Source organism: Thermobia domestica, chromosome 3, assembly GCF_964235325.1.
Source record: "Thermobia domestica chromosome 3, izTheDome1.hap1.1, whole genome shotgun sequence".
Lineage (NCBI taxonomy): Eukaryota > Metazoa > Arthropoda > Insecta > Zygentoma > Lepismatidae > Thermobia > Thermobia domestica.
The window spans coordinates 144,056,121-144,128,209 of NC_137456.1; the positions used below are offsets into that span (position 1 = coordinate 144,056,121).

At 35.4% G+C, this 72,089-nt stretch overlaps 1 protein-coding gene across 1 annotated transcript; it reads left to right on the plus strand.

Annotated features, from left to right (window-relative positions):
- The first annotated feature begins 5,116 nt into the window (after positions 1-5,116).
- On the plus strand, positions 5,117-51,540 carry LOC145681523 (hemolymph lipopolysaccharide-binding protein-like). The gene is made up of 4 exons (XM_081753168.1): positions 5,117-5,308; positions 15,661-15,812; positions 25,988-26,251; positions 48,384-51,540. Exons 2-4 carry the CDS (start codon positions 15,689-15,691, stop codon positions 48,551-48,553), a joined length of 558 nt encoding a protein of 185 aa, XP_081609294.1. The 5' UTR covers positions 5,117-5,308; positions 15,661-15,688; the 3' UTR covers positions 48,554-51,540.
- Positions 51,541-72,089: the final 20,549 nt, after the last annotated feature.

Sequence of the window (72,089 nt, forward strand, 5' to 3'; positions counted from 1 at the left end):
GTTTCGGTATATTAGGGGGAGCCCCAGGTTTTTAATAAAAAAGAAACAAATTATATAAATGGAGCCCCAAGTTTTCGTCGTCTTCACTTTCAAACATGGCAAGAATAAAAATTCCTTCCCACTACTCTCGCAGTTTATTACATTTGTGTATAAAATTATTGGCATTACTGTAAACTCATCGAGGTTATAGCACTGTATGATTAAGAAATTAATCCTCCTGGTAGTTAATTATTACCGTATTAATACGATACCAGTCCTATATTACATGTACTGAGCTTACTAACTATAAATAAAATTCCCCTGCGCAACAAGCTTTCAGCAATAACGACAAATTCTCCAAGCACCAAAGGTTGGGCAAACCGGGCAACTGCCCAGGACGCTAACGTCAGGGGCGCCCAAACGAGCACCCGAAAATAAATTTTCTAACATCACTGTAATAAAATGTAAAATATAGGCTACGACTAGGTGTGGGGGGGGGGGGGGAAGACTCATTGACAGGGTGAAAATTTTGCCTTCGTCCGCTCCTGATGTTGACTGAGATGATGTAGTGTTAAATGGATGAGGACGTTACTGACTTATTTAGGCTCTAATCTCAACGACGTGATAACTTTTTTTTTGCAGTTAGCGAATTTTTAGCCGTTTTAGCGGAAAGAAAAATTTCATATTGGCAACACTGCCCAAAGCTAGTCAAATGTGGGATGTGGCGCATACGCGTAAGTTACAGATGGTCATACATTGGTCTATTAAATTGGTGAGGGGGCGCCACTAGGTATTTTGCTTAGGGGCGCCAAAGGCCATTGTTATATCACTGGGTCCTGCTATTTGGATGTTTTTAAAAAATAATTTTTAAAAAGAACACTTTCTTGATTTGGACTTGGCAGAGGGTGTGTGTGTTTTAGAACTTTACCTCTTTTAGTTTCGTGTTATAGAACCATGTATTACACTGATACAAAATAATGAATTCAGTCCTTTTTGTCTCAATTTGGTACTATTTTTCAGCCCACTCCAGACCGAGGATTGTGGCAACACTGATTCCAATTAGACAGAACAAGCAGTACCATTCGAAATATTCGCTGAGAGAGTTTTAAGAAGTTGTCATGCATTAATACTAATAACAATAATAATAATATACATATACTTTGTACATCCAACTATGTTAAATAATAATAATATATAATTTCTACCTTGTGTCCTTCTAACAGTACCACTATCAAAATAATAATAATAATAATAATAATAATAATAATAATAATAATAATAATAATAATAATAATAATAATAATAATAATAATAATAATAATAATTGTTGTCTTCATCTTACGGTCTTACAGTTGAATTAAGCTTATTCGAATTAGCTTATTAGCTACTTTGTCTTATTGAAAGGTCGTTGAATAACGTACTCTAAATTGAGAATATTGGAGAAAATCTAAGTATTATAACAATCGCTTTACTCTTAACCCATTATTTTTAAGGCTAACGCGTTAATATTGCGGAATTCTTGCGAGAATATTGGCGAGAATACACTCACCATCTATGATGCTTCCTAATTAGTACGTTTCCTGTGATGTTCCATAATTAGTTTTCTAATTAATTTTAATACGAGTAAAATATCGATGAATAGTTTATGTTTACTATAAATTCATTTTGTTTTTGAAATTGTTCTATTAGCAATTCTTTTTGGTATTCTTAAATTTGAGTTGGGAACTTTATTAATATTTTCTTAGAATTAAAAGTACAATATTGTAAGTTGATCGCCACAAAAGAAAACAGTGTTTTTAGTTTTCCGGGAGGAAACCAACATTTTCTGGTTTTTCAGGCCTCAAAAGCACTAGCTACAAGACTTTTTTGGGGGAGGGAGTTGTCCATTGTAGCTGGCCTCCCTTCGAAAACGATGGGCCCCTTCTATATAAACCTGCTGGCTACATCCCTGCATATGCCCCACAAAAATGCGAACTCAGGAACAGAAAAAATCTACTTGAACTGATTTGCCTTGGTTCCTCTTTATCTATGTCCAAGAATATCATCCCAAACGTAATCAGTAGAATATTTATGAGGTTTGGGGCTTTGAGGGTGAAGCCCACCCAAATTGCATGATTTTTTCTTTTCTTTTCTTTTTTTTTTAATCTAATGTTCGTCATTCGTTTGCGAATAAGCTTCAAGTTTCCCCAAAAGTCTAGTAATTTCTAAAAAGAACTAAGCTTTTCTGAGTAAAGCTCATCTCGAACTAATTTTCTGGATAAGCCACTGTTCTTAATTTATTTTCAAACAAGAAATCCATTACGGCATCTACCTAAATAGGAAATTCTCCTAAAATTAGAAGGCAGGAGGTAGGCCTACCAGCAGTAGTAATTTTCTATCGAACACGGGAGGATCCCACAAGTTGTCGCTAAAATCTGATTGCCACATACCAAATCTGATAGTGCATAATGAGAAATGAACCATGAGCAAAATTTAACACGTTAGCCGCCAAGCCATATTTCGGAGTATTTTGCACCCCACTATTTGTGCATCAGAATTATGCACATGGCGGCCAACGTGTGGTGCTATGGACCAGAAGGATTGGAGCTAGGGGTCTTCAAAATTTGAATAGCCAAAAAATTATATCATGGAATTATGTAGTTTAAAGTAAATATCTTGAAAACCGCTAAAGCAATCAAAACAAAAGTTGCACAATATAATGAAAACGAAATGCCCTCTCGAAAACCATAAACAGGGTTTTCATAGGTGAAGCAGTGTTCCAACTCAGTATAAAAATATTTTAGTATAAATAGCACCATATACAAGTGTGCACAAATTTTAAATGCACTATTAGTACTAAACATGACAGTGAAGTGTAGTGGTACAGTGTTGCACACTGTTGGAGCTACATGTGTCAAAAATGTACAATGGAGAAGTGTGATATGTGGAAACAAAGGATAATAAAGGAATGCATTTAAAAAATGTGAGAATTTTGCAATATACTTCTGTAGCTCCGATGAAAAAGCAGACAACTTGCGAAAACAAAATGATACACTTGAGGAAAGAAACGTGTTTTTTCTAATTCTGTAAACTGGTTCTCCAGGTTATTTTATCAATATTTGGAAGAGTACTTTCTTGGTTGGTGTCTTTAGTGTTAAGTAACATATTCTTTTACTTCTTCTCCTACATACCATATGATTATGTTTATACACTGTAATATTACCATATTCACAATGGAAATATGGTTATTTTACTACTAACTTATTTCGTTCGGACCGGATAGCGGTGTGGTCTAGAAGGCTAGATAACCGACATATTAGGCATCGCGGGTTCCAATCCCGCCTCGGACATGTTTTTGTTGTACTTTTCAACTTACATTTCATTGTTATCTTTCTCTTTCATAGTGATTCGGACCCCACTTTGCACTCCTATATAGCTTCGGAAGTGACGCAGAACGTAATAATGGAATCACTCGATTTCGTTTTTCAAATGCATCAATATTTTATGACACTGCTGACATTTTTCAATGTTATACTATCTGTGTTATGCATTTGAACTAAATTCATAGTAGAGACCCAGATTCCTTTATAACCATCTGTTGCAACATATCAGACTTCTCCATTGCACATTTTCAGCATACCTAGCTCCAATAGTGTGCAACACTGTACCAATACACTTCACTGTCATATTTAGTGATAATAGTGCATTTTAAATTTGTACACACTTGTATATGGTGGTATTTATTTTAAAATATTTTATTCTGAGTTGGCAACACTGCTTCACCTATGAAAACACTGTTTATGGCTTTCGATAGGGTATTTTGTTCTCATTATATTGTGCAGCTATTGTTTTGATTGCTTTAACGGTTTTTAAGATATTTACTTTAAACTACATAATTACATGATATAATTTTTTGGCTATTCAAATTTTGAAGCCACCTCGGTCAAATGGTGAATAAACTTGGTTTTAGCTTGAACGGCCGAATTTGGCGGTTTAAACTTTGTTGATCTAAGTCAGTCTGTTTACATTCAATAATGTCTTTGCATTTTTCCACTAATGAAATTACAATATATTTCTTGAATTTTTATTTTTTATTTTATTTTTTTTTCTGCTCGTGGTTTCATTATGTTTTCCATCACTATTACGATAATTGAAACTCGATTTTACAAATTGACCGAAATTTACTTAAACGAGATGTACTGAACTTCAACTTTCAATGGTGCAACAAAAGTCCTGAAACCACGTTTAAACTTGAAAGTTTAATGTTGAACTCGTTTGAGTGAACGCTCGTTTACACTTCGTTGATGCACACGGTTAATAGATGTTGTATCTTACGGTGGCAGTCGAAACTTTCTCTTTACAGTTCATGGTTTTACCGACAGAGGACTGTGCAACTCTTTTCATGTTTTGTGGAAAGTAACCCCTGATGTGCAAACCCCGTCTTACGGTTTATAAAAAAATACTAAGTGAATTCGAAGAGCCAACTTCCTTTGAATTACCTGTAGCTTACAACAACTGTAACCTACAATAACTCCATGAGCAACAACGTTGTAACCGGAAATTGCTGCTTTCTACCACTTCTGGTTTAAATGGAGGGTTAATGGGAGAGATGGAATTTATTCTTGTGAAACTGAATCCATTTTTTAAATAAATTCCCTATCTCTACAATTTTTGCACTGATTCCTACCAACAGATAGACGGACGGACAGACAGCGTGCTATAAGGCTTCGCGTACTGATGCATTTCTAAAGCGAATAGTTTGTAAGATAACGTGAATATCAATACTGCATTTTAATTGAAGCGTATATTAAGTCGAATCTTTCTTGTCAGCTTTCAGCAAGTACAAAACCAGCGATGCCAAAACACAAATGATGGCGATTTTTCTATTCAATGTTATTAAAATTAACAAAAGTATCAACATACTACTGATAAAAGCGACCTGCTTCCCGCCGAATAAAGATAAATTTACTTATTATTATTATTATTATTATTGTGGATGGATTACCAAACGGAATTATTCACATTATTTTCCTCCTCGAAATGAAGGCAATGAAATGCGTATACGTTGACCTCGCCAAACCCATCAAAACGCCGGAGGCATAGCATCCAACGGCGAGGAAGTTGCTATCCTCGTGCCTACGTTGAAATGCAAATTGATGAATACATTCTTGTTATTGAGTGTTCATAGGTTAGTTGCTGGCTTTATACTTCCAAGTTTAGGCTTTATAAAGTACAAAAAAATTCCTCACGGTTTTCGTTTTCTGCAGTTTGTTACGTTGTATAGGAGAAGGTGAGAAGCTACGACTCACGGTTTCCATCGTGAAGTGTGCAAATTCCACAAGATAGCAAGGTAAGGGTAGTTAAGATAATTTACTATTAGAATTTAAGCCCAAAGCTACTATGAATCACAAGGAAAAGTTCTTCCGTGGCGTTATTCAATTACAACCAAAAGCAGTAACTACCAAAGTGGTTCTCAACCTTTTTTGACTGACGACACACTTTAGTGAACTTCCAGACATCGCCCCACACTTGTTTGATATTATTATTATTATAAATAATAATAATAATAATAATAATAATAATAATAATAATAATAATAATAATAATAATAATAATAATAATGTCTTATTATAATACTGAAACCTATTAGTATTTATAATGACTCTATATAGCACCGAGCATCATTGCTGCCGCTGAAGACGCTGACTGGTACAGTCTTTCTCGATTTTCATTAATTATTATTAAATTCTTCATGATTTTTAAATTCTAAAATTTCGCCACACACTTTAGGTGTCTTCGTAACACACCAATGTGTCGCGACACATCGGTTGAGAACCACTGGACTACCCTATAATTGGTTGAAATTAAAAAGTGTTTTATCGTAATATTAGCTTAAGTGCCAATTATTTTAATATTAACTATTTCTTGCAAAAGAAAATGAAATGAAATCTTTGAGTTTTACGTCCCACGGTTATGCAGGCTAGGCTAAAGGAGACGGTGATGATAAGAAATGAATGAAATGCTGGAATGAAAAAAGTGGGAGGAAACGGGAGAACTCGGAGGAAACCCACACACATGGTGTTTTTCCACCGCAAAGTCCACTTGGCGCAACTTGGGTTTGAATCAGGGATCCCATGCACCAGAGGTGAACATTCTACCACTGAGCCACCGCGGCCCCTTAACTATTTCTTGCGTTACACTAGGTTAAACAGTAATGGAATGGCAGCAGAATCCTGTAAATTTACAGAAAAAAAGTCTTGCAAGGCAGAGAAGAAAATTGCTTACTTTTATGAATTATCCTTACGATTCTTTTATGCTATTACTATGTAGGGCCTACGTACAGGACCGAGTGAGCGTAGATTTAGATTTAAGAGAAGTGAATGATTGTGAAATTAAATTTTTGTACTTTCTTACCGGAAATGGAACTCGGAACAATGTTCACCAAAGCACACGGGCTAGACCAGTGTTTCTCAAAGTGTGGGTCGCGGATCGTTTCTTAGTGGGTCACGAGAAGTTTTTCCTTTTAATTGTGAACATTTTATTTTGATGCAGAATCATATGTTATGAAGTATTATTCAGAAAACGAAAATTGGAAGCGTTTGTTATTGAGATGAAAACTAAGTGGTTATTCAGAGTTCAGAGCCCTGTCCTACTATACAGTCAGTAGAGATGCTGGGTTAGAATGAAAAGATAGTGAATGAGCTGAGTAGGGTATTGGTCGGGAGTAGTGTTAGATCTGTGTTCCTTTTTATGGCAACACTTTAACCTTTTCCGCCTGTGTACAATTTCATATGATACAATTACTGAGAAAGAATTTACATTACACTTCCTCGATCGTCACCGACTGATATTCTTGTATCGACAGGGACAATATACTCATAAATTTACATTGCAATTTAATTTGAAAGTGAGATATTTGCGATAGACATAAAAGAAATCAACTAAATTTTTATTTATTAATATTTAATCATCGAACTCTACTTTGTAACAATCATGGTCGCTCGGGGTATTCACAACATCCCCAAATAAATTTCATGTTAATCAGTCGTACGGCCTGTTATTGATTGAGCTGGAATTAGAGATATGATTTACAAAATTTAATTGCTTCGAAATAAACCACCATCATTACGTAGAATGTCAGTATGTATTTGAATAAAAGTAGGAGGGCCACAAAATACTTTTTAACTATTTAATGTGGGTCGCAGTAACAACAAGTTTGAGAACCACTATTCTAGACGCTAGACCAACAGGGAGGGTGCTCATGACCTTGGTTTCATATTTTAATGACATACCGAAGATGAAACATTATGTAAGAAACGAACGCTACACGCATTAACAAGAATTCTCGAGAACGAGATGAAAAAGATAATTTACGTGCTTTACTGCTTTGTCATTTGAAGCGAGCATGATATTTTTCATAATGTAAAAAAATATACAAATTTTTGAAAAAGTTTCTCTGAATAGAAACCTTTGTCTTTAGAAAAACAGTAACATCTTCGTAACAAGAAACGTTACACATATGGTAACAAATATTACCGACTCATTTACAAATATTTTTCAATCTTTCTCAGAGATTGAGTTATTCTCTATTGAAGATATCTGCATTGAAATGGGACAATTTAAGTTTTCCAATATACTGTACGTTTTCCAGCAACAAATATCTGAATAAACTAAAACCCTGCAATCATGCCATTACAGAAATCGAGCAGCTTTTCTCCTTTATTTGCACAACACTAATCTATGTCTTTAATAACAACCAAAGACTTAATTAATAATGAATTGGAATACATTAAAAAGTTATCTAATGTTTACGTGGTGTCTTCCATTCAAGCTCAAGGAGTCAGTTAATACACATTACAAGCTTTGTGTTAAAACAAATTCTTCTGTGGTGTTCTTGGGTTTCAGTAATTTGATACGATTAAATCTAACAATATCTCATCTACACTATTAAGCGTCGAGAGCTCTCCTCGTCAATAGCGCACACGCCTTTGGCGTGAAAGGCCCGAGTTCGATTTCCGGCGGGGCTCATGTGGTTCGAATCCCACGATAAGATAAGCTGTAGGTCCACGTCTCATAAAGGCTCGTTACTGAACGGGACGTTAAACTCAAAATCCAATCCAATCATCAATCGTCTACTACACAAAGTACGCGTTTTTATTCCTTCTTCTTTTGAGTGAATTCGTTTTTAAACAAAATTCCCTTTTTGTGGAAATCTAACAGGAACATTGTCACAAATTGGTATTTCTTGAGAATCACTTATACCAGGTCTGTCAGAAATCGAACACGCAGAAGCATTCTTCTTTATGTCACACTGGAGACTGCATTGTTTCAGTGGTTTCACATCACGAGTATTTGCTTATGATTGCACTACACACGATGTATCAATTTTCGCATGTAGTTTCTTCTTATTCTTCTTCTTTTTATTATTATTATTATTATTATTATTATTATTATTATTATTATTATTATTATTATTATTATTATTATTATTATTATTATTATTATTAATAATAATAATAATAATAATAATAATAATAATAATAATAATAATAATAATAATAATAATAATAAACGATTTTACATCCTATTTCTCTTCGTACTTAACAGCAACCACTTAAATATCTTTAAGAGCAACATAGAATCAATGGACATTGTGCGTATCATTTTTTCCTACATCATACAACTTCTCCGCATTTTGTATACTAGCACGAAACTGTAAAACTTGATTCTATGAAACAAGTTTAAGAGCTGTATCGGTCATGGGGGCCTTCCCGGTGATACGATTTATGATAATTCCGTTCACGACAAACTAGTGTGTTTGGATGATGTAACTCTTAGTAATCTTTATTGCGTTCCCGCAGGGTTCATACGTGCTGTACACTCGTGCATTCTCTGGCAACTTAATTTGGTTGCTACTTCATATTGAATCGCAAGCTGCGTTAGTTAATGAAATAACTGTCCTCTCAATCAGACCTAAAGCCAAGTTGTAACACAGAGCGCTCCAAGTAGGGACAGTGCGCCAAGCCAAGTTTCAGTATATTACAAACATTTTTCGAACATCCATAATTTCCCTTGTCAGTAAGATGTGCAACGAAAATTAACCTGAATCAGGCCATGTCCTTTATAAATATTAAATGTTTTATTCCCAACCATTTAAAAGAAAGAGGGTCATGAAATCCCCCAAAACTCTAAAAATTTTGACACTCACTCATTTATCAAAACCTACGTGGCACTTTCTGCAGACATGGAAACTTAAAATTTGGCACAAAAGTAAAATTAGTGATACAAGCAAAGAAAAAATACCGAAACTTACAAACTTCCCCCTCTAAAGGGAAAATAGGGGTCAGCCAAACTTAATTCACTTGATTCAAAAGCTATTGGATACTTCTTGTAGGCATAGAAACATGAAATGTGACACATATGTACGATTGGTGATACAGATAAAAGGAAAACAAGAGAGAGAGAGAAAGCTGAAAATTTCTCCCTCCAAGTTAGAAAAATACGGGCGGGGCAAAAATTACGTAAAAAATCTATAGGGTACTTCTTGTAAACACGTACACTTAGAATTTGGCACAAGTGTAGGATTTATGATAAAATAAAGGAAAAGAATCTGAAAACTAGAAAATTTACCCTCCAAGGAGAAAAATTAAGGGGAAGGCCAAAGTTACGTGACTTGATTAAAAACCTATAGGTACTTACTGTAGACAGGGAAACTTTAAATGTGGTACAAATAAAGGACTTGCTATACAAGTAAAAGACAGAATCTGGAAACTGAAAATTTTTCCTTTCAAGGGGGATAATTAGAAGCATTGTAAAAATTACACATGGTTACGTTACTTGATTTAAAATGTATAGGGTACTTCCAGTAGATATAAAAACTTACAAGGGACATCACCCAATTGTCCGGCTCCGATTTCAATGAAATTTTTGTAGCCGATAGAGGACATATATGCATTATTTGTGATGACAGAAATTTTTGCCATGGTGCATGTTTTCTACTTTTTATAATTTTTAAGAGTTGTGATGTGGTTATTAGAGACTACTGCAGAACTTTCTTACTAACCTTTGTAAAGAGAGCGTCTACATAAACAACAACTATGCAGATACATATAAGACCTAGGGGGAATTTGTATGGTAAACATGATCTTGACGGCAGCCATCTTGAAATCCGCCATTTTGAATTAAGGTCAAGTTTTTAAAATGGGAATAGGGTAATATGATACATAATTTCGGACTAGAATTTAATCAGAAAGACAATGGTGAAACTAGTTTTGAGATACACTCATTTGGAGAAAAGTTACTGGCATTTAATTGTTCACTTACTACGTACGGAAGTCCCTTACCTCCGCTTCTAACCCGCATATTAATGATAATAAGGGGCGAAAAGCTTCAGTAATACATATTATGCCTAGAGGGAAATGATACGGTAAGGGTATCCTTGACGGCAGCCATCTTGAAATCCGCCATTTTGAATTAAAGTGAAGTTTGAAAAATGAAAATCATAGCATGTGACACCTCATTTTAATACCACATTTCATCAATAAAAATATACTTTTCGGGAGTAAATTTTGTTAAAGTGCCAAGAAATATAAAAAAAAGGAATATTTTTTCACATTACAATTCCAGATAGAGATATCAATATCAGAGCCGTTCCTCCTTCAAATTCCCAATTTCACAAGATACAATAAGATTTAAAATTGGGTTCACTCGAGCAGACGGTTCTATCAAAAACAAAATTTATAGTTAAAATATGATGTGAAACATTTTTCGTGAAGGAATGAGTGTTAATATAAGTAATTTCTGTTATTGCACAACATATTGAAATGGATTTTGAATGGTAATGAAGGTATTTTATGTGTAACTATTTACTGAAGCGGAAGGCGGAAGAATACAAGAATGCAAATAGGGTAGAAATGAACGTCGGGAATTTCCGGTTCATACGTTATTCATGGACCTGTGCGATGGATGTAATGCAAACATACAGTTTTATTGCAAAGAATTTTGTGATAAAGAGCGTCATATCATAAAGTTTCTGCAGCATCATGGAATGATGAAGCGTAAAATCAACTCTGCGAAGTCTGGAAAAGAAGTAAAAATTCAGAACAGAGGCAATACATACAAATTTTTCTGTTGTAAAGGTAAGAAAGGAAGACAGTGTAACACTCGTGTATCAGCTGTAAAAAATACCTTTTTTGAAGGATCGAAATTAACTGAGGAGAAAATATTGACATTTGCAATACATTGGTTCATTTTGCCATATCCAAGATAGGGTTCACTCGAGCAGACGGTTATTACGGATATTTTAAAGTATTTTTTCACTATCCTCGTTTATGCATATAACCCCGTCGCTAACGCGCCTACTCCCTACGGGCGCACCCCGTCGCTAACGCTCTGGCTCCCCTGCTACGCTCCTGCCCTCCGTTAGGTAGCGTTCGTGCTTTTTAATGATCAGCTAGCACAAGTTGGTTCGTGGTTTAACAGTAGCTTCTCATTTAGTGTGTTCTGCAAAAAGAAACCGGAAAATACAATAAATGTGTGAAAATTTGGTAGAACCGTCTGCTCGAGTAATACCTTAAAATTATTTCAAATGTACTGTACCTCCATCTCTTTTTCTTAAGGCTCTTTAATGATTTTTGTTCTTTTTGTGTACTTTCTAAAAATGATTCATGCTGTTCTTTTCTTTACTCTATACTAATAAGTTCTGTTATATTTGCTTATCTCTCATAATGATTTATGTTTTCTTTTGTTTACTCTATATTAGTGATTTCTGTTCTATTTCTTTATCTTCTAATAGTGATATCTGTTCTTTCTTTACTCTCAATTGAAATGAAATCTTTCAGTTTTACGTCCCTCGGTTATGTCTGTTAGGCTAAAGGAAACGGTGATGAGTAATGAATGAAGAAAGTGGGAGGAAACGGGAGAATCCCGAGAAAACCCACGCACACGGTGTTTGTCCACCACAAAGTTCACTTGGCGGGGGCTGTGATCGAACCCGGGACCCCAAGCACCAGAGGTAAACGCTCTACCATTGAGCCACTGCTGCCCCCTTACTCTCAATTGATTATTTCTGTTCTGTTTCTTTATTCTTTAATAGTTATTTCTGTTCTTCTTTCTTTATTCTCTATTAGTGACATCTGTCCTATTTCTTAACTTTCTAGTGATAATTTCTGTTCTTTTTTATTATTCTCTAATTATGATTTGTGTTCTTTGTTCTTATTCTCTAATAATGAATTTGTGTTTCTTCTCTTATTTTCTATTAACTGTTTCCGTTTTTTTATTACTATTTAATAATGATTTCTGTTTCTGTTTCTTTACACTATATTAGTAATTTCTGTTCTATTCTTTACTCTCTAACAATTATTTCTTTTTCTCTAATTATCATTTGTATTCGTTATCTTTACCTGCTATTAATGATTTCTGTTTTATTTCTAAAGTCTCTAATAATGACTTCTATTCTTATTTCTTACTCTCTATTCGTGATTTGTCTTCCTTTCCATTTACTCTCTAATAATGACTTCTGTGCTATATCTTTACTCTCAAAGAATATTAACTTCTATTTCATGCTCTGTTAGTGATTTATGTTCTGTTCCTTTACTTTCTGATAATAATTTCTTCCTATTTTTTACTTTATAATAATGATTTCTGTTCATTTCTTCTTAGCTTCTAACAATGATTTGTGTACTTTTTCTTAACTCTAATAATAATTCCTGTTTCTGTTAGTGTTTAGTAACGTTAGCTCCCTCGTGGTGATATGGATAGCTTACGTGTCTTTGACGTAGGGGACCCGGGTTCAATTCCTGGGAGTTCATTTGGTTCGGATTTCACATTAAGCTGTAGGTCGTTTCATATATCCTTACTGCTACACAGGCCGTTTACTCAAATATAAGAGGTAGAGCGTTCACCTTTGGTGCATATCGTCCTTGGTTTGATCTCTGCTCGCGCCATGTGAACTTTGTGGTGGACAAACACCGCATGCGTGTTTTCTCAGGGTTCCCGTTTCCTCCCAATTTTTCATTCTATCATTTCCTTCATTTCTCATCATCACCGTCTCCTTTAGCCAAGCCGGCATTCGTGGGAATAAAACAAAGATTTTTTAAAAATGCTTCTGCGTGCACTACTGTAACATTAACAATTTAAAAAAAATGATGAATCGAAGGAGAGTAGTCAACTTACACGTTTATGAAAGTATGAACGTATACGTTTAGTCACGTCATATGAACATGTCAACTGACTTCAAACATAACTAATAAATCGTAACTGAAATTAGAGATTCGTAATAATTCTGCAGGAAATATTCCAGGAGGAGGAATGAAAATAGGGAAATAAGCTTCAATACCTCTTTAAAGAAAGTGATGTAAAATATGCCCCATTGTTAATGATTTAAAGTTTTGTTCGTGTAGTATCATGTTTGATTCTCAATAGGACAGAATTTTCCGTGTTGAAGCAATTAAAGAATTAGCTGAATTAACAGATAGGGAACTTTGGTAGAAAGTCAAGAACAATGGTCGAAGTGAGATGGTATGCGGTGCTACGCCATACTGGCTCTGGTTTTTCAGTGGTGAAGGCATACCCCCTCTGGTTTTCCAGTGATTAGAACATACCGTCACTTTAAAGTAGATGCTAAATACCATTTACAAGCCCATTTTTGTACACAATAATTGACGAATAGATTTGCACGTTAAAAAGATGTTATTTCTTATGTAGAAATAATTTCAAAGTTGACAACACGGACATTTTCGTTGTCTTGTTCCTACCATTTGTTTTAAAATGAGGTATCTTTAAAGAAGTTCACCTAGTTTATATTTTGATGTGTCATATTGAATTGTTTCTTTGTTATGTATGTGTCTTCCTGTCTTGATTCATTTAAATGTTGTGTTTTGAGCATGGGCCGATTTAGGGATGTCTACTGTAGGGGGCGAATCTTATGCGTTTTAAAATACAACTCATTCGATATAGGGGTCCGGAAGTTTTCCCGAAGAAAATTGATAATATAAAAACTCGGTTTTTGAGCATTTTCGTGTATAATTCTCTATAACACAACATAATAAGGGGATTTTTAAATTTGATTTCTTTTAGAAAGTTGTTGGTGATGGATCAAAGTCTCTCCATGCTCCCCCCCTCCCGCTAAGTAAAGAGAAGCTCTCCAGTGACTTTCACTCATTATGTAAATAGAAATGCAATGTTTCAGCCAACAAACCCTCACTGTATTTCAACATTTAGATAGCCGATATGTCGAGTCAAAATCGTAATAAAACATACAGACTCTGCTTTTTTTCCAGTTCGAACACTGGTCAAGAATAACTGTAATATGAGCTATGAGCTACAGACGCCCCACGATTATATTAATGTTGCTTACACATGTTAATATTCTTAGTCTATAGCCTGTTATAGTCATTCGTGGGCCGTATTGCTAGAAATTTAATTCTTTAAAATATGAAGTGAATTCACTATATTTTGAGCACAGCATTTTTTCATATTTGAACTACATTTTTTCTCATTTTGAATAATTCTTTTCATCTTCGAACGACGGCAGAAGAAAAGGAAATATTATGATCGTGAAAAAGTGGAAGTCGAGTTTTCAAGAAGTTTTATTTATTTCATGGCTCCTACGTACCTAAGAAATATTTTTTTTTTTTGGATGATTGTGTACCCATGAGCCTGTTCGCCAATCATTCATTGTACGTACACAGACCTAAAGGTTAGACCGTTCAATGTGTCTGGAGAAAACTTAGAAACTTTAAGTTTCTTTAAGAATCTCCAGAGAAGTTTGAATTTTCTTCAAACTCCAAAATAAGGGCAATTTGATAAAGAGTGAAATTCGAAAACTGGATTGTTTTCGAAAACGGTTCTAGTAATTTCGTGTTTTTTTTTCATAGGTCAGTATTTCATTAGCTTCTTTATAGAATGAGTGGTATCTCTGGAAAATATCGAAAAAGGGTAGCTTACTCTTGGAGGCGAATGTTTCAGAGGGTTTAGCTAAAGAAAGCTTAGGCAATTTTCTTCATAATTTGTGTTTGCTCTCGGAAACCTTTTTGGCTCTAGAAGAGAAAAGTCCACACTTGAACATCCTAACCCTATAGTGATTTGGACTAGATATATTTTTCATTCTGGTCGGTAGTTCAGTTTGATTTTATATACAATCTGGACTTTGTATTGAGCGAATCGTAACCATCAATGAAAATTTTTGTGAATTTTAAATTACTTTGCACCAATCTCTCGTACTGTTTTTATCTGACTTTAAAATAACCACTTCAATAAATGCTTTTGTATAATCTCGGAGTATATGTAACCTTTCGTTTCGATACTCCGTGGTTGCTACCACCATGTTTCCTCACCATACCATTAATCGTCAAAACTGATCACATCATTTATTGAATGTTTTAAATTATGCAGGATCCTTATTGGCCGCACGGCGAAAGTTTCTCTGCACCCGAATAATATATCTCATTTTTCTATCAAAAGAACTGTGCTCGCTCACTTGGAATTGCTGCTTTAGATAATGTTGATAGCGCAACATCACTTCCAGTTAGAAGCACACTACTCTACACCAAAGTTATTGACTGGACATCCATTTTGTTCAGAATTATACCACAAGTGTAAAATAAAAATAAGGGGAGTTCTATATGTTTTAGGAGTTTGAAAATGTACATTCTCTATTGTTTAAGAAACTAATAAACATTTCGTGTTCACATTTTTTTTCAGTTAAGGACCTGAAGGAAAAGTGAAAACAATGAGAAAGGAATTGAGTGCCATTTTTGCATTTGTCATGTATTCCATCTGTTTAGGTGAAGAGTTGCTACAAACTTTTGTTGATAAGGATGGATACACCGTTCCTGTAATAAAACGAAACAAGGGTAAGCAATATTATCTAGTATCAAAGTAAAAACAATTTTAGCATATCATATTAATAGTGTTGTATATAGCAGAAGCAAACGACGTATTTCAAGGAAAGGGGTGTAGTTAAATTTAACTCCTTATCTTTGATCGATTTCATTCCCAAGGAATAGGAATGATTGCTAAGTTTTAAAGACAATACATGCGTAATATCTTTTAAAAAGGTAATTTGTTTGAAATTTATGTAGACCTATACTCAGTAGCATCCCCAGTAAATACCACCTTTACGATGAGACTTAAGTGCCAGGTGTAAAGGATTGCATGCTATAAGAAAAAAAGCTATGTCGGCGACGTTTATTACCAGAAGAGCCACCCATACCGAATTGGTCTAAATGGAGTACCCAATCGAAAAATGAGCTCTCCAGTAGCTGCTGAACAAAATCATAGTAATTGGTGAGGCAACTTGAACATTATTCCCAGGCGTGGTCAGAGTGACCTTAACGGCTGAGATACTGCGGGCTGGAAGCCATCACTCTATTTTCTGCTACTTTGGTGTTGGCAGAAAAAGAACATATATATGGACAACTCTAAATTGGATTACTATCTGCAATTCTCCCTTTCCAGCAATACTAGGCAATACAAAAAACACGATCGTTATGGTAGTTGAGAATTAGGAAGGCTTTGGAGCAAACCTCAATTTTGTTACAAATGTAGCAGTGTGGCAAAGTGCAATAAGAGAATATAATAAATGGTTAAGAATTATTAAATTATTAAATGATTATTTTATTTTTGTAATGGCAATGGGTGGCATAAAAAGTTACAAAATGATCTTATTTAAGCAGTTCAAACAAGACGAATGGTAAGAAATAGATATAAGAGGAAAGCAATTTCTCTATTTTTTCAAAAAAAAAAAAAAAAAAAAAAAAAATTCGTAAAAAGGAAAAAGTTACATAATGTAAAGGCTTAATATAAATCCTAACAGCACAAACATAAACATTCACACTAAAGGGAAAGAGAGAAAAACACAAAATAAGGGACATTAGTGGCGTAGCAGACTTGCGGCCCGCCCAAGCAAGATAAAGAGATGAGATCCTAGTTGTAAACCCAATTGTAATAAAATAATAATAATAATAATAATAATAACTATTATTATTATTATTATTATTATTATTATTATTATTATTATTAATTAATAATAATAATAATAATAATAATAATTATTATTATTATTATTATTATTATTATTATTATTATTATTATTATTAATTATTAAAAACTCGTTTCCTTTCCAAAATTTGTGACTTTATCTAATAGGAGCAAGGTCAAAAGCAAAACAATGAACTAGATAAATCATATACAGTGTTCTTTGGTCACATATATACTTCTATATCATAATGTCAATATTTGTATTGTACATACGAGTATATTTCTTTGTTTATTCGAGTTAACCAACTTTTTCCCACCTAGAGCAATCTCTATGAATCGCTTAATATAATGATTGTATTGGATATGTGTTACTGAGCTTATGAACGAGTATCGCAAGTGTAAATTTTGCAAAAGTTTGAAATTTCTCCAAATATTAATTTTCCCATTTTTTAAAATAATTTCCAGACTCTTTTACTCCCCTTGTGTTTGAGCTATCTCTCTGATTTTTTAATATAGTACACCTAATAAAGGCTATAAGTTACCGAGCTTACGTTTGCATAACGTGACAGTCAGTTTTGCAAATTTTTCTAAATTTCTTCAGAAAACCCGTTTTCCCAGTTTTTTTCAATATTTTTGCCTTCTTCTTCTTCTACAAATTGAGCTCGATGGGTCCTACATGTTTACCGTTGGAATTTGTGCTCCACACGATTTCCAACGAGGTATCATTTATTATTCTGAGGTAGTTAGGAAAGGAGCACAAACGCTTCAAACCTGCAGTTCTGCGATTTCCTTAAAATTTTAATCAAAATCTACTTTAACTGACATTATTTCAAAATCTGAGGGTGCAGGACCAAAACTAAGTTCAGATTCGTTTTCAACAGCTCAAAAGCTATAAGGAACACCTGCTTTCATGCAAAAAAAAATAAAAATTAAAAAATAATAAATAAATAAATAAATAAATAAATAAAAAATAAATAAAAAATAAAAAAAATGAAGCTTAATTTTGTCGAACAGTGTTATTATTATTATTATTATTATTATTATTATTCCAATAAAATCCAATGTCAATATGATTTCTGGAATCTAGCCCTGTGCGATATGTCGATATATCGATATCGTCGATACCGATATTGACATATATCAACATTCGATATCGCGAATACATCGACATCGATATGTCAACATTCTAAATTTTCGATATCGATATTCGGGTACGAGGTATAGGGGTCCCCTAAGACTTGCCATGGATGAAGAAATGAAACTTAATTTTTACAATAACGTCTTCTAATGTCAATTTCTTTATGACTACAAATTGCAATGTAAATAAACCTACTTGGAAATTTGCAATATTATATACTGTAACTTCTTAGCCGCCAGAACTTTTCTGTTTCTGAAAAAAGAGAAAGAAAAAAAAACACCTGTCAAAATGAAGTGTTTCGAACTTTGACCTAGAATTTATGTTAAGAAATTTTTTGTTCCTCTCTCTCTCCCTCTCGGAGATTTCCATCCCTTTTGCCCTTTGGGACCGCTCATTTACAAAAGTGCACACATGACTGCTATATGTACACATGCTCTTAGGAAAAGTCAGAAATTTTGAAAAGGAAACGATTTATTATTATTATTATTATTATTATTATTATTATTATTATTATTATTATTATTATTATTATAACAATTGGGTTTACAACTAGGGTCCCATCTCTATCTTGCATGGTAGGGCCGCAAATCTGCTACGGTACTAGTGTCCCTTATTCTGTGCTTGTCTCTCTTTCCGTTTACTAGGGATGATTATTTTTGTGCTGTTACACAGAGAAAAATCCGTTCTCCGGACAGCGGTATATTATACAAATATACGGATTCTTTTGCTTACTGTAGTAATTAGTACGGAGCATACGTTATCCGTATGCTACATAGGCACTGCCCTTAGGTGTTACATCATGCCGTTGCAGGATGTCTGACATCTAACAGTTTTCCGTATATTACATGCATATACTTATGTCACCTTCGTCAGCTATATGTTATATACGTCCATTCGTATGTGAGATCCTGACCGCCTACATTGTTTCATACGGAAAGTACGTATAGATGGAACACTTATACAGAAAGTATTATAAAACATGCGTTTTCAGTTATACGTCTGCCGTACGTTAAGTCCAAAAACTACAGGAATTACGCATGTAAGTTATCTTTTTAAGTATGCTACCTACATTTTTTTTCAGTGTAGGCTTTTATATTAAGCCTTCATATTATGGAACCTTTTTTACGAGTTTTTTTTTGGAAAAGGAGAGAAACTGCTTTCCTCTGATATCTATTTCTTACCATTCGTCTTGTTTGAACTGCCTAAGTAAGATCATTTTGTAACTTTTTATGTCACCCATTGCCTTCACGATAATAAAATCGTCATAACAATTAATTGTGATCTCTTATTTGCAGTTTGCCACACTGCAATATTTGTAACAAAATTGAGGTTTGGTCCAATGCCTTTCTAATTTTCAACCACTATAATGACCATGTTTTTGGGATTGCCTACTATTGCAGGTGGTAATCCACTTTTGGAGGCTTGTATACAATGTTCTTTCGCAGATCAAAATATAGTTCGGGATGTCAAATATTCTACCCATTCGGATCTCCGGGAGGAGGATGTCTTGGGAAGGACTATTGCCGAGAGAGGACAATGCGGCAAAGATAGCTAGAAAAGGGAAGACCAACAAGAGCAAAAGATATGGACATCGAACATTTGTACTATGTTATACGCAGGGAAATTAGAAAATCTTAAAGAAGAAATTATACAAAATAATCTAGACTTAGTAGGAGTTCGTGAAGGTAGATGAAAACGTAATTGGGAGTTAAGAAGCAAATGATATAATATGTTTTGCACAAGTAATAAAAAAGGCGGTTGTAACGGTGTGATAATAATTCTTGGTAAGCGCTTTAGAAGGGAAGGTAATGAAAGAAGAATTCGTTCATGATAGAGTTATGACTTTAAGATGTTAAGGAAAATGATGAATCTAGTGATGATATACATATACGCACCGATCACTTTACATACATCCGAAGAAGTAGAGGAAAATCATAAAAATGGAAAAAAATATAGGCAGGGGTACGTTATTGTAATGGGAGATTCCCATGCGGTCTGGTCAAGAGAAAGGGAAGAGAGTCTGGTCAATTTCTGTAGACAGAATTCACTAGTAATTGGGAACACTTGGTTCAATCAGTACAATAGAAGAAGATATATATGGATGTCCTTAATAGATGGCAGAAAATATCAAATAGAATGTGTTACAATTTGAGACGGATATAGAAAAAACTTGAATTCTTGGGGTCGACATTTTCTCCTCCCACAATCTTGTGCTGGTCGAAGTGGATATTAAACAGAAAAATGTAGGCAGAAGAAAAGTAGACAAAATCAGCCTGCAGAAGAAGTAGTAGGTTACCACGAACACAAAACGGCTAAGGAACCATGGTATACAAAACAGATGTTGCTGCAAATGAGGGAAGGCGTGGAAACCGGTTAATACAAAAGAGGGCAGAAATATGTATAGGAAGTTAAACAAGTTACGAAGGGAAACAGGCAAGATAAGGGAAGAGTTTTGAGAAAAGAAAATACAGGGACATCAGAAAGAGTTGGGAAATATGAGGAAACGTACAAGAAGATGGAACAAGGGGGTCTATGGAAGAGTCTATGGAACAAGGGAGTATTACGATTGCAGTAGAAAATAAGAAATGGAATCTTTCAGTTTAAGTACAAAATAAGAATGATTAGCTAGTCAGCGATAAAAGTGAAGCCTTAGAACATTGGAAGAATATGTTGAAGACTTGAGTATGAGAGTAAGAATAGATCGTGTGGCCTAGATGTTGAATTAGAAAATGAAGTACACGAGGTTGATAAAGGGTTTAGTGTTTTTTTCAGATGAGTTTGAAAGGCTATATAGAAGATTAGGAATGAATTGGCAACAGGGATACGAATTCACTAAAAGAATATGAGAGACACGGGCAAAAATATGTTTTTTATTCTGCAATAATTATATGAAACAGAAGTGTGGGCAAAAGATTTCATGAAGGCTGTCATGATATCAATGGCTAAGATATCGAACCCAGAAAGATGTAAGGATTATAAAACTATTTGTCTCATATCACATGCAGCAAAAATTATGTTTTAATACTGAACAGAAGATTGTACGGAAGAACGAATGAAAGAAATTTAGAAGGAACAGCTTGGAACCAGGAGAGATAAAGGCACAAGAAATGCGATCGGATTATTAAGGGTTTATAGAAAAAGGGAAAAAATTGTATGTTCTATTTATTGATCTACAAAAGCCTTTTGAGAGAGCGAATTGGAGAGTTTTTGTAGTTTTAAAGAAGGTTGAATTGAAATGGAAAGATCGACGACTCATAAGAAATTTATATACGAACCAATAAAGGTGAGAAAATGACAGAGGAGAATGTATTTGAAAGAAAGCTCGACAATGCTGTCTCTCATTAATCCAATGTTCTCGGGATTGCTGCCAGAGTGAGTGTTGCTGTGCTGAGCTTTCGTTACCATACAGCGGCAACATCTTCAGAGCTATGTGTTGGAGTGTGCTGGTCGTACAACTTATATTGTGGTCTTTAGGAATTGCTGTGTTTCTATTGGTTGGTTTTGTTGGCCAATGGCGTGCTCTGATTTTGCTGGTGGAAACTGCTCTCTGATTGGCTGATGGTTCTTTTCGTACTGAGAAGCTGGATCCAGATGTCAGGTAGATGATAACCTTCGTCTCTGTTGAGGGATGGCTTGTATGAACGGATGAATAGAGATTCATGTATTTTCCTGTCCCAGAACTGTTTGCTTTTCTTTAGTACTTCAATTTGGTCCCACATGGCTGTATGATTGTATTGTATGCAGTGTTCGGCTATTGCAGATTTTTCAGGTTGTTTAAGTCTGGTGTGTCGCTGGTGTTCTTTCATTCTGTCTTCAATGTTTCTTCCCGTTTCACCTATGTAAGTGGCGTTACATTCATAGGTGATCCTATAGATGCCTGGTGTCTTTAATCCCAATGGGTCTTTTGCAGTTGGTAGTAAACTCCTGATCTTCGGTGGAGGGCAGTGTACAGTCTTGATGTTGAATTTCTTCAATAGTCTTGCTAGTTGGTTGGAGGTTTTTCCCATATATGGAATAACTGCAATATTTTCCTTGTCTGCCGTGTTGTCCTCTTTAGTGGTGCAATTTCTGCTACTGTATTTTCTCATGGCTGTCTTGATCTGTTTCGACGAATATCCGTTGAATTTGAATACCGTTTCCACGTGAGACAGTTCTGTGCTTATATTATCTGGATATGGAAATGCTGTGTTCAATTCCTAAAGACCACAATATAAGTTGTACGACCAGCACACTCCAACACATAGCTCTGAAGATGTTGCCGCTGTATGGTAACGAAAGCTCAGCACAGCAACACTCACTCTGGCAGCAATCCCGAGAACTTTGGATTAATAGTAGACGCCAGCAAAGCTTCAAGATCATATTGACAAACCTTTACGGGGAGGATATTTACAGGAAGATAAACAGACTCCAGACACTCCGCAGAACAAAAGGGAAGTTGTTATCTCGATTGGCCTTTCTACTACGATGCAGAGACCAAAGTATCATTCCAGATTTCGCCAAGGTAACCAGTCACATCAAGTCACAGAAGGCACAACGGGTCCTTATCAGGGCCAGTCACGCTCTAGTCAGGGAACAAATACAGGAACTTCACAGAAGACTAGACCAGCACGACAGGGAATTGAAGCATCTACTTCTGTATCTACCAACAGTGCTCCACTCCTGGGACTGGGAATGGGTAGATTCCATCACGTATGCTTATGGTAGCAGGCAGCATGAATTACACACAGTTCATCTTAAGAAGAAATTCGAAAAGCTTAACCGAAGACAAAACCCTGAACCATCTCATCCGAGAAGAGGAAAAGCAGTGGTGAATCTCTCCAGCAAAAGACTAAGTGAAGCAGCTACAAGTCTTCTATGCAAAGGCCTGAAATTCGCTCCAACGCCAAAACACATTCCCATCATGGAAACTGTAAGCGCTATTGAACAAGCAATAAAACACTTAGACCAAGAAGCAGCAGACCACATACGCACACAAGCCGTTACGGTCCTTATGAGGGCCAAGCAGCAGAAGCCAAAATACAACCTATCTAGTGAAGAAAGGAAAGCCCTCATTGACCTAGGAGCAGATGACTGCATCATAATATTACCAGCAGACAAGGGGAATGCGACCGTCATTCTCAACAGGGAAGACTATCACTCCAAATTGACACGCCTACTGGAAGATCCAGCATATAGGAAAATTGACAGAGATCTAACCAAGGCCATCGAAAAGAAAACGTACAGATTAATACAAAGTTCCAGTCTGAATGAAGAAGAAAAGAAGAGGCTTAAACCTTCCGGTTCAATACCACCAAAGATTTATGGCCTTCCGAAGATACACAAGAAAGAAGTTCCATTACGACCCATAGTCAACACCATAAGAGGCCCCACGTGCAACCTGGCCAAGAAACTAACTGGACTGCTAAAGCCAATAACAGGAGAGTGTACACACCACATCAGAAACTCCAGCCATTTCGTACAACTACTACACACCATCAAGACAAACGCCGATGACATACTCGTCAGCTTTGATGTGGTTTCTCTCTTTACGAGGGTACCACTAGAAGATTCTATTAAACTCCTGGAATCGCACTTCAGCAAGGATATAGTACATCTCTTCAGACACACCCTAACGTCTACCTACTTCAGTTACCAAGATAATTTCTTTGAACAAAGCGATGGTGTGGCAATGGGCTCTCCTCTCTCTCCAGTAATGGCGAACTTCTATATGGAGTATTTTGAACACAAGGCGCTAGAAACAGCAACATATAAACCTAAAGTATTCTATAGATATGTAGACGACACATTCGTCATATGGCCCCATGGCAGACAGAAACTCGACGAATTCCTGAAGCATCAGAATTCTATACACCGCAACATCCAGTTCACTATGGAAACAGAAACAGAAGGAAGACTCCCGTTCCTGGACGTACTCGTATACAAGAAACCAAATGGAAGTCTAGGCCATTCAATCTACAGGAAACCCACGCACACTGATCTCTACCTCGATGCGACCAGTTTTCATCATCCTGCACAGAAGATGGGAGTGTTAAATACTCTAATACACAGAGCATACCAAATAGCAGATCCAGATAATATAAGCACAGAACTGTCTCACCTGGAAACGGTATTCAAATTCAACGGATATTCGTCGAAACAGATCAAGACAGCCATGAGAAAATACAGTAGCAGAAATTGCACCACTAAAGAGGACAACATGGCAGACAAGGAAAATATTGCAGCTATTCCATATATGGGAAAAACCTCCAACCAACTAGCAAGACTATTGAAGAAATTCAACATCAAGACTGTACACTGCCCTCCACCGAAGATCAGGAGTTTACTACCAACTGCAAAAGACCCATTGGGATTAAAGACACCAGGCATCTATAGGATCACCTGTGAATGTAACGCCACTTACATAGGTGAAACGGGAAGAAACATTGAAGACAGAATGAAAGAACACCAGCGACACACCAGACTTAAACAACCTGAAAAATCTGCAATAGCCGAACACTGTATACAATACAATCATACAGCCATGTGGGACCAAATTGAAGTACTAAAGAAAAGCAAACAGTTCTGGGACAGGAAAATACATGAATCTTTATTCATCCGTTCATACTAGCCATCCCTCAACAGAGACGAAGGTTATCATCTACCTGACATCTGGATCCAGCTTCTCAGTACGAAAAGAACCATCAGCCAATCAGAGAGCAGTTTCCACCAGCAAAATCAGAGCACGCCATTGGCCAACAAAACCAACCAATAGAAACACAGCAATTCCTAAAGACCACAATATAAGTTGTACGACCAGCCCACTCCAACACATAGCTCTGAAGATGTTGCCGCTGTATTGTAACGAAAGCTCAGCACAGCAACACTCACTCTGGCAGCAATCCCGAGAACATTGGATTAATAGTAGACGCCAGCAAAGCTTCAAGATCATAATGCTGTCTCTCGCTAACATTATTTAATATCTATATAGAAAAGATAATGAAAAAGGGCCTACATAATAAATGCGGCACACAGTGGAGTATTTGGAGCAAAAACTTGGCCAAAAGTCCAAAATTTAAAATGTGCTTCACAATTATAAAAGATGTATTTTATAATAGTTGACTAATTGGGGCGGCGATCGATGTCTATTCTAGGAGTATGAATCATATCCTGACCTCTAGCCTCGGTTGAAAAACAGGTTTCTTTGTGAGTGAACATTCTTTTATTAACTCATGTTGCCGTTTTCTTATTACTTATAATGAATATATATCTTTTTTGTGGCTTCACGAATTGATGGATTCCAACTGGGCATTTTTACGAGTTAAAGAAAGAGAAGATCTTGGTTTTAAATTACGTATTAATTTAAAATTTTTAATCATAACTTAATAAAAAACAACAAGAGCGTAAACATGATTATTTTGAAAACATTTTAATTCTAATTTTGACATTGTGTTAGGGTTTGTCTGACCATTTTTATAATATTATGATCGTAATGGTTACAGTGTTGACGGCCAATTTCTAAGAAAAATTATTCATCATATAAGTGGTAGGTGCCATTTTTAAATATAGTATTTTATAAATAAAATACTAATTTTTATGTTCTTGATAATTTTACATTTTACATTGTTTTGATTTGAAAGGAAGTTTACCTGTATTACTGAAGATCTTATCTGTATAAATCATGTTCACATACATAAAAATTTCGTCGTTTCCTTTTTGGATTACAACGTATATAATACCAACTTTTTCATTTAATAAATTTATCAATATTTCCTTAAGAATAAAAAAAATTATTCTCTTAAAACGTTTTTTCTAACACTGTTCCGAACTGACGCACCTACCGCTTGTAACTGCAATAACGAAAGGCTATATAGATTAATGTCACATATAATAATGATAATGATAATAATAATAATAAGTTCATTATAATTACAGTGCATATTCGTTCTCCTGGAGTGTATGCTCTACCAAGAGGCATTGGAAGATACAAACTATTCACGGAAAGACAAAGTTTTGACGATGCACTAATAACATGTGCAAATGAGGGCGCGTGGCTTGTAATTATTGAAACGTATGCTGAAGCATCTATTCTCAATTACATGTTTTTCGAACATCTAAATGCGACTGGTACCAAGTCCCATGGATATTATATTGGCTGCGATGATCGTCAAGAGGAGGGATTTTATGTTAGTATAAAAAGTAAGTTTTCTTCATATTAATATTATTCAGTATATACGTGTAACTCCAAAGTATTCGAACATCAGTCATCCGGATCGCCAAATGTGCAGATCTATATTAAAAAAATAAAATGAAGTACATTTTCAAAAGAAAGAAAAAAAAAACGATAGTCGGAATTTCCTCCTGCTTTCATTCTTAACGGTGTGGGTAATTGTCCCAATTATTATCTTTATTTCTACATATTTAGATTGTGTCCAGAAGTAATTTAGTCAGAGTAATAGAAATTATACTCAAATAATAATGATAGAACATAGAGAACATGCTAATATTGTTATTTATATAAAGTTTATGAAAGTTCAATACTATTCTTTGACTCCGATATGTTAAGTAAGAGACAGAATAAAGAGTGCTTGAAAGTAGAAAGTTGAAAATGAAGAGTAATGGTCAAAACACTTAAGACTAATTCACGGTAGTTGCTGGAAAATACAGTATTCATCTGAATGAAAAATACCTCAGTATAGCGTCACTAACGCCCATTTCACTTGTAGCCATGGAGAAAATTCTTGTTCAAGTGCGTTAATATGGCCATACATGGTTATCCGTAAATATACGTAAGATAGTTGCGTCATTCGCGACCAGGAGAATATAAAGTTTTGTTTTCACACTTAAAAGCACACTATGAGCACTGTACAAGAGTACAATTTATTAGAATGTAAAATTAATTCTGTAGTGAGCAGTTTAGTTGAGATTTTCCTTGGATTGTTTACATTTGAGCAGTAAACCACTGTGTATTGTATATTATGTACAGCCGAAAAAGAGCATTTTTTTAAAGTTCGGTATTTTAACATTCCTCTTAAAGTTATCTTTTACTTTCTTATTAGAGAAAAAGTGCATTCAACTCAAGTGGATTCATAATGAAACGAACAGGCGTAAAAGAGGATCTGAAAAGGTAGGACGACACATGACGTATCGCCATCCCTCGTGCCTATCTTTGTCCATTGTAATTTTTTAAGAAGTGGAGGGACGCCATAGATATTTTTTTTAAGTGGATGGATGGCGTCCTCTTGCGTTACCCCTCACTTTTACCCCTGGAAACGAATAGAGTTGAATTGAACCTAACAGTTCCAAGCGGCAGCAAATAATTCGTCTTTTTATGTATTTTTGCACATAACCTTCTATGGCCACATCTGACGCATTCAGCAGGAATTTTCTTCATGGATGCAAATGACGTGGCTTCAAATGACTCTAAACATTTCAACTTGAGAGGTTATGCTCAATGTATGGGTTGAGATTTCTGTTTCAGCATCATTCGCTGTAACGACAATAAAAAATAATCTTGCTTAAACGCAAGAGAATTAAAAAAAGAAAAAAAAAGAGTTCAAATAAAAATTGAGCAACTTCCTTGAAGCCTAGCATCAGGATAAGGCTTAGTTTTACTTGAGATGGAGTTAAATACGACTCCATAGAGCAAGGATGTCATAAATAGAGGATCTGTCCATATGTATCGTCATCCTATTAAATCGATGAAGCCAAAAAACAACCGAGCATCGGCATATCTGATTGGCTAATCTCGTTTCCGCCATCGTCTGATTGGCAACTTTCGTTTCAGCCATGATTGTTGGCTCAAAACATTGCGATCCTATTGGGCGGAGTGGGCAGAGTAGGGGTGGCGAAACTGTTACGTATGGCTTCAGGAGTTTGTTGTAAGGGCAGATCCTCTATTTTATAAGATCCTTGCCATAGAGGGAGAAGGGGATGTTTAAATACACTTTACATCGTTCATCAGACCTCCGAAACGTCGAGGCGTACAGATAGGAACTTGACATTTGTATAAATGTCCTTGAACCCTAGGCTGAGGATGAAACGGAGTTTCACGAAATGTAACTCTAATATGAAGCGGGAGAGGATTTCCACCTCTTTCGTGTTTGACCATATTTCTGAAATCGTTTGCATAAAAACTTGAAATTCTCAATTATAAATGTACTCCTACAATTCTTGATTACATATTAGATGGAACTTTGCAAAATTAAACATCTAAGAGGGTGAAAACCTTTTCTCGCTCTACGGAAGGGAAATTTCGAAGAAGTGTTCATTTTATTCTATAAGCAAGGCCAAGTTTTAGTAATTCTAAGTCAAAGGATAGGTGTAAGGATTAACTAATTTTCAGCTATTTTTTTACCAATTCCTATTAAAACCCCGAACACACACCATGAATATTGAATATTTATTGTATAAATTTATCCAATCAGAAAGGCTCGCTACTGTAATAACTCTGTATGTATTTACCCTAGCACTTTACTGCCAAACTCAGTCTTCAAATTAAGGGAAATGAACTGTTTTCTCTACTTCTGACGTCATTTTCTGCGATTGGTAAATGGATTTAAAATTTTCAATGTGAATTCTTAATCAGAAATTATAAACATCTACTTTATATATTCCTCCTTGAATTTCAGTGGAATAAGAACTCCCTTTTCTACTTCTGAACTTATTTTTATATAATTTGCTACACTTTTACTCATGACTCCTAGTTCATTAGAATTTTACCGAACAGTAGTGTTCTAGTTGAACTTACCCTCATGCTGTTGAGCTCCTTTGCGCTTAAACTAAAATCCTTCCAGGGCTAAACATTCTACCACTTAGCCACCATGCCCACTTTCCCCACAGCCTTGGTTCAACGGTACTTGAAGAAACTACAGGGTTCCAATGGGCCTTGCTCGAACTCGTACCTTGTGCTTCTACTAACATCAAATGAAGAATGCGTCTTACGTAAGCAGAACACTTTACCACTTAACTCTCATGGTCCCATTTTCTAAAAGACAACAGTGTTCTATGAAGACTCCTCTGGTCGAGCTCCATCGTGCTTAAAACTAATACCAAATCAAGTATCTATTGTACCAAACTCGAACGCTCCAAAACTTCGGCACTTTCCCAGCACTTATTGTGAATTTTTTTTCGCAAAATAAATCCAATAACATTGCAAAAGACAATAATGTTTCAGTTGGCCTTGATAGAAACTCAATGAACTCCTTCTAGTATAGGCAAATTAGGGTTAGAGACGGAAAAAGTATTAGAAAGCAAATTTTCATTTTAACATATTCCATGGACTCCCCTGAAACTCCACAGAAAAATAAAAAAAGTCCCACTTGGGCAACCGCCTGAAATGACGTCATCAATATGGCGGAAAACGCAACTACGACTACTTATGCTTATGCGGTAATATCTAACTACAAAACTGAGGTACAAACTTCGTTCTAGTGCCAAATTGAAGATAAAGCATTGTATAAGTGATTTCAGCTAATATTGTTCTTAAGTGTTCCCGCCATTTGTAAATATGACGATTATTATCTTAAAAATTAATTTTCTCCGTTTCATTTTATTTGTTTTAAAGTACATTACTATGAAACTATCAGATATATGGAAAAATACAGTTCGCGTAGATTTTAAAATTTGTCAACACGATTAAATTACTTTGAATCAGACACGTCACTTATATCGCTTTTACCTTTTATTATTATTCTTTTCACAACTCCATTAATAATAATAATTTTTTCTTCGGTCGTCATAACAACCTTTAAACAACTATTTGCTGTTACGGTAACTAATAGTACAGTTTATACATTTAAAACCAACATAGATTTTCAGCTACTACGATTAAATCTTATTTCTATATATTTAGAATCAACAACATATTATGTCTTTTCTTCCTTTTCTTCTACTCAACAGATTGTGTACTTTTACGCACCGTTGCCCAAAATAAAATTACGAAACTGGAAGTAATTTATCGCATAGATATACAATATCGTTGTATATATGGCTCCCGAGGATGACTTCTTGACTCCGTTATGATTTAAGAAAGAATCCTGGACCGTTACATAATTTTACCTATATGGTTACATTACTTTTCGAATAGGCCTCGTATATATATATATATATATATATATATATATATATATATATATATATATATATATATATATATATATATATATATATATAAAAATTACAATATACATATATTAATTTCATTTTATCTCATTCTTATATTCATTTAACAATTAATTTTATTTAATTGTATAAAGTTATTGACGAAGAGGACTAATTAAAAAGAAACGATCAAATTGTTGATTTAGTCGAGTCAAAATACGGTTTGACCTGGGCAAAATTGCAACCTTTAGTTTTGCACCTGTATTTTGTTTAGGTACCTCACCTGATGAAAATATCCAAAATCCGACAAAATCGGACTACGAGAACATCCCCAAAAACGGTTTCAAAATGGCGGACCATAGTTTTTCGAAAAAATCGTAGACCTTTACATTGGAGGCTCTGGTAGCCCTCTTAATTGACACAGAGACATGGATGATACGTCGTTGGAACGATCATAGACCACAAATTGCAACGAAGTGACTTTTGTTTCCATCATGCCAAACTCGTAGAAGAAGAAGAAGAAGAAGAAAGTCGATTTTTGTTTTTTAATTAATATTTCTTGGAACCTGGCAATACTGTACGTCCTCATACTCCGGCAGAAAAATTCCTACGCGTAGACCAGACATTGGTAACAATAATATTAACAATTGAAGGACGTAGTTTCAACAGTAAGGGAGATAAAAATTCGGAACCGCGGACAAAGGAGGGTCACTGTATATTTTTTTACTGTGGTCTAACTTCTGTTTCTTAGATCTAGTATCCTCCCTAATTGTCACAGAGACATGAAGCATACCGCGTTGGAAAGCTTATGGAACCCCCTTGCCAACGACGTATCGTTTGTGCCCCCTGTTCCCAACCTGTAGAAAAAGAAGAAAAAGAAACTTTGAAAAATTGGGAAAAATCTACACTTTTACCTTTCTTGGGCTCTGGCAACCCTGATAATCGTTCTATCCATGAAAAAATCTTGTTTCTTTCTTTAAATCAAAGGTCGCTTTAATATAAGGACTATACATAAAACAAAAATATTCTTAAGCAAAAGAATGGGAAGACGAAATATTTTGGGAGGCAAATTACACATCTACATCGTCATTGCCTACGCTAACACTGTCCTCATCATATTCATTTAAACAGTTAAAACATTCAGTTTCTTGGCATACGCCACAAGCAATAGCAAATAGAAGGTCATACCATAATACAGTGTACAAGGCAATTCGTTTTATAGAAACATAACACCTATATATAAAGCAAAAATATTCTAAAGCAAAAGAATGGGAAGACGAAATATTTTGGGAGGCAAATTACACATCTACATCGTCATCGCCTACGCTAACACTGTCCTCACCATATTCATTTAAAGAGTTAAAACATTCAGTTTCTTGGCACACACCACAAGCAATAGTACATGGAAGGGCATGCTTTCTGCAAGTATAATACGTTCTTGCACACCCGATAGCACAGTTGCAATGAACAATGGTGAGCAAATTCCATACCCATCAAACACGATGGTTGATGTACCATATTTACGAACCTATACTCAGCAGATGATGCATCGATGTTGTCGTACGAACTGCCTTTACACCATGGAAGTCTATGTAACAGAGATCTTTCGTCTAAGACATACAGAATATTGTCTGGCTCCGTTTCCTCAAACTGTGCGATCTGCTGCTTGCTGAACTCTAGTATCGCATGGGCCAGTGGGGCTTTGTCTGCCTTATGCATCATGCTGGGTGACTCAAATAAAGCTGATGGGTAGGCACATAATTCATGCGCTAAGTTCTCCTCTAAAGATGTGCTACCAGCATTAGCGACAACTAACTGTCTTTGAAACAAAAGATTCGAATCAACGGAGATATCGCTGCTGATTTTAACACTACTCGGGGATGCTAGAGTTTTGACTTTATCTGCACGTTTCCACTTCACAGTGAACAGGTCTTTGCCAAAATAGTTTCTTCGCAAGCTCTTCTCCAACTGAAAATAAATTATGGACGTTGACCGAGGAATCCGCTGTGACGCCAGTGGCAATGTTTCTCAACGATTTGTCTCCGTCAAATTGTGAAACGGGGTGCAGTCCTGCAAGAATGCGACGTGTGTCACTGATATCACGTGACACTCTTGACGTTTCGGCTTCTTTGTGTTGTTCGCTAGTGACATATGCTGTGTGAGTAAGAGTTTGCATCGCCAGATTGTACTCGAAGCATGCTGGCATTGAGAGCACCCACAAAGATCGTTGCATCTCCGACATTCCACTCTCATGGGTTAGACCTCCAGTGGATTTTAGCGATCTCATCAGAACCTGCTCTATGACTAGATCAGAGGACAACCCAGCCCAATAACGGTTGCTTCTTCTAATAACAACGAACCCATTTTGAAAGCTTTCGTGAACTGTTGGATTAACCGATGGCAGCGTTAACATTGTTTGCAGGTACAAGCACGTCGACTTCAAATAATTGAAGTGTCCTGCTGCAGCGGATAGGGGAATGCACTCTACTATAGCATCAAGGTGATCCTCCCAGCTTCCTGTTAGGTCTGCTGCCACAAGTTTCCTTGCTGTAGTCAACATGCGCTGGTATGCAAGCCACAACTGACTTGTCTTTGATGTGTCAATAAGTTCTGACTTTCGTTCTTCTATTTTTTCTCGGGCTTCTTGAAGAAGATGTGAAGATCTAGCTCCAGTTACAGTAATCTCACCTGACATCAGACTCTGGTAGAGAGAGTAAGTATCGTTAATAGTACTGTGTGTTCCGTTATCGGTCTGCAGAAAAACATTTTCCACAAGCAATGTACTTAATGCAAGGTCACCCATCATGTGCGCACGGAAGGCTCTTGCTACGAACTTGGCACTTAACATATGTACAACCGAATTTTCTCCATAAAGCTCATGCAAGATTTCACGTAAGCCTGAACCACCCATCAGGGAACCAATTGCTCCTAGAAGGTTCATCAGAGTATGAAATGAGCCCAACAGGAGAACCGTGTCCTTAATATTGGTGTTATGTGCTCTGTCATGCAGGATACATGAAGCTTTCCAAAACAGTGGCTGATCTAAGATGATGATTGGTGGGACTTTATATTTTCTCGCAAGATTATTCAGGTACACTAAAGTGGAACAGATGCATGACATATCAGATGGATGGAGGTCAATAATCGGTAAGCAGAGAACAGTGGATTTCCCTGAATGATGAAGAGATTGATCTGCGTGAATGGCCTGCATCATTCCTGACCAGTTTGGTGTGCGTGACGGAAAGTGCCAGGAAAGTTTCCACAAAATATCCAGGGAGCTTTTGTTCGGTGATAGTGCTGTTACCAGTTCACAGTTGACCTTTTCAAGAATAGCCCTGGCTTCAGTATATGCGTGAATGGGAACACTGGCAAGGGACTTCACATCAGCATCAGAGACGGGCTTCCGAAGAATGGTTAGACTGGTAGTAGTGGATGGAGTAATGGCCGCCAACATTTCCATACTATGGAATGTGCCTAAAACACTCAGCGTTTGGAGATTATGGTCTACATTATCCTCTGCAAAGAGGAGAGTCTGGTCTGCTGGCATTTCGATCACACGATTACCAAATGTACTTGCAGCACAGCGTTCAAGCCGCTGCACTTCCGTGTATGAAGAGCAAAATCCCAGGTGATGCAGCGTGTCAATCAGGTGTTTCGATCGACAGTGGTGGTGCAGATGCACAGCAACACCTAACTGCAGAGGAGCTAACATACCTCTTGGTCTGGCTGCTTGCATCAAACACTGGCCAATCGATGTTATTTTGGTTTCATTGTCCTTTCCGGCAAAAAGTATGGCATAGAATAGTTTAAGGCTAGGTGGAATGTACTGAAGGAATTCCTGAATGGTCAAGTCGCTGGGTGAAGGATATGTATCACTTCCAGTTTGTAGTTTGGATTTTATGTCGCTTTTGATCATTCGAGCTACGGTTTCTATTATTCTATTTTTTCCTTTTCTTCATCATACTCTCGTGGTAAATCACGATATGCCCGTAGACTGTGATTAGCAGTTTCTCAAAGTGTAATGAAGTCGTTTTTTCCACTGTCATTAGAAATTATAATTTTTTCACCGAAGTACTCCATTAGTTGACGCTTCATGTGCCATCTGTCATATGCAATGTGACCAGTCCCTACAAGAAATGTGCCCATTTTTGTAACAAGTTCTCCCACAGTTAGTTGCTTACCATCGTGCTCTTCCAAATAACTACAGATGCGCTGAAACGCTCGGATTCTCTCATCATTTGTAGGTCGGCCAGCCCGAAATTTTTTGACGCTGACTGATTGTCGGTGCAGTATTGTTGAGGAATTGCTTTACCTGTTCGAAAGTTGATACTACATGATCTGTGATAGACACAATCTCCTGCATGAAGATCAGATGAGAAGTACTCAATTCGACCTCGGACAGTTTGTGACCCGGTATCGTTTCGTTCACTGCAATACTTTAAAATGCTGTGTGGCAATGCTTGTGTTTTCACTCGCACATTTTTTGATTTCAACACGTGACGGTCATCACATAAGACAGGCGTTCCGCAAAACAGGCAGTCGCTGTTGCTGTTGAAGGACTCATCTGACGAGCGAGTAATTCATTTTTGAATCGGCGATGACGTTTTTTCTTTCTAGGGCAATCGCAATATTTTTTACCAATGTAACGTTTGCGACAAGAAACATCAACCACCATACTTGTAGCGGCGAGAATGTTACTACTGCGAGCCTTTCTGGCATTGTTCACTCCTTCACCTCCCTTTTCTTGAAGTGTGATGAGGTTATCGTCAGGATCTAGGTTTCTGCAGATGATACACAAACGTGTAAGGGTATCAGCCATGGTTCTTCAGTGCCTAGGTTCATGCAAGATTTCCCTATACCCAACGATTATCAGGGTTGCCAGAGCCCAAGAAAGGTAAAAGTACAGATTTTCCCAATTTGTTCAAGGTTTCTCCTTCTTCTTTTTCAACAGGTTGGGCACAGGGGGCACAAACGATACGTCGTTGGCAAGGGGATTCAATAAGCTTTCCAACGCGGTGTGCTTCATGTCTCTGTGACAATTAGGGAGGATACTAGATCTAAGAAACAGAAGTTAGACCACAGTAAAAAATATACAGAGTGACCCTCCTTTGTCCGCGGTTCCGAATTTTTATCTCCCTTACTGTTGAACCTAAGACCTTCATTTCTTAATATTATTGTTACCAATGTGTGGTCTACGCGTAGAAATTTTTCTGTCGAAGTATGAGGACGTACAGTGTTGCCAGGTTCCAAGAAATATTAATTAAAAAAACAAAAAATCGACTTTCTTCTTCTTCTTCTTCCACGGGTTCGACATGATGGGTACAAAAGTCACTTCGTTGCAATTTGTGGTCTATGAGCGTTCCAACGAGGTATCATCCATGTCTCTGTGTCAATTAAGAGGGCTACTAGAGCCTCCAAAGTAAAGGTCTACGATTTTTTCGAAAAACTATGGTCCGCCATTTTGAAACCGTTTTTGGGGATGTACTCGTGGTCCGATTTTTTCGGATTTTGAATGTTATTCAGTAGTAATTCCTGAATCGAAAACTGTTTAAAAAGCTTGTGTTGCAATTTTGCCCAGGTTGAGGGTAAAATTGCTCTAGATTTCCTGGACTAATTATTTAAATCCTAAAATAGATTCTTTAAATGGTAGCTCATTGAAGAATCAACTCATTATATGCTGACATATTATATAACTTATTTCTTCCATTTGGGCATAATTAACATAGCTTTAATAAACAATATTTGTATCGATGCATAAATGTAAATAGCATAAAATTCAGAAGTAGGAATTACAAAAAAAATTATAACAATAATGAAAGTGAAACAATATAATCAATATCGTAACAAGAATTAATATAAGTAAAGGAATTATTATATTAATAGTCAATCTGAAAACTCAACGTTATGTTAATCTTCGATAAAACTTCTGAACATCTAAAATGTACGATTAATTTATATTATCCGTACAGAATTCAAACAAAGTACGCATTACAAATGAAATCATTACGGCACCTAAAGTGAAATAAAACAAAAATCAATTAAATGTGTTTTCTTGGACGATTATTTTAACCGCCACATTAGCTTACGTTACATTGCCAAAGAGTTCGGTTAAGTTACATTGCACGCCACAATCTTGTATACGGTCCTGCCTATTATATACTCCAACGATATTCGCATTTCTATTTTGAGAATTCCTGCCACCTATGAATCTATTACGAAATCCATTTTGTGAAAGTAAAAATTATTATTCGCTTGGTTCCTAAATGTATTACGATTATTGTTCCTGTTTCACCTAAAATTGGATTAGGTTCTATTACCGGTATAATTGGGTTCAGTTCTATTCTCGTTGCAATAAAATCTATGATTATTTCTCGCATTAAGAACATCTTCTTGTCTGACATTGACGTTGCGAACAGGTACATAACTAACTTGATTACGATTATTATTGGCTTGATTTCGATTATTATAGCTTGTAACATAGATTGACTTTCAAAATTTTGCACTATCATAATAAGGTGATTGAAATTAACTCATTGTGCAGAAATCAACATTTGTTGCAACTTAAAAGGTAACAAGATTCGAATTGATGTTATTACTCTTGGTTAATGTTGGTATGGATTAATTAACTTCAATTCATTATATATGGATATTACAAAATCAGTGAGACTCTTATCCAATTTTGGGTTATAATGTCTATTTCGAACTAAGGCGTCTCTATTGGTCAACGTGAAATCATTTTCAAAATTGGAAAGTAAGGCATTTTTAACATCAAAATAATTACGTACGTAAATTACTTCTGATGGCTTTGAACCATACGGAACACCGTGGAAATAAAACATGAGGAAGAATTTTCAAAAATTTAGATCGGTCTACTGCAATTAAATCACATTCTTCCTCAAACTTTTCTAGGAATGTGCTGGCCGGGATGTCATCTGTCTTTCCACTAAATTTTGTTAGAGATCTAATTTCATTGAATCGAAAATGATTACCTTTATTTGTATGATTACAAAGCTTGGAATTTACGGGAATGTGTCTAAGGCGGTGAGATGAATGATTTCTTCGCCCATTTCTCTCTATACTAGCTTCAATAACATCCTGTTCTGAATATCCTTCCGATGAATTACTATCTTCCACTACTGCTCTGGACTCATATGGAATAGGTTCACTGTTGATAGCCGGAACTCGATCACTATTTGGAGTATTAAATTTCTCTTTGATCTCATTTACTTCTTCTTGCAATTCCCTGATTTGAGTAGTATGCTAATTAACTACAGTTTCCACAACTTCTACCGAACTTTGTACATCAGTAAATCGATGTAAAATCTGTTCCATCTTGTGATCTGTTTATCCTAATTTGGAATGTATTTGTTGGTTTATTTGCTTAAACTTAGCATCCACCTGTTGTGTTAGTTGATGTGTTATGGATTGAGTTATTTTGTGAGACATTTGCTCTAGCTGAGTATCCATTTTTTATTGTTTTAGAAGTGACATTTGCTCTAGCTTGGTATCCATTTTTTGTTGTATTTGCTCCAGCTTGGTATCCATTTTTTGCTGTTGCTGAGATATTTGCTGTCCAAGCTGTCTTATAAGATCAGCCACGTTCGTTGAAGAGTTCATACTTGTTAGCTCTACATCACTACGTTCTTCATTTATATTTTCATTTCCAGAAAAACTCATTTTTATGTTTCTGTAAATTCTTTTCCCACTTCTGAGTAAAGTATACACCGTGTTCAATATTATGCTTAGACTGCTGTACTATACTTCAAACTAATCTCAAGGTTCTTGTCGGTAAACCACCATCTAAAATGTAACGATTATAACTTGCTATTCTTACACGTTAGATTTAGTCCACAGTTCGCGTAGATTTTAAAATTTGTCAACACGATTAAATTACTTTGAATCAGACACGTCGCTTATATCGCTATTACCTTTTATTATTATTCTTTTCACAACTCCATTAATAATAATAATTTTCTTTTTCGGTCGTCATAGCAACCTTTAAACAACTATTTGCTGTTACGGTAACTAATAGTATATTTTATACATTTAAAACCAACATAGATTTTCAGCTACTACGATTAAATCTTATTTCTTTATATTTAGAATCAACAACATATTATGTCTGTTCTTCCTTTTCTTCTACTCAATAGATTGTGTACTTTTACGCACCGTTACTCAAAATCAAAGTACGAAAATGGAAGTAATTTATCGCATAGACATACAATATCGTTGTACACTTACAGTTTCTGGAACATTAGGATCGAGTGTTCTACTATATCCACATTTACGTGCACGCGTGGAGGGTGAGTCCGCGGCCATTGGGTCTATTTGATGGACAGGCTCCGCCAAATAAGGCATCCTGCCCAAAGTTCCTCGTTCTGACTCTTAGTTCTCGAGCACATAGTGCACTGTCAAGATCTGTCCCCCGATCTTGACACCTTGACGTGTAACTCCTATTCTCTAAGGGAGTGGGATACGTCCACTGCACGACAGAAGTTCTACGTACTGGTAAAAGAGAAATGCTAGCAAGCCAGTCCTTCCATGCTCTGCAGGCATGGTACCCGTGCATTTCAGAGCAAGTTCATCTCCCGCAAATACTCACCGTTACCAAGATTCCTGGGATTGGCTCCCATGAGCTACCGAATCCCATGGTTAGACCACAGCCCGGGAGAGTCCAACCCAATTCGGAAGCCCCAGGCAATGCCCAAGGGGGCTTGTTCATTCCCGGCCTTGCTTACCTCTAATATGCAACTGGTAACCTACTTCGCTTGTAGAGGTAACACGCACACGTCGAGATACTCCCATATCTCATCCCGGATTTCATGGTACGTGTTAAGTCACCATTTGAGTTTAGTGCCAGTTAATATTTTACTGTTAAGTTTCCTGCCTTTTACTGGGATCAGATATCTGGGATAGGCACTTTTCTCCAGTCGGCGTTCAGTCCCCTACAGGCAAGAATCTGATACTCCCCTTCTGGTAGGGTCGTCCAAGCGATACAGGACTTCCTCTAATTACGGCAGAGGTATAGTGTACATTACCAGAGCCAATGACTGATGTAGACTGTCTGTTCAACACAGGCATTGTCATTTGGAAGCCGGAATCCCCTGGTAGGCTGGTCCAAGCAATACGGGGCAACCTATCTTTTACGTGTCTAGGCAGTACGTACACGTCATAGAAAAACTACATTCTGAACCCAATGGTGCGTGTAGGCCACCATTGGAAGAGACCACCACACCCTCTATCGGTAGGGTCGTTCAAGCAATAAGGAACTTCCTCTAATTACAGTGGAGCTACACCATACATTACCAGACCCAATGACTGATGTAAACTGTCTACCTTTAAAGACAATGGCAATTTGGGAGCCTCGGCTCTTCTGGTAGGGTCGTAGACCATGCACCCAGTAAGTCAACAAAACCTGCAATGAACGATCCCACTTCTTCAGCGCCCCTAAGGTACAAGTGTGCGCTAGGGTAGTAGTTATCCCATACCGGACACCAGAGCACGTACGAAACGCTCTTTGAGGGCAGTACCTACATCAACCTCCCGGTAGGGTATTGAACCCGTCCCCCTGAACATATCAACTACTCACTCTTTCATACATGCTAGAGTATCACGTAGCCTTATCTCCCGGACCCAAGGGCACGGCTTAGTTGCCGATTTCGGACAAGAGCCGAAACCTCACCTCCGCCGTTAGGGGCGGCAGCAGAAGTTACCTATCTCACTGAGAACGTCATAAGGTTACATGTACTCTCCCGTATCCAATGGCACGAGTTAGCCGGCCATTTCGGATGGTAGACTAAGCCTCACCTCCACCGGTAGGTTATTGTCCAGCTTGTTGGAACAGTCTATGAGGAAAAGCTGCTCGGGTGCTGGACATTCGAGATAGTTACTTTATTCCAAGCACCACTCAAACCTATCTCCCCCTCAAAACATCCAGCCCACCACAAGACATCCAGGTAACAGGTGTGTAATGAGGGAGTTCCTTCCCCTTTCTCAGCACGGGTTGGGACCGACCACGGCGGAGTTTAGATGGCGAATATACAAAGTGAACCGACAACGATGGATTCCATATTGTCTTTCAACATTTATGAATATACAATCATATTTATTTACTCATCGACTTAAAATATCTCTAGAGCACACTCAACCCTATTATTATATAAAAGTGCCTGCTTAAATTTACGTAGAAAGACTTTCATCGCCATCATTTGGCTCCCATTGATGCTGTCATGTTATGCCTTTGCCCATTTGTATTTGTGGCAAGTTTTTATGGAGTTACAGACGCACAAAAGAATTCTCCAAATCCAAATTAGCTTTGCAAAGTTTATCGTCTTTAAAAGTATTTGCATATGTTTAGCGTAATCTAAGTGCTGAAGATAATACCCGGTATATTTCAAATGGCGGCAACACATAAAAACAATATTAACTGAAGTCATTTGAATCGTGTACCTTTCACTTGGCACCAGAACGAAGTTTATATATCAGTTCTGTAATGAGATATTTCGTATAAGCCTAAATGAATACATTCGCATGGCCGCCATATTAATGACGTTATTTCAGGTGATTGCTCATATGCTATCTTTGACGATTCTCTGACAAGTTTGTGGTTTAAAAAAAATGTGTTAAAAGTTTGTTTTCCAAACGTTTTCCCGGCTTTAATTGTAAAAATATTCTCACACGTTTTGCGTAATCTAAGTGCAGAAAATTCAACACCTTGCTCTACAGAAAATGGATTAGTTAGCTTAATTGTAAAGATACAGAAATAATATTGGTATCTTTAGAAAGTGACACTCCACTCTATAACGTTTACTTCGAGGTGTTGTTCCATCTGTAGTTGCATAGCAATGTACTTTAAAACAAATAAAATGAAACGGAGAAAATTAATTTTTAAGATAATAATCGCCATATTTAAAACTGGCGGGAACACTTAAGAACGATATTAGCTGAAATCACTTGTACAATGCTTTATCTTTAATTTGGCACCAGAACGAAGTTTGTACCTCATTTTGTGATGAGATATTACCGCATAAGCATAACTAATCTTAATTGCGTGGCCGTCATATTGATGACGTCATTTCAGGCGGTTGCCCAAGTGGGATTTTTTTTTTTTATTTTTCTGTGGAGTATCAGGGGAGTCCATAGAATGTGTTGAAATGAAAATTTGCTTTCTAATAATTTTTTCCCCGTTTCGAGCCATTTTTGGCTTAATTTTCCTATGCTATTCGTGCTTAAAATTATCAACAAATTATGTACTCATCCAACAAACTCCGAACTCTGCCACTGAACCACATGCTTTGATTTCCCCTGGTAGTATTCCCCTCTAGAACAAGCTAGAGTGTTTTGGTAGCGGAAATCAGGTAAAATTCAAGCCAAATATTTGACAGTTATAGAATTCGTCACTTCTTTCTTCGTTATCTGTTGGCTCACCCCAGGTCAAGTTATTAAACACATTAAAGACTTGACACAGGAAAATAATAATAATAATAATAATAATAATAATAATAATAATAATAATAATAATAATAATAATAATAATAATACTGGTCAGTTTTCTACGTTCATTTTCATTTCCTTATAATCAAGCTGAAGAATAGTACAGTTCGTACAAGAACGTTATAACGTGTCTGATTAGGACAACTTGACATGAAGGTTGACCTCAAAAAGATATATAAAATCATCGCTTCACCTTGATAAACTGCTATATGACATTTTCGCCGAGAATTTGTTATATACTAGAATACGAGTACCAAGTCATGTTACATGTTCCCTTGTATTTCAATATGTGATTTCTTAACAGTTTTCTTGTGATAAGACAACAAAAATGACACCTGTTAATAATGAAAATGATGAGAAAATACGTTTTCTGTTTCCCTTGGCACGTTGCCTCATAGCAACTTTTTTTTTTTTTTTTTTTTTTGAGGCGCACTGATTAAATTTTATGCTGCTTTCTGAAGCCAAATATTTAATGTTTAAACCGATCAGTATGTGCAAAGCCATGGTATCGTCTTTATTCTTGATAGTTAATAACAAAGAACTGTTGTCTTCTCATATTTTGTTCAGCAGTACAGAAGGACACTAAATTTGTAATAAGCTGACAGTGTTTGTTTTTTTAACAATATAATCTTATTCACGGTTTGCAACACTTCCGTGTCACCCCCGTTTCACTAAAATTGTATACACAGCACTTTGCTGCAATATAAATTATGACTAATGTATTCCAGTTTTGAAGTCAGTAGTGTGTCGCAGTATGCAACCCTGTATGTCAAAAACGAATCCGCAGTCACTCAAATGATATTGAAAAACCTTAATCAGTTTGATCCAACGAATCTACCCACAAGCTTTATAACATGTTGTCTGGGACACCCTGAGTATATATAAGGTGAATCATTTGTCTTAGTACACCCTGTAACTTTTACACTAATACAGTAAGTACAAAACGTTGAAGTTTCGTACCATGCAAATATCGACAGAGGACATTATTTGACATATTCTGCAATACAATTTAGATTAAGAGTGTTGTCAACTCTACTTAAAGTTATATTTTTTTTCAAATGGCACTACGTCAGCTTATTGCGTAGTTCAAATCAACATGTAAAAGGAAAACTTATACAGTGAAACCTCCCTTAACGGACACCTCTCAATAACGGACACCTCTATAATACGGACAGATTTTTTTGTCCCGGCAAAAATATATGTTCTCTTACGGAACAAAACCCTCCCTTTTACGGACACTCTCAGATACGGACGCGGACAGTCCTTTCCCCCCCGCAAACGTTTGAATAACCTCTTCATAACGGACAGGATTTATTCTTGGTTCTGCAATATATTACAGTAGACAGAAAAATCTTTTCCCTACAAGTGTATCTATCATGAGTCTAGAGTTGGTGAACGATCAAACAACAGCTTCAAGCTGGACTTTAAATTATTTTTTTTTCAGACCACAATGAACTACTTTCTGGTTTAAATCCTAGAAAACCTTCAATAAGCAATAACACTAATGCAGGGTCAGTCGTATGGCCAAAAACTCTATGCGAAAGATCTTCCCTTCCCTAACAAATTTAGTCCTTTTTTCTCTGGGCTTTGCATCTTTCCAGACAATTTCATAGATAACAAAACAAACATTTCCCATGTAGGAAAATATCCAAACATCTTTGACATATTATTCTTCATCAGTTGATGCAGTGTAAAATAGAGAATTTTGTATTATTTAACAGAAATGAGTTTCTCCTTCATCCCTCCCAGTAATTCAAATACGTTCTAAATAGAGTATTTTCATATTCAATTTTACATATTTATATCCAACATAATGTATTTACTGTCTATTACTGTATACAATTACCGTTGTGAGAAAGTAAATTTATGCAACCTCTCTGTAACGGACACCTCTTAATAACGGACAAAAATTCATGTTCCATTGGTGTCCGTTACTCAGAGGTTTCACTGTAATATCATATGTATTTTGCAATATGGCTAACTAAGGACGCTATAATTTGAGATGGAGAAATTTGTCGCCATTGTTATGTGGATGGGTCTAGAATGGAAGCCATTCATATCTGACTATTGGTCCATGGACATTCTATATCGTAATGACTTTGTTAGCAATAATGTCCAGGAACAAGTTGAACTGTTGCTGCGTACCATTAATTTTTCTGTCAACACAAAGGGCTCCAAAGATGGCAAACTATACAAGCTTAAATGGTAAGCGTCAACGTTACCATATAAAATTGTTCAAACTGTGTTCTCCTTCAGGATATACACATAATATTCAACTGTGCTGTGGAAAGTAGGACACCATAGATAGCACAGATCTTGCAGAGAGAGTAGTAATGTCTCTTTCTGAGTCCCTGTTTGACTGTGGCTGCACATTGGTTGCCGATATCTTCTACAACTCTGTTAGTTTAGTGCAGACACTCATGGCACGATCAACAAATCTTCTTGGCAAGGGCGCCGATTTCTCTGTAAATTTGGAGGGGCATTCAGATCCAGAAGGCATATATATGAAGATTTTAAAACAAATTGCACTCAAATTAGGCCAAATATTGTATATTCATAAATACAATAGGGGCCTACATGAGCTTTGGGGGGCGGGACCCCCAGGATCGGCGCCCTTGCTTCTTGGCATTTTACGGTTCAACAGGAAGGAAATACCTCCGGAAGTGAAATCAGCTGCCCGAAGAAAAGAGAGGTAGTAGCAAAGGAAAACAACAAAGTTGTGATCATTCTCAAATGGAAAGATTTGGAGGAGTCCTGATGATAGAAACTGAAAGTTTAGTTGATATAGTCGAGACTTCAGCTTCTGGTAACCAAGGAAAAATGAAATGTAAGTTGTAATGAAATAGAATTCCAGTAAATTGGGGATTGACTATTCCGACCGACACTTGTGATACGATTCTTCAGTACGCAAAAGTGTAAAGTGGTACAGGAAAGTTGCATTTGGATTACTACTTCTAATAGCAGTTATCAATGCTTTCACTGTATACATGACTAATTAACAAGAAGATTTCTATGCAAAGTTTCGGGAAGTACTAGTGAACTACCTACACATCATGGGAAAGATTGGAAGTCCTGTCAGGGAAATTGGACGATTCTGCTCTTTGTGCTTAACAAGGATGACAGAAGAACATGGAAACATATTCACCCATAAACATCAGAATAAGGCTGTAACTCTTCGTAGTACATGTTCTGGTAATTTTTCATGTGCATTAAATATATCATTTCTCATTCGTAAACTGGCTATGATGGTACGTGAATATGATGCATGGATGAAACAGAATGAAGTCTAAAATCTTTACAATATTTTCAGTCATTATATGATGCATGTTTTTATTTGTTGGTCAGTTTTACATTTTGATATTAATGTAGTTTCATATTAGACTTGTTCTATTCCACTAGCTTTAGAAAATTTTTTTCATTGGTCCATCTCTCTCTCTCTCTCTCTCTCTCTCTCTATATATATATATATATATATATATATATATATACACAATGCATCACAAACATGTGTGAATCTCTGTGCTTTCTCCTATTTACATCTGTAGTGAGCCAAAGAGAAGTTTATTTTATTTTCATTTATTTCCCAAGAGGGAAGGCTATTTTAAATTTGAACATAATTTCTAACCGGTGGAAAAGTTAAGTACTACTCCCTTTCAATGTGTATACTGTCCTTATAAACAAATTTTTCTACAGGCCGCTAGTACCGTAAGAAACTTGGTAATCGGTGTGCACCAGAGATGTTCACCCTCGCGAGGGTGGCCCTCTCGAGGGCATCCTCACCCTCAAGTTCCCTCGCCCACAGTGACGCGAGGGCGAGGGAGCGCGAGGGCGAGGACAAGTTTTGGCCGCGAGGGCGAGGGTGCGCGAGGGCGAGGACAAGCTTCGATGGCGGGGGTGAGGGTGAGCGAGGGCGAGGAAAAGCTTCGACGAAGAGGGCGAGGGTGAACGAGGGTGAGGTCCAAGTGTTACTGCGGGAGCGAGGGTGCACGATGGCTAGAGACAACTTCCTTCAGGAGAACGAGGGCACGCGAGGGAGGAGGACAAACTTCCTTAAAAGCAACTGTTTTGGAGTTTGCTGTTTGACCTCTTTCGGAGAGAGGCAAAATTTAAAATATCATCTGCCATGTCCCCTAGATGAAAAGTTAGTGTCATAGCAAGGTTATACATTAATCGTATTTTTCTTTTCAATTAATTGCAGTAGACAATTTCTCGTGTATACGTACATAATTATTAAAAATAATAATGCAAATAAGAATAATATTTGATTTTTCCCATGAAAGTTTCCGGGTAGAAATAGCGCTACATTAAGAAGTAAGTGTGCCTCATTGTTGCCCTCCCTGTGCTGGAGACGTTTTAGATAAGAAGTGTCTACTACACTGTCATGTTTAAAGAGTGTTGGTAGACAGACAGACAGTCACTCACGTCATTCAGCAGTAACTGACAAGAGCGCTGATATCTGAACAAACACAATCAATGAGAGAACCATCAGAATGCAGTAGATCAGATGGAAAAGGACTTGATGGAATGACTTTGATTCATAGATGTTCATTTTGCTCTGGACTCTCTCGGACTCGGACTCATTTTTTTCAACGGGGCTCTCGCTCATTTATTCCTTTGGGAATCGTGCTCGGGCTCACTTCCCTCAGTTGGACTCGCGCTGACTTATTTCATTGGCGTTCGGGGTAGCGCTTAATTATTGAACCCAAGAACGGTTGAGCGCGAATGCCGAGCTAGCGAGCGTTGGGCTCGTGAGTTTGGATGCCCATGAAATGGGCTGATTAATAGCATACATCCTCCTCCAATGTCCACCACTGATGAAGTTGTTACAATTAATCGGAATTTTTAACTTTTCATAGTTTTGTGACAGCCCAAACTATTATCTGAATCGATATTTGTTAAAATAATGTCAGTCACTATTGTATCGATTTTCATTGTTTCTGCTTTTATAATCTACGTGGGTAGAGCTATCATTTAGTTACAAAATAAATAATATGTTTTTTCTTGTCCTTAAATAGAAATATCTGACACGTTAATACTGAAATTTTGTTAAAAGAGCTGCTTTAACAAAATAAATTTAATAAGTTCCACAAGACATAAGTTGTTTATGCAGCCGAAATTTGCAACTGTTGATTGATTGCCGTTTAGCGTCCTCTTTCGTCGGCGAGGCTATATGAGAAGTGGACCTATAGGTTTAACGCGGAATTCGATCCACTGTCGTTCAATGTTCTCCCACTCGGAATTGTCCCCAGGACCCCATGCACCAAAGGTTCGCGTGCAAGCCAGTGAGATACGGTTTGTATGTTGTGTTGTTCAATGATTTTTATTAGGAATAAAATACGTTACAGGATGCTATACTGATTGTAAATATTATAGTGCAAGTATTGAACGATTGTGTGGTAAAAGGAGAAATATAAATTTGGACAAATTAAAAAAAAGGCCTGAAAAAAACTGTAGGATATATAAAACATATAAAACTTAGGAAAAGCCATTTCAGCAAAACGAGCAGGATTTTGTTGTGGGTAAACAGTTTAATCATATTATTATTAATTTCGCACAAATGCGCCACACATCAAAGCATGGGCGGCGATTAGAGGGGGAAAGCGAGACAGTTACCCCCCATTCTTTTGAAATGACCCATTAAAGTCGCTATATAGTTTCATTTGGAAATATAAAGTTTTTGTATGTATTAAGGTTCATAGAAAATGGTGCCATAAAATATTTGCCGTACTTAGAGCTACTTTTAAGAGCTCAAAACTCTGAGATGCGTTTTATTTGTATATATAAAATAAAGAAGTTTCCTCTTCTGGGGGGGAGCAATCGCCCCCCTGGATCCGCCACTGACGATACGGAAATAATTCAACAAATAGATTGAATAATTGATGCTCTGATTATCACGAAGGAGGCCCTCTCGAGGCCTCCTCACCCTCAATTACCCTCGCCCTCAATGATATGAAGGCGAGGGTGCGCGAGGGCGAGGAAAAGTTTTTAGCACAAAGGCGAGGGCGAGCGAGGATAATGGACAACTCCTATCGCGAAGGCGAGGGTGCGCGAGGGCGAGGACAAGTTTCGGCAGCGAGGGCGAGGGTGCGCGAGTACGAGGACAAGCTTCGATGGCGAGGGTGGGGGTGCGCGAAGGCGAGGACAAGTTTTGGCCGCGAGGGCGAGGGTGCGCGAGGGCGAGGACAAGCTTCGACGGCGAGGGCGAGGGTGCGCGAGGGCGAGGACAAGTTTCGACAGCGAGGGTGAGGGCGCGCGAGGGCGATGGACAATTCCATTCGCGAGGGCGAGGGTGAACGAGGGCGAGGGCCAACTGCTACTGCGAGGGCGAGGGTGAGTGAGGTCGAAGTAAAATGAACATCTATGGTGTGCACACATCTTTGGCTCGGCATGAGCAGAAACATCTGTATGTGCCCACATGGTAAGCTGCCCGACACCCTGGTATAATACAAAGGTTTTGTGCAACACAGCAGTCTAAGTGTTAATATGTTGAAGTACTGTTAATGCAATGTACATATTGTTTTCGTGTAATGTTATTAGGTCAATGGTCAATCCAGGTACACAGGAAATGATATCCCTCCATATCTGATTTGCTGGAATGGTTGCTGGTCAATGTGTGAATCGCGTAGTCATATTTCTCAATAACATTTTGTTTTGTTCTATATGAAAATATTTAATTTGTATATAGTAAATTACACACTAATTTAGATTACTTAATTTTTCTCATGTTTCGTTATAGATGAACCAATGTTGGCGTCTGGTTACTACCTGGCATGGGGCGAAGGTGAACCAAACGGTGGTAGGAATGAAAATTGTTGTGCAATCCGGTCGGATTCAAAAGTTATGAATGATGTAAAATGCTCCAACAAACATCAGTTCTTTTGTGAGGCACCTCTTAATGACTTTTGAGGATAAATTTCTAGGTCATTAGTTAGGTTACAGTTACAACTTTAAGTTCCGAATTTGAAAACTTATCTTTTTATGTATTCAAGTTCGGTTTTATTGGAATCGAAGTTGGAAGGTTACGATTTTTTTTATCTAGAACATATATTATATGTAATATACAAATTGTTTGACAGAAAGTGATCGATATACATATTTATGTAACATGCATAATAGTTGTTGGGTTGGAGATTGTGCGAGTAGAAGTTGACAGATAAAACTGTAATGGAGTAGAGTGTTTTGCGTTTAACTGAATTGAGTTGTCAATATGTTAAAGTAAATTATGTTATCCTTTAGTGGATATATGTAAATCACCGTAGACAAATTCGAAATTAGGTGCAACTAAGAAAGAGTCACAAAAAGTGACAAAGAAGATTTGGATGTCTTATAGAGATTGAGTCTTTCAAGCTAGTTTGATATTATATTCTGACTAATTTGTCTCATACATACATAATAGAGACAATAGTTGCAAATGGATACATATACCGTAATCTCTAACTACCTCTATAAAAATTGTTGCGGAAGTACCACAAGATCCTGAAACATGGATATTTGGATAGGGCACTTAGGTCTACTAGTTCCTAAGTGAAGTCTTGACCCGACAACAGTAGGTCCCATAGTTTTGGAGCTATGGGCCTTTAAAGTTTTTTTTCATGTTTTCGGCAGCCTATAATTCCGAAAGGAAGCGTTTGTGCATCAACGATAGTCTATACACTTTGTCTTATCTTGGTGTTTGTAATCACCTCCCAAACCTTGTCGGTGTTGTTTTGAAACACTATATATATAATTTGTGCGCTTATTCTAATTTAATTGTTCGCGAAATGGGCTTTGTGGTGGACAAACACCGTGTGTGTTTCATCGGGGTTCCCCCATTTTCTCCCATTATTTTCATTCTACCATTTCATTGATTCTCATTATTATCATCTCCTTTAGCCTACCAGACACAACTGTGGGACGTAAAATTGAAATATTTAATTTCATTTTTCCTAACTTAGTTGATCATTGTGTTTCTAACGGGTAGGCTATCGGCTGGTTTCCTTCTAAAGTACATATTGTGTTGAGACTGACAGCGTATAAGTGATCAAACAAATAGAAAGAAACACAGCATTATATCTCGGTACGAAGTGAATCTATTTACGCTTGATGAACTGTGGGAAATATTTAAAACGTATTTCCATACCGAGCGTTATTTGCCAAAACAATGCGAAATTTGAAATGAAAGTTAAGTTGAAACAATGCACCAACCATACGTCAGCAAGCGTCAACAATGCACCAACCAACAATGCGTCAGCCATACGTAAGTTTGTGCAGGGACTTTGTGACATTGCCATTTTAGGTGATAACGCAAGGTATCCTCATGTGCATCCTACACATTCATTCTGGAATATTACTGTTCTTGACGAATGTATGAGCCTCAATGTGGGAATCTCAATCTCAACTCATCAGCAACTGTACATTAGCCGCACTATCCTGAGGCGAATTCTGGAAAAGACCTCAGATTATTTATTTACAAGGATGAACTTAGGAATTGAAGCTACACAACCACCTTCTTCGTTATCACTTCTGTTTTTGGGCTTTAGGGCAGTTGCGGCTCGAAATTTACAATTTTGCTCACAAAATCATCTTCTCAGATAAGTCTCATTTTTGTTTATGCTGCTATGTCAACAAACAAAACTGACGTAATTGCTGATCAGAAACCTGACTTGTTATCATCGAGAAGCCAATGCATACTCAGTATGTGACTGTTTGCTGCGGTTTGTAGAGTTATGGCATTGGTGACCACTTTCCTTCGAGAATCAATATCAAGGGTAAACGAAAAGCATTACAGAGACATGCTCGCTACATTATTTATTTATTTATTTGCAGTTATTGCTGCATTACACGTTGGAGAGCTTTGGATCTAGGAGGATGGTGCTATGTTCCATACAAGCCATATTGCAATCGCTCTTTTGGACACTAAATTCAATGATCAGGTCTTCAACCGTTTCCGTGATGTTGCTTGGACTCCACGGAGTTTCGACTTGGCGTCTTAGACATATTTTTTTGTAGAATGCCGTTGAAGATCACTATTATGATGACAATTCAGAAATGATTCAGACACTTGAGCAGAATATTGATTTTGCTATTCATGAAATAGCGCCACTAACAATCGAACATATACCGGTACTGCAAAATTGAATTGATAAGATGGGCTATTTCCAAGCAATCTATGACAGTCATTTAGTAAGACTATCCATGGCTTTGGATTGATTATTTTAACAAAAGAAACACTGACCAAAGCTTAAAACACTCTTTATTTTAAACTATAATAACGGTTTAGAATATCTAACATATCCTTCTTCAGACAATATCGAAAATAAATGGAAATACAGACATATATATAGTCATTGTTATGACAAAGTTTCTTGACATAAAAATGGATAAAAATGGACATAAGTTTTTTTTCCAAGTTTACCCAAATCTCTAGCCAGGGTTGGTCTTAGGCAACTTGCTGCCCCGTACAATGACATCATTTGCCTCCTCCACCTTTCTCCAGAAAGCACAAATCTTGAAAGCCACTATTTTAAGTATGGTACCCGATCATGAACAATGAAGGGGAGCTGACCGACATTTTTGCTTGGCTCGACTATATATTTTTCAAAGTTTAAAATATATTCTTGACCTGTTCTAAGGGTTATGAGCAGATACTACTAATTTTGCTTTTCAAAGTTAGAAATTGTAGGTTCAAAGTCTTTACAAAAATTGTATTTTGTTGATTTCAAATTACAATTTACAAAATTGTTAATCAAGATCCATATACAACGACAACGTATAATACAGTGTAGAAGAAAGTGTTGAAATTGCGAACTGTTCGGCTGAAAGAAGAAAACAACAAAAAATGTTCTAGTAGTATATTTAATTATATATACGTGCTTATATGTGATTTGATGTGACAGAAGTTCAATTAGGTCACAGGTTAATGTAGCTTTGTTGTATGATGCTTAATAAATGAATAGAAATGTTAGTTCGTGAATATTTACTTTATTCAATTATGTACTGACAACTTAAAACCTACATATATTTGTCTTGTGTAGAAAAAATGTTCCTGGAACTATAATTACAAATTATGTCTCTTTCTATTTGGTATTAACCTATTACCATCAACATTCGAGAAAGTTCGTTTATACAAACTAAGTGGCTTAATCTATAGGACCAGGGTGAAAACTAATATGTTGCACATCAGACACTAGGCCTATACCGCTTTGCATACTACTCATTGTCACTCAAATTATAGTTACATAAACAAAAGTGTTTGCTGCACAATCCAGATCGAAAAAATGTAGATTCATACAATTAATTTGTTCAAATGTCGATTTGGGCTGCGGTGGCTCAGTGGTAGAGCGTTCACCTCTAGTGTATGGGGTCGCCGGTTCGATCTAAGCTTGCGCTAAGTGAGTTTTGTAGTGGACAAACACCGTGTGCGTAGGTTTCCTCGGGGTTCATCCGTTTCCTCCCACTTTCTTTATTCCACCGTTTCATTAATTTCTCATCATCACCGTCTCCTTTAGCCTAACCGGCATAACAGTGGAATGTAAAACTTAGATTTCATTTCATTTCATTTTCAAATGTCGATTTTTTTCGTAATTGTAGTCAGTATTTGAAAGTTGATGTAAATTCAAAAGTATCATTCTAAAATAGCTTTAGACAAAGACAGTGTGCGTGATTTTCCGTTGGTTCTTTATCGTGAAACTGAAAGACTTCATTTCATTTAATTTAAAATAGTCTTGAAAGACGCCTTATTAAATATAGTCAGAGGAACAACATTTTTGCGCCACAATTCAACACACTCATACACAAAAAAATGTAAAAATCAATACCATTTATCTTGTACAAATTATTTTCTCTAATAGTGGTGATTCTAGAGGAGTAGTCAGTAAGACATCAATCTCTTTGCCAGCGAGGGGCCCCGGTTGGATTCCCTATAGGGGCGATACATTTATGTTGTTCCATTTTGATTTCAATATGGCTCTGAGACTCACTCAACCTTTTCATAATAGGTATCTGCGGCAATCCGGGAGAAGTAAAGTTGGTAGAGTGTCGTACTGATTGCATCTCCTTCATGAATGTCGAATTCATGAAAGTGTGAACGTAAGTCTTTACCCTCACACACATCCCTTGGGCTTTCTTTACTGTCCCGATGGTGGAGTGAACTTTATACTTTTTTTTTAGTGTGATTCTAGTGTGACGTCAAGCTAGAACCACTAAATTGACAGAGCCATAATTTTGTAACTGTAGTTCCAGAAACGAAAATATTTGCTGCACAATCCAGCACATTTTTTTTTTTTTCACTTTTGAAGTGATGGTAGTTTTAGGAGATTGATTTAGTAACGAGAGCTGAAGAGAGATGCCTCTGCAACACGAAGCTATGGAAGAGGTAGTTACGAGAGCTGGCGACAGATGTCTCTACAATGCAGAAAATTTGATATGGAGTAGGAATACTTAATTAAAAAATAAAAGCACAATTAGGTATCCAGGTATTTTCTTAAAACAAATAAATAAACGTTTCTTTGACAATACAAAGTAGTGCCAAACATTTTTCAATAAGTACAAAATATTGATGTACAAGTCTTGTGTAGTGTTCTCGTGTAGTGTTCAAAGAAAAGTGACATTACTGATTTCAGAGTTATTAAAATTCACAACTCTAAGCAGAGCTTCGTCCAGCAAGTATGCCCAATATCTTACCATCCCTAGTTTCGCAGTACCTCATAAAACGATATAATATAAAGTTTTAAAAGAGTGAAGAAGTATCAAGAATACGGTATCTATACAACGGGAAGGAGGGAAATGGGGGCCCGGCTTCCCAAACGCTTTCCTGTCCTTCCTGAATGGAGTTCGACTATTAGATGCTTATTTAAACATGTTTACTGAACCAAATGACGAATTCTTATAATAGAACAAATAGAAGTGTTCATTCTCCACGCGGGAAGAATAAGGCTTAAATGAATATAAATCCGGGAATTTTTATATTGTAATAATCGTCCCTCTTTTTCCTTTTAGACGAGGAATCGTCGAAAATGCTGGAAGACATGTTTACTCATTTTTTAAATTATTTTTATATATATTAAATTTCACACCTCCAACTCAAGCGAATACTCGCATTAGCATTTTTGTGCACATTAAGCATTTTTTTGAATAAAAAATCGAAAATTTTAATAATAGAAATTGTTCCCTTTAGTAGCCGAAGTTTTGAAAAGAAATTTTAATATTACAAAGATTATTCCCTTTGCCTATTAGAAATTGAAGTGTCCTTTATGTTGGTGAGTGAGTCACTTTTATAAAATAGTATAAATCTGAAAGGAAAAAGAAAGCTAAACAGTGTCAATACAATAATTATTAACTTTCCAAATACAATTATTATTGTATTATTGATCAGTGTCATAGCTAGGAATATATCATGGAGGGCACTAATAATTGTGGTAACGAAGAAGTGCACATATGCACACATACACCAAGTACTTGGCGTCACTGGCTGAAATGTGGGCCATATGGTCGACCAGAGTGCTTCATGGGCTTTTGTGATACGAAGCTTAGTATTTTATTTCAGCACATAGAAATGAGGCGAATTGCAGGTCAAAGGTAAGAAAGCAGTTAAATTCTTTTCATTTTTCTTTTGTTATACAGTATTGAAATACTGATGAAATGTGACTCTATAGAAATGAAAGACTATGGTCCGTCAGATGACTCACAATCAACTGGGTGATGAGTGGCAGCGCATCGATTCCCAGACGCCTATTTCTGAATCGGAGTTCGCTACCTCTTATTTCAGGTAGCTTCTCAGTTGCTATTGATGCTGGCTCAATGCCAATTTTTTTTAGCTTTCCCAGCGAGAATAGAACCAGGAATTATGCACACTGATGTCACACACGCTAACAATGCGGTTAAATCGGAACTAAATAATATTAATATTTAAAAATCCAATTTCTTCTTTAATGTACTCAGTTCGCACCAGCAGATGATATGCCTATGTAACGGAAAAAGTTGAAAAAGATTAAGAATACAGTATATATAACTAATCTTGTGTAGTGTTAAGAAAAGAGTTTATGGATAAATAAGTTTCTCTTTAAACATGTCTGTGTAAAGCTTGATTTTCGGGACTAAATATCTACATAAATGAGCCATATCATTTCTATATAAAAGAAACACAAATGAAACACACAACATGGAAGGAGACTCTATTTCGATATCACTGTATTAAAGGAAAGAGGACTTGAGCCGAGTCAGCGTCCTCCCTACGCCATTGATACTGATTCATCATCAGCTTTGTACCATTCATCTATCTAACTAGATGCACATAGTAGCTATTTTAATAGTCTAAAATACTATTGCGTAACTGTCTAAGAGTGATCTTATTTCTTCTTCGATTTTTCTCTTTTTTTACCATTTTTACTTTCGAGTGACGATAGAAGAGGTCGTCAGAGAAATTAGGACGCAAAAGTTCAGTATGGTGGTTCCTATTTTTATTTACACACAAACAGGCGAAGTAAAAACAAATGGGCTTCCTAAAATATTTTTTCTTTTTCTATGAATGGTTTATTGGCATATTTCCTACAATTTATTGTCAAAATATACATGTTAAATGTAAATGCTGGTAATAATAATAATAATAATAATAATAATAATAATAATAATAATAATAATAATAATAATAATAATAATAATAATAATAATAATAATAATAATAATGTGTAATTTTTTTATGTAGCCTATGCATGGTGAGGGTGACCATCCTTTTCGTTCAAAGATATTTCGTCCAAAGGACATTTCGTCCATTGACATTTAGTCCAAACACATTTGATCCAGTGACATTTGGTCCAAAGGACATTTCGTCCAAAAGACAATTGGTCCAAACGACATTTCGTCCAAAGACATTTGGTTCAAAGGACATTTCATCCAAAAGACAATTGGTCCAAAGGACATTTCGTCCAAACGACAATTTGTCCAAAGGACATTTCGTCCAAAAGTCAATTGGTCCAAGGGATATTTCATCCAGGGATGTTTAGTTCAAAGCACATTTCGTCCAAAGGACATTTGGTCCGATAACGCTTGGGGGTCCGGGTTTTTTCTATTAGAAGAGTAAAACGTGATGCCTGTAATATTATGACTCAGCAGCTTCTTATTTCTAAAGGACATTTGAAATAAATATTTATTCCGCAATTTTCATTTCGATAAAACAAATATATGCTGAGATATTCAGAAAAACGTAAACGCCTGAAAACAAAATGGCCGAGCAACAGGAACGAGGGAAAGGTTGGAGTGTGAAGTATGTTGCTGCAATAACTGCTAACATGACATCTAAAACTTTAATGTTGTGAATGAAATAGTTTTAAAATAAGTGCCGGTAACTAAAATTTATGGAGTTTAAATTTGAGTAAGTTAGATATTAGGTATTCACACCCTTGTGTTAGAAAAGTGAAAAATAATGTGTGTCAAGTTTCTTTGAAGAAATACTGAGAATAGAAATATATTCTTTTTACCGTTAATAATACTCTTAAACAGTCATTCTTGGCTGCAACATTGTGATAAGTGATTGACAAACATAAGATGAAAGTTGGAACATTTCCTGTAGAATGTAGCTATCTTTTCAGGTTAACCACAAGTCTGGTTTCCATTGATAGTGCGTAACTTCGGCAGACGTTTCTACATAATTTGTGAGTTGTATGTCAAACCAGAATTGTTCACTTTTCTTGTATTTTTATTTCAGTGTTACTCCTCATGCAAATACAGTATATACTTTGGCATTCATATTAATTTTCTCGGTACAGTACAGTATAATTATCCATTGCAAAGATTGCAATTATCCATTGCAATTTAAGATATCCATTGCAAAGTCTGAAACCAAATAGAAGATTCACATGACCATGCAGAGGCAATGGTGTCCTCAAATGAAGAGGGAGTTTGCTCTTCAATGGGATGTTTATCATTTCGGGAGGAGATGAATTCCTTAACCAACGAAACTACCACAGTAGTATAAAAATGATCGATCTGGCTCATACTAGAACAACATCAATCAACTCACAAGCCCCTGGGAAAATGACCACCGTACACCGTGAGCCCACGGTCTGTTATGACCTCAAATTTAGGGGTGAATTTAATCCCTTTTATGAGCACTTTTAAGGGGGTGTATTCGTTCTCTTTTATGGCCACTTTTAAGGGGTGAACTCGTTCCCTTTTACGAGTCCCCCCCCTGGGAATTGACCACCGTACAACGTGAGCCCATGGTCTTTTATGACCTCCATTTTAGGGGTGAACTCGTTCTCTTTTACGACCTCCATTTTAAGGGGTGTACTCGTTCCCTTTTATGAGCATATTTTTCAACCCCTATTTTAACATAGGAGATAACACATAAGATTACGAACAGATAGAAGAGCACATAAAACTACGTAACATAGCAAGGGTGTACTCGTTTCCTTTTACGACCTCCATTTTAGGGGGTGAACTCGTTCCCTTTTCTAACCCTTATTTTAACATAGCAGAAATTACATAGAGCAGATAATAAACACAACATCCTCCATTTTAGGGGTGTACTCGTTCTCTTTTCCAACCCCTATTTGAACATAGTAGAAATTACATAAAACTAAGACAATAATGAGGGTGTATTCGTTCCACCGAAGATTAAACATAGTCCATTTTAAAGGGTGAACTCGTTCCCTTTTCCAACCATTATTTTAACATAGCAGAAATTACACTGAGACAATGAACACACAGCAGACCAGAGAATACGTAAGATTCATTCCCTTTTAAGGGGTGTACTCGTTTTCAACCCCTATTTTAACATAGCAGAGATTATTTTCTTTTACGGGGGTAGCAACACCCCCAACCCTCCTCCTTTCTCATCCAGGGCTTGGGACCGGCAATGGCGGAGTTTAAAAAAATAACATCATCATACTCTCATAAATGAATAAAGCATAATATCATTAGCATCAATAGTAGTGAGTGAGAATTTGTTTAAAAAATCCTGCATCGAATACCCAGATGCACGACATGCTAGATATAGGAAACAGTAATGTCCACAAAATTGAGATAAATCACCTTGAATACGTCTATTATTCCATGTATAATACAGACAGTTTCGTTTTAAAAACTTTATATGATGTTGTATATAGGGAGGTATACCATAGCTATCGAAATACTCTCCCACACACATATTAGATATATAAACAGCAACCCAATGTTCACCAGGCTTATCACTAGAATCAGTGTTTATAATTATGGCGGCTGGAAATGTGTGAATAAACAAAGGTAACTCATCAGCAGCATACACACCAATAAAATGATCTTTAGGCAAATTTTGTTGTAATGCTTCCTAAAGCTCAATTGTATTTAACATTTTCTTTAATTAATATATATTTTTCTCTGGAAATCAATTTCTAATTCTGAAGAGAATTCACCATAAATAATTGTTGTTACAGGAGATGGCAGTGCTTCTTTAAAATGAACCTCTAAACGTACACTTCCTTGCCGTTGCGGACTAGTATGAAATGCAGCACTTGCGCTTGAATCAGGAGTTAAATCAAACACCAGTAGAGTATAACCATTAGGATATTCAGCGAGTGAAATATTATTACCTTGATTAGAATAATAAATACCTGAACCTGTAAATAACGTAGAATATGCTTGTACATATAGCTTATTATCAAAATCTGGCTGTAAAGGTTTGAAGGGCATTGGATTTCCATCAACATACAATGTAAAAAATGACATACTAAAATGTTGAAAATTGAATGGATTTGTTTGATAAGTACCATTGAAAGCAGTATTAGTAACAAAACCAATAATAATACGTTTAGGCACTATGCCTGAAAACAGATCTGGAAGTGTACTATCCATAATTCCTTGTGGCAGAGTTTCTGTCTTCACCTGCACTTTTGTTATAGGATATTTTATTCTAAATTTAGGATTTTGTAATACTTTATTTTGTGCTATTTTAACTGCTGGTGATACATCAACCTTTTTCACAAGCAATGTTGCATCTGTAATTACAACTTTTCCATCAGCATCTGCGTCACCCATTAGACAAAATGTAGGTTTAGCTGGAATTAGTTTAATACGCAATTGTACACCATTCAGTAAAAATTTCTCCTGATTGAAAATATCAGCATGAATATAACCCAATAATTCAAATGACTGACTTAAAGCAGTGAGAAGAAAACGTTGTTTAAATCCTACATTAGCATCGGCCACACTGTCCATATGCCCTGCAGTATCTTTAAACCACATTGATGTTTGAAGATGCGTTGTTTTAGCTTCAGCATTATAATTTAGTAGTTTTTCAATATACGATCGATATGGATATGTATGTGAAGAGTAGGAAATAATTTGATTATTTAAATATAATTGCACTTCACTGAACATTGCATTGAGAAAATCATTTACAGGGCCGATTTTCTTATCGGCAGAAGTTAAATTAGAACCATCTGATTTAGTAATTTTACCTTTAACATATAACATTGTGTGCGGTAAGTCAATATAGTCATCCCCATGACCGGGGACTACAAATTCTATTGGTGCATTATCAGCTATTGAAGCCACAGGCTTATATGGAACTATTTTATTACCTATAATACTGGTTTGAGTGGGTAAACCAGCAAATAAATCTAATTCTGATTTCATACACTCACACTGCATTTTTCTCTTTTCTTACTATTAATATTCACACATGGTAAAATTTACAATACCATATTACGTCTACGAAAATGTAATTTTACACATACACTGCCATATTGGAAAGGAAGTGGATTACCTGTACTATCTCTTAACTCAATAATAATTTGATCAAATTGTTTACGTTGCACGGTGACATAATGAGGATTATCAAAAATATGTACATTATTAATACCATGCTCTGTAATATTTGTATTTATAATACGTAACAATGGAGCTACGGTGTCACCCACCATTTGTGGTTCTACAATATCACTGTAAATATACATAAGTGTAGGTAGCGCTTTTTGTAAATCAGGTGGATAACGAGCATGATGAACAACTGCAATATCTTCTTGTTGAATATGATCAAAACCTAGTATTCTGGCTAGTTCAGGAGATAGGCGTACTTGTATATGCTTCTCTTGATCTTTTATTACTCTATTAACCTCAATTCGTTTCACTGATGCTTTGACTTTTAATTGTAAATTTAATATATCACTTTTATGATTAATTTGAGATAGAATATCATCAACATGATAATAGTGGCCTGGTAAGATTTGAGTTATGTTCCAGTTTTTTGTATTCATGAGACGATAATAAATATTATTTGTATATTTGGAAACATTCTGAAATGAACTTGTATAATGTACTTCAACTACAGCTGTTTCCCACACTCCTTTCTCCAGTACAATAGGTTGATATAATTTAGTAGTATAACAAGCAAGAGTATTTTGAGGAAAATATTCCATAGAACTATTGCTAGGAAGTGTGAGATAAAAACTATCACTTTGCTCCATAATTAATCAAAAATATCTTTGGATCTTTTTATCCGTTTCACACCACCACCAGCACCACTAAAATGAACTTTCTTTCTTTTTCTTCTTCCAGATCCTTCCAACACCTGATTTAATTTATTTTGAGCTTTATTTTTTAAATTTGTTTTAGCTTCTTGCCATCGATCATGCAAAGACTCTTCAATAGGTCTATTATTATCTAGTACATCTCCTGCTACATTAATTCCTGTACGTATCAATTCTTTACCAACAGTTTTTGCACCTTGTTTTAATAAAGGAAATACAGTACGAAATAAACCTCCTAGAAAACTACCAATGCCATAACCTTCTTGATATGCTGTACCTCTATACACGTTATAATTACCTCCTGCTTGATGTATGTAATAATTAAGGTAGGGCTCATTCATCTTTCTTTCTTTCTATATACTTAAAAATATCAATAGATTACAATAGAATATTATTATTATTGCTTATAAGTACACCATTTGCGTTTACGGAGTGGAGGACCATCTTCTTCGTCCTCTTCGTCTTCTGTTAGTTTTCTAATATAATCTATTCGTTGAGGATTACCAATGTACTCTAAGGGTATATTGGCTTTTGCTAATAATGTAGCAAAAGGTTTCCAGCCGGCAACTGAAATATTTTTCTTACGACATCTAACAAAATCGGATATCAAATCCACTATATTTGCACCTGGAATTAATTTATTATTAATATTCACATTTCCATTATCGTCCCATTGAATATTTGAATTTTGTTTCAATTTACGTAATAAAGGTCTCGCTTTACGTTTACAAATTTCAGGGAGAGTAGATATTATTTCATCCTCCTCCTCCTCCTCCTCGTCCTCTTGTTCTTCTTCCTCCGTAGTAGTAGTGGTAGTTGCTGTTGTTGTAACTGCTGCCGGTTTTTGAATTATATTTAAATATTTTTGTAAGACTTCTCTATATTTTGTCCATTTTTCTTCTGCATTTAAACTTTTATTATTTAAAATTTCTTTCATTTCATCATCAAAATTAGATATCGTTTGATAATGATGTAATTTTTCTGATGAGATTAAAATAAGTTTTTGTGCGTTTTGCATAATTATTTAATTAAACTAGATAGTATACCTCCAATAATAGGTGCAAGCAAAGCAGTAAGAAAACCACCTTTTTGTATAATTATTCGTTTTTTCTTTTGTTTTAATGACGGACCTTTTTTCACCAAATATCTCAGTTCCTTTTTATATTTTTTTAGCTTATTTATCTCTGTTTTATTTAATGGAACATTTCCCTGTAATACGTTATAGGAACATTCACAAATAGAGCGAATTAAATCAGGATCTGCATTTTGTAAAATTGCCTTACGTGCTTTCGGTTTTGACTTTGCTAAAAGTTTTAACATATGTGCATTTTCCTTACTAATCATTTTTTACGGCTATTAAAGCACAAATAGTTGTTAGAATATAAACCATATTACAATTATTATTTTTTTACAGGTACATAAACATAATTAAAAGAATCTGTTGGAAAGATATTTGTTCGAACTCGCTGCTCATCAGGAGTATTTTGTTTTAAATCAAAGAGTAAATAACCATGTGCAATTCGAGTTGCATCTTGATATGCTTCTTGAATAAATTTTGTATTACCTGGATACAATTGTCGTGCGAGATAATTAATTTGAGCTTGGTCTCTAGGATTTTTAAAACAAACAATATAATGACAATTTAACGAAATATCCCGCATTCCTTTTTGTTGATGAAAAATATTCTGTGTGATTAATATTACACTTATATTTCTATGATGGCTACCCTTAGTAAATATATCTACAATCCGATGGTCACACTCACGCATTAAATCATCAATAATGACAAGATGTGGACCCTCATGTGCATGAAATTCATTATTTTGAGGTAAACCTTCTTTAAACGTACAGTTTGAAAGAGTATCATACAACGGTTGCCATTCACCATAACACCATACAATATTTTTAAATAACTTGCTATAATGGTCAAGAAATGTTTTAACAAAATATGATTTTCCACATCCTGTAGGACCTGCTACCATACATGTAAAAGGAATTTTCCATTCCATCTCTATTACAGATATATTGCTAGAATTTAAAATACTTGTGACGACATGCTTCACCTATAAATTCTTGACTTCTCTTTTTTTTACAATATAGTATGTTTTAAATCAATCCAAGAATTTTCACTTTTTGGCAGACCTAACCATTTCACATAGGCCTTATTATTTTTCTTTCGCAAAACTTTTTCAATTAAATATGTTTTTGGAAATTTCGTTAATTGTAATTCGTGTCCGTAAAATCTTCCTTCAATAGGTTTATTATTTGAGCCTACTAAGTGATATGTCGGAGGATTAGTGAAGAAAACTTTAGCAATTCGAAAAATTTCTGAACTCCAATTGCGTGTAAAACCTCTATCAAAACCAGGACGCTTAAGTTTACTAATTCTTACATATTCACCTATCTTAAATTTACTTTTTCTTTTTATCACAGAAAACTTTTTGCAATAGATGTTTGTCAATAGATGTTTTTCATTTTCTTTTTTAATAGCGTCGATAGGTTTCATTTTAATAGTGGAATGAATAGTATTATTATATTTATGTAGTAATTCCGGCAGAATGCCAATCCATTTATAATTTCCCTGCAGTGTAAATTTTCTCCACATTAAATTACGTAATGATCTATTAAATCTTTCAATAATACTTGCTTTCACATCACTGTACGTGGAATAATGTTTAATGTTATTTTGATTCATCGCCTTCTGAAACTCTGAATTATAAAATTCTCGACCCCTGTCAGTTTGTAAAAATTTAGGGCTTTTGTTTGCTTTTCTCAGTACTGTTATAAATGCTTGTGTAATTTCTTTCCCAGTTTTATTTTTCACAGGAATAGCCCAAGCATATTTAGAGAATGTATCTATCACAGTTAGTAAATATTTGTAATTTCGATTAATTTTTGCTAGACCTTTCAATTTTCCACTATTCATTTCAACTAAATCAGCTTGCCATAAATCATGAATCCCTTTCGTTATAACGGGTATTCGAGGATAGTTTCGTCTTGCACTTTTATGTAATTCTGCAACTATTTGTTCTCGAACTGATTGTGACATCATTTCTATATATTTCTCCTAAAATATTATTTACATATTTTACATTGATTATCATTATGCTGTTTTCGATTGAAAAACTTTCTTTAAAAAAAAGAATTAATTTACATTTTACACTTATTACAATATTTAAATGGTAACTGATAATGTCCCCATGGCAATGTATGAATGTTACAATTAGGAATACATCGCTTGTCATCATACGGATCTAAAGCAATTTTATTAACAGATACTGTAAAAATTTCATGTTTTTTAGATTGCAACTGTGTTTGTGTCTTTCTAATAATTTGATTATTGTTTAAACAATCCTTAAAAGCTTCGATCGAGATCATACTAGTAACATTTTGTCTTATACCCTTAATTTTTTTAATTTTTTATCAGATTTAGTGCGAATTGCATAAGTTTTGGCTCGTAAGCCTACATACTCAATTATGGGAACTCCACCTAATTCGTCTTTCATTTTACCCAAAACGTGTTTATTTTTTGTGCTATATAAAGAATTATTTTCAGGAAAATTTGAGGTGTCAAAATACTCAATCATATCTTTTATATCGTTATAAATATTGTTAGTTTTAATTTGGTAAATGAAAGAGTCAGTATCCATATACGCAATTCTAATATTATCTCTATATCGCGGTTTCATTATATTATAATGAAAGTTATATATAGCTAATTTTGATAATTCTAAAACTGTTGCTCCTACGTAAATTGGTTTATTCAGAGTTACCGATTTTTTTACCATATGAAACAATGCCAAATTATCAGCCAATTTTACCCAATTTTGAAACTGATTTTGCGCTACTAATTTTTTACACTTTTTTCATTGTTAATTAATTTTATATCAATTCGTTTTCGTACATTCTCCATTGTCTTTCCGTATACAGAATTATTTAATAACTTATAGAAATCTTTTTCAAATTCAATTGTAGCATTTGCACGGCGTTGAGTATTTTCTTGAACATAAGATGCAAGCCATTTAGATTGACGAAACCATAATATTTTATGTACTTTTACCAATATTAAACCTTGTTTTAGATAAAATTGTAATACTCTATAATGGACAAGCACGTTATTTATTTATTGAAACAGAACACAACAGGTATTATACCCAATTACAGTGTTCATCTTTCATGAAATAATATATTTACAATTTCCCTTTTAAACCTTGTGAGGCAATCAGCGTAAATATCTATATTATTTGTCATTTTTAAGAGTCTGTTGTAGGTTGCACTAATCCTCCATGTTGGCGACTTATTTAGGATATTAGTCCTTGCTTTTGCACAATAAAATAAGTTATAGTTTTCTGGACGTGTTTTTCTACCTGGAACGTTTATTTGAAAGCTCGAAAGCAATTCGTTGCAGTCTAGCTTATTATTAAGTACCTTGTACAAAAATATCTTGTCAGATAACGTTCTTCTTTGTTTGAGAGTTAGAGTTTCAAAATTCCTATTCAATGAATTAGTGTTTTCAGTTCTTTGGAAAATGTTTTTTCCTTATATACAAGATATCTAAGAAATTTGGACTGGATTTTTTCTATTTTTAGTGAGTTAATTTTTTTATCTGGGTTCCATACAAGCGTCGCGTATTCGAGTTTGGATCGAACGTAAGTTTGATATAATTTATGAAGTGTGACAGGTTTACGAAACTCCCTACTAATTCTTAGAATAAACCCAAGATTTCTGTTCGCTTCATTTATTATGTTATCAATATGAGGTTCAAATGTAAATTTCGTATCATACATTACTCCTAAATCATTGACAGTACTTACAACGGGTAGTTGAGTCTCATTAATTGAATATTTAAATTGCACTGGTTTTTTACGTTTTGTAATACTCATGATTTTACATTTACTAATATTTACATTCAATAAATTACTTTGACACCATTGCACCACTGAATTTATGTCTTGTTGAAGTTGATTACAGTCATTTATGGAATTTATACATCTAAAAAGTTTGAGATCATCGGCATACAACAGTTTGTGGGAATACGTTATACATCTAGGAAGATCATTTATAAATATTACAAATAGTAGTGGACCCAAATTTGATCCTTGTGGAACACCAGATAGTTGCAAGTATTCGGTTGACTTGTATCCCTTATATACAACGAACTGCCTTCGGTCTCTCAAATACGACTCGAAGAGCCCAATTAAGTCTGCGGAGAAGTTAAATTGACGAAGTTTCTCTATTAGTACCTTGTGATTTACTCTATCAAATGCTTTCGCAAAATCGGTGTAGATAATATCTACTTGACCACCTTGATCTAGGGTTCTTGCTACAAAATTGTTAAGAATACTGAGATTTGTGACTGTCGATCTACCCTGGACGAAGCCATGCTGGTATTCTGAAATTGATAGTTTTATATGATTTTCAATCCGTTTATAAAGAATAGATTCAAACACTTTAGCAAAAGTACTCAATATTGATACAGGCCTATAATTTTGAATATCTTTACCATTATTAGACTTAGAAATGGGACAGACTTTTGTTATTTTCCATTTACTGGGGAATTTACAAGTAGAAATAATTAGGTTGAATAAAATATAGAGTGGAAGTAGAAAGTGTTCTTCACATCCCTTTACTATATAATCTGGAATACCGTCAGGTCCTATCGTTCCTTTCCCCTTCAGTTTTCTTATTGCTTTTTTAATTTCAGTCATCTCAATTTTTAGAATCCTTAATTTGTCCAGTGTCTCATATGAGCTGTTACTATTACTACTGCTATCCATGATATCTTCGTTATTATAGACTGACTGAAAATATGTAGCAAATGAATTTGCAATCTCGTCATTACTAACTAATTCTTGGCTATTGTATGTCAGCGTGTTACAATTAAGGTGTTGGGTCTTAGTTTTAACAAAGATATACAAAGATATACAAATAATGCAAGATATAATTCGATTTCGATTTAAGTGTCAATAGTAATTTTGAGTATTTACCATTCGGTGGAACTTCATTAGTGGGAGCACACGGAAAATCAGAATGGTATTCGTGTAAATAATTTGGATACTCTAAGTCCACTTCTAGAAAAAAAAAACCATTCACTATCCGTGGGCCAATTGATAATTTTATGTTTGTCTTGCCAATTGTCAATTTTATCCTCCCACCGAAAACCACCATATGGTAAATAGTCAATCATTGATAGTCCGTACAGATTGTTCATGTCAATATACAGTAAATAAGATTTTTCTTTTTCCGCATCAAAATCATGTACGTAAGGATTATTAGCTTTGGCATACCTTAACACAGCTTGAGTAATACCTCCGCGAATCGATTTTTCTACAAACATATACATATTGATATCTGATAAAAGTTCAAGTTCAATTTTTGTTCTATATAACATGGCTTGCCATGCCAACCCAGGTGCAGTAAAACAATTAATCGGATCAATACAAAACCCATTTAAACATGTCTTTCTAAAATTCTCCAACACATCTGCTGTGAGAAGTACATCACATTTTAAATATAGATCGTGGTAGTCCCCTAAATTTTCACATTTAAACACACGCCAAATCAGTTTTGCATATTGATAATCAGTCTCGGAAATTTGTGTTCCATTCAATTTGCTACTAAACGCCTCTCTTCCAGGAAATTCAGTTTCTTTAAATGTATCTAAATTTGTTATGTATTCATAAAAATAAATTCCCTTACGGAGAATTAAAGGAAACTTTTCATCGGAAAAATATTGCTTTGTATAGACAAATTGCTCAGGTTTTAATTTTGACACCAAATTTTCGAGACTATACGGCAGGAATTTAAATAAGTCTACAAAACGTAACTCGATAGGTCTACCATTAAAATTAAAGTGCTTAGAGAATGTTATGTATTTCTCAGTGCTTTCAGCAATTACCGAAATATTACCAGGGGTGCAACCTAATTCTTTCACAAATAAATGTGCATCATACCCAGACAAATTATGGAAGAAGACAGGGATAAAATTACTTTGACGTTTAATTTGTAAATTACAATTGTTGCACACCGTGGCAATATACTGACCAGTTAAATGGTTATGATGTTTAACTTTTCTATTGTTACTCGTATATTTACTATCGCAAACCGAGCATTCAGTGGATATGTTAAACTCCTGTAACTGAGAACTATTTAATGGTATTAATGGTTTTTGTTGATCTAATATGTTTATGATTTTTCTTAATTCATTCTCCATAGCAGACATAAACTTCATCGATACATTTTCTCCCCGATAAATAACTAAATCTGATTTCATATAGTTGTTACTCCAACATACAATATAACCAAAACTGCATGGTATATGTTGGTGAATTTGTATTGTATGAGATCCACTTTGTTTATTTATAAGTTTTAATAAACTTTCCATATCTGCAATTATTATCACATCATTCTGTAATAACAATTTCAAATTTCGAAATTTTAAAACTTCTCCTTGTTTCGGCATGTTAATTTTGGTTGGAGTGTGTTCTTTACATAATTTGTCATGTTCATCTAATTTTGATTTGTTATAAAAAGATATTAAACATCGTCTACAAATAAATGTTTGATGACTACCTAACTGATGTCTGACTAAACCATTTAAATTTGTAATTAAACAATAATGAGAGTTTAAATATAATAAATCTATATGTTTAAATACACCTGTATTTTCGCTTATACGTAAAGCAAAAATTGTTTTATTATCATAATTAATGCCATATATATTAATAGAAATTTGTTCCTTAGTAAATACAGAATTATAAATATGTTCAAATTTGCTTATGCGTTCTATTTCGACGGGGAATTTTATATTTGTTTTTTCAAATAATGGTAATAAAGTATTAATATATTGTATGTAATTATTCACACGATGTGGATTATCTTTTGTGGGATGCAATGCAGCTAGAATGCTATACATAAAACTTCTATTATCGTTATTTTGAATATTTATAATACATTTTGTGGATAAAATCCATTGAGGCAATTTTATATGACTCTTCAAAAACGCATTGATATTTTTTATAAGACAATAATGAGTGTTGCAATTTTCTTCACAATACAGTAAATCTATACGTTTATCTACACATGTGTTTTCGCTTATACGTAACGGGAAAATAGTTTCATGATCATAATCAATGCCATATATATTAACGGAAATTTGTTCCTTAGTAAATACAGAATTATACATATGTTCAAATTTGCTTATGTGTTCTATTTCGACGGGAAATTTTATATTAGTTTTTTCAAATAATGGTAATAAAGTATTAATATATTGTATGTAATTATTCACACGATATGAATTATCTTTTGTGGGATGCAACGCAGCTAGAATACTATACATAAAACTTCTATTATCGTTATTTTGAATATTTAAAACACATTTTGTGGATAAAATCCATTGAGGCAATTTTACATAAGTTTTCTCTTTATGACTCTTCAATAACGCATTGAGATTTTTTATTAAACAATAATGAGTGTTGCAATTTTCTTCACAATACAGTAAATCTATACGTTTATCTACACATGTGTTTTTGCTTATACGTAACGGGAAAATAGTTTCATGATCATAATCAATGCCATATATATTAACGGAAATTTGTTCCTTAGGAAATACAGAATTATACATATGTTCAAATTTGCTTGTGTTCTATTTCGACGGGGAATTTTATATTTGTTTTTTCAAATAATGGTAATAAAGTATTAATATATTGTATGTAATTATTTACACGATGTGGATTATCTTTTGTGGGATGCAACGCAGCTAGAATACTATACATAAAACATCTATTATCATTATTTTGAATATTTATAACACATTTCTTTTTGGATAAAATCCATTGAGGTAATTTTATAAAAGAAGAAGCGGAAAGAGGATCATATTTACTGATTTTAATTTCTAAGTGATGGTTTGGTTCAGAACATAAAGACCACCCTGATTTCTTAATTGCTCTATTTTCTTGTTCAACTAAAATTTTATTAAATAGTTTTTCTATTATAGAATTCACATCTGTACTCGGTAAAATAATTTCGTTACCACTATTTACAAAGAATCGACATGTTTCTAAATCTACTGGTTTTTACAAAAGTTGTAGCCAACGAAAAATTTACTTTAAAAGATGAATTATCTTGTTAATGTTTTAATATATCTAAACAGACTTTTCTTTTATTCTTTAAAAAACATCCACTATCCTCATTTAAATCAGTATCACATTTTAAAATAAATTTTTTAAATTATTATTAAATAGAGTATCAGAATTGATAGTATTTGATTTAACATTTTTGTTGCCATTTTTTTAAAAAAACTAACTTCTCAAAGTTACTATAATAATTCTGAACTGAGTTTTTATAATATAATATTATTATTATTATTATAAAATGTGTTACTTACAAAAGAAAACAAAACCACACTAATAATAAACCACACTAATAATATAAACCACACACACAAAAAATATCTGAACTTTACGCTTCAAATATCAAACAGGAAGTGATTACAAAAAAACATGTCGGTCAGTCTTTTATACCTGTGTGATTGCATTGCGAAAAATTACGCAATAGGTATGAGTCATGCTCGGGGATTCCCCTCTTTTTTTTATACCTTTGTAATTGATTACATTACGTTCAGGGATTCCTATCGTTGAATGACAAGTTATTGTCTGTTAAAGAGAAAACTAGCTCAATGTTTTTTAAAATCCGGATGAACGACGTAATGAGAATTATCTACATATGGCGGAAGTTATTATGTAACTGATAACAAAACACGGAAGTTTCGCATTCCTCTACAATCTTTAAATAATCTCTGCTATGTTCAAATATAGGTTAGAACAAGTTCACTCCTTAAAAGAATCTTTGCTATAGGGTTCGAATGTATTATCTGTTATGTTCAAATAAGGGTTGAAAAATGAGAACGAGTACACCCCCCGTAGTCTTATGTCTGCTATGTGTTGCTGGAAAATAAGCCATGTTCTTTTATTAGCTGTGCTATGTATTATCTGTTCTGCTGTATGTTCATAGTCTCAGTGTATTCTATGCTATGTTAAAATAGGGGTTGGAGAACAAGATCACCCTTTAAAATGGACTATGTTTAATCTTCGGTGGAACGAATACACCCTCATTATTGTCTTAGTTTTATGTAATTTCTACTATGTTCAAATAGGGGTTGGAAAAGAGAACGAGTACACCCCTAAAATGGAGGATGTTGTGTTTATTATCTGCTCTATGTAATTTCTGCTATGTTAAAATAAGAGTTAGAAAAGGGAACGAGTTCACCCCTTAAAAAGTGGTTATAAAAGGGAATGAATACACCCTTGTGTGTTACGTATTCTTATGTATTATCTGTTCTGCTGTATGTTCATAGTCTCAGTGTAATTTCTGCTATGTTAAAATAAGGGTTGGAAAACGAGTACACCCCTTAAAATGAAGGATGTTGTGTTTATTATCTGCTCTGCTATGTGTTCGTAGGGGTTGAAAACGAATACACCTCTGCCATGTGTTCGTAGGGGTTGAAAAATGTACTCATAAAAGGGAATGAATCTTACGTATTCTCTGTTCTGCTGTATGTTCATAATTTCTGCTATGTTAAAATAAGGGTTGGAGAATAAGCCATGCTCTTTTATTAGCTGTGCTATCTGCTATGTTAAAATAGGGGTTGAAAAATGTGCTCATAAAAGAGAACGAGTACACGCCTTAAAATGTAATGAATCTTACGTATTCTCTGGTCTGCTGTATGTTCATAATTTCTGCTATGTTAAAATAAGGGTTGGAAAACGAGTTCACCCCTTAAAATGGAGGTCGTAAAAGAGAACGAGTTCACCCCTGAAAGTGTGTTCATAAATGGGAACGAATCTGTTCTGTTGTATGTTCATATTCTGCAATGTTCGAATAGGGGTTGGAAAATATGCTCATAAAAGGGAACGAGTCCACCCCCTAAAATGGAGGTCGTAAAAGAGAACGAATACACCCCCTAAAAAGGGCTCATAAAAGAGAATAAATTCACCCCTAAAATGGAGGTCGTAAAAGACCGTGGGTGGACGGTGTACAATGGTCATATTCCCATGGGCTCCTGAGTTGTTCTATTATGAGCCAGATCTGTTCCAGATCGATCATTTTTCTACTACTTACCACTTTAGCGTGTTACTTGTGTATTAATTCAGCAACAAGCATTTTTTTTACAGTCTACACGTTTAAATGGTTGCGCCCTTTCTTCGGGGAAGTGTTGCATTGATATTGTGGGGGCTATAACAATTATGGTTGGCCTAAGGGTTTTTCTCTTTATTCATTATTTTAAAGACATGAACATATATACATTAGAAATAAACTTGAACTGGTGATATACATAAATAAAATAATAACAGAAAATGTGCAGGGAGGCGATGAGTAATATGAAACAAGAAAATAACAAAATTAGTGCAGTGCATTAGGTTCAGTGCGTGAATATAACAACAAATATGAAAAACATTAAAAAGGAATAACAATTCATAGCAAAAACATAGCAGGAATAATAGAACTCATAGCAATAATTATTTGAAATGATGATGAAATGATGATGAATTGTTCTGGACGCCAAAACACGAGGCTCTGTTAGTGAACAGATGCGGTTATCTTCTGTTCCTGGGGCTATTCAGGAACTGATGTAGACAGGAGAGGCCCATGTTAGTGGGTATTTACTGTGCATATGATGGATATATGGAAGATGACAGATGACGTGGATGATATGTAGCAAATACTTCTGGGTCTCGGTCGGCAGGATCTACTTGCAAGTGGTACAATGTAAGATAGTGCTGTAGCGGAGAATCGACGTATCGTGGTGGTGTATCATTGTCTCGGTCATAGCGTATTACGTCCTGAAGCATGGGGTGGTGTACGTCAAAACGTTGCGTAATATAACGGAAGCGGAGCTGTTCTAGATGGGTAAGCAATGGTGGAAAATCTATAAGGTCATAGAGGAGCCTAGTTGGACTTGG

Bases quoted from the DNA above. Each gene is read 5' to 3' on its own strand.
- LOC145681523 (XM_081753168.1), top strand. From the start codon at position 15,689: ATGAGAAAGGAATTGAGTGCCATTTTTGCATTTGTCATGTATTCCATC. The intron at 15,813-25,987 runs GTAAGCAATATT...TTATAATTACAG, and splicing joins TGTAATAAAACGAAACAAGG to TGCATATTCGTTCTCCTGGA. The intron at 26,252-48,383 runs GTAAGTTTTCTT...GTTTCGTTATAG, and splicing joins ATTTTATGTTAGTATAAAAA to ATGAACCAATGTTGGCGTCT.